Source organism: Phoenix dactylifera, chromosome 1 (assembly GCF_051530095.1).
Source record: "Phoenix dactylifera cultivar Ajwa chromosome 1, Ajwa_hap1_PhDact_Kaust_v1.1, whole genome shotgun sequence".
Taxonomy (NCBI): domain Eukaryota; kingdom Viridiplantae; phylum Streptophyta; class Magnoliopsida; order Arecales; family Arecaceae; genus Phoenix; species Phoenix dactylifera.
In genome coordinates, this window is record NC_143190.1 from 43,849,290 (window position 1) to 43,921,378 (window position 72,089).

General features: G+C 40.3%; 3 protein-coding genes and 1 pseudogene across 4 annotated transcripts; 1 reads left to right on the forward strand and 3 right to left on the reverse strand.

Moving 5' to 3' along the window:
* Positions 1–6,942: 6,942 nt before the first annotated feature.
* LOC103713954 (uncharacterized) lies at positions 6,943–8,727 on the reverse strand. Of its 2 annotated transcripts, XM_008801017.6 has the most exons (4): positions 8,558–8,727; positions 8,142–8,321; positions 7,980–8,046; positions 6,943–7,751 (listed from the first exon to the last, which is right to left on the reverse strand). In XM_008801017.6, exons 2-4 carry the CDS (start codon positions 8,306–8,308, stop codon positions 7,455–7,457), a joined length of 531 nt encoding a protein of 176 aa, XP_008799239.3. In that variant the 5' UTR covers positions 8,309–8,321; positions 8,558–8,727; the 3' UTR covers positions 6,943–7,454. The 2 variants fall into 2 exon arrangements, with proteins under 2 accessions (XP_008799239.3, XP_089780171.1); XM_089924045.1 differs by lacking the exon at positions 8,558–8,727 and having other exon boundaries at positions 8,142–8,449.
* Positions 8,728–26,748: 18,021 nt separating this feature from the next.
* On the reverse strand, positions 26,749–26,889 carry LOC113463172 (U2 spliceosomal RNA; annotated as a pseudogene).
* A 12,699-nt stretch (positions 26,890–39,588) lies between these two features.
* Positions 39,589–56,056, forward strand: LOC103713956 (small COPII coat GTPase SAR1A-like). Its single transcript, XM_008801020.5, has 3 exons — positions 39,589–39,915; positions 40,085–40,216; positions 55,532–56,056. Exons 1-3 carry the CDS (start codon positions 39,787–39,789, stop codon positions 55,850–55,852), a joined length of 582 nt encoding a protein of 193 aa, XP_008799242.1. The 5' UTR covers positions 39,589–39,786; the 3' UTR covers positions 55,853–56,056.
* A 7,477-nt stretch (positions 56,057–63,533) lies between these two features.
* LOC103713957 (LOB domain-containing protein 41) lies at positions 63,534–65,450 on the reverse strand. Its single transcript, XM_008801021.6, has 2 exons — positions 64,675–65,450; positions 63,534–64,579 (listed from the first exon to the last, which is right to left on the reverse strand). Exons 1-2 carry the CDS (start codon positions 64,862–64,864, stop codon positions 63,852–63,854), a joined length of 918 nt encoding a protein of 305 aa, XP_008799243.2. The 5' UTR covers positions 64,865–65,450; the 3' UTR covers positions 63,534–63,851.
* Positions 65,451–72,089: the final 6,639 nt, after the last annotated feature.

Genomic DNA, 72,089 nt, shown 5'->3' on the forward strand with positions numbered 1-72,089 from the left:
GTTATTAGAGGAACATAGGACTTAGATCGGGATATTCTAAATCTTATTTCTGGTTATAATGGTAGTAACACCACCAGCACAAAAAACCCTATTTCACGGCTCCATTTTTTAGAAACTTGATGCTTGTAACTTCCCTGAGATCGACTATGGTTCTGTTTTCACATGTCACTTCGACTAATATGAACCCTTCTCTGATTCTGAATTCCTAGGATTGTGTTGAAATTAGGGATGCGATCCCATCAGAGGAAAAAGATCAATGTCTATTTGACTCAAACATGTGAATAAAACGAACCAATCTAATGCAGTAATTGGATTCGAAAACTCCTGTGTTCTGGGCTTAGAAGTTCGTCCGCTTGTTTTGGGAGATAATTTTATAACATGCTCTCTTACCCAGAACAAATTGTTATGTATTTCGAAAGACCTAGGCATATGTTTAGCTCCATATCTGCAATGCATTAGGTAGATCTTTGAGTACGTATACAAGATAAAGATCCTGTTTGGGAGAGCTTTTGGAGGACCAAAAAGTACTTTCTCGCTCTTCAAAAGTATTTTTGGATAAAAAAAAGTGTTTGGTAAAAATTTCGAAAAGCTATTTTAGCTTTTTCAGAAAGCTAAAAACAGTTTTTTGAGAGGAGCTCCATTTTGAAGCTTTCCAAAAAGTTATATTGAGCTTTGTCGGAAAACTATTTTTTTGACCAAAATACCCATAATAAAATATAACAATTACATACTTTATTTTTTTATAAATCTAAAAATCTGCTAGAGCCCTAACAAAAAATTCTAGCCGTGGATCAGACTCCCTTCTGTGCAAAAAAAAGTATTCTTGTTTCCTATTATTGTATTATACTATAAATATAATATTATATTACATTATATTATAATACATTAATATACTATGTTAAACAATTTAATATTATGTTATATTATGAAAAATTAATATACGCTAATAATTATAATATTTTGTACCTTTATTATTATATTATACTATAAATATAATATTATATTACATTATATCATAATACATTGATATGTTATATTAAATAATTTAATATTATATTAAATTATTATGCTATAGTATACAATGTTATATTACTATATTATAATATTATAATATTACATTACAATAATATTATACTATATTATATATTTATATATTAATATATGTTATATTTTATTATAACCTGTTGTATAATACTATGCAATGTCTTGTTACCAAACAGCAAACAACTTTTTATAAAAGCTCTACTTCCAACAGTTCTACTTCCAAAATCTCTAGTACCAAAGAAATCCAAATAAAATCTTTCGGCGGATCTTTTTGAGTAAAGATCTAAATTACTGTAAATGATATTAGAACGAAGCCGGCCCATAACCTATATAGACTTGAGGACACTGATCCATTTAGGTTGGCAACGAGTTAATTGTGGGATTTTTGAATGGATTTATGGTACTTGTGACTGGATTTAAATAAATTCAAACTCTTAATCTGGTAAGGATGTCAAGACTTAACTGCAAAGAATATGTGAGGATCCATACGGGAGTGTACTTAGTCCCACATCAGTTATGCACTTGATAAATAATTTTGGATGTTTATATATAGCCAAGAAATCTTAATAACATCTCCCAACTAGCCTTTGTAGTATGTGCTTAGTTTCGTATCAACTATGCACTTACTAGATTTTAGGTACTCATGCAAGGTCACGACGATGTTCCTAAGTACCTTTTTATTTATTTGTCCATAAGCTTTGGAGGTCAAACTAGATCACAGAACATGGTAAAAAGACTAAACATTCATGGAAACAACTGAAAAGTATGAAGGCAAACATCCAGAAGATGAAGTCCAAGACAAAAGTGAACTTGAAGGAAAAAAAGATTTTGAACTCGAAGCCGTGACTGGAATGATCATCAAAATTGGAATGAAATTTGAAATATTAGAAAAGAGTAGGAATTAGATTTTGAGAGATCACGATGTTCCGATTCTTTTTGAAATCGAAATAAAAATGAGATTTTCTTTAACCAAACGACTAGAATAAAAGTTACTTATTTTCATTTTTATTCTAAAGTCCAACTCTTCTCAACCAAATATATCTTTGCTTTAATAAAATGAGAGGGGATAACTGGGATGAAGATGTGCACGGTAGGATCGGGGTTAAAGGTACAACCGGTCTCGACGCGTTTCCAAACTTCCCGGTATGAGTCAAGTTTGAGGGACACCTCGTGGAAGCGAACAATTTGGATGGAAGGGTAAGGTGCGGAGGATTCTTTTTGATCTATTTCTTGCAGCTCTTCCTCTAGCTCCCACCACAGTAATATCTCGAGAAATGTCTTAATAACGGAGTATTCTCAAAAGAATTTAATTAGACTAGCACCCTCTATGGTGGCAATTGCAGAGGAGGCAGATGGAGAATTGTACATTAGCATTACCAATTTTTTTTAATGATAGAAAAAGGATATGAGGTCTCATTCTATTATCACAAATTTTTCATTCATTACTGGCATGCAATGTGGCAGGAGAGTGATTGATACCTTATACTACAAAGCCTTACCATAGTTACAAGTTTGGTGACCGTGAACAATTTGGCTGCATGTAATATACCGAAAATCGAATAAAATAAAGAATATTTATCAAAAATTTGACAAGGGTTTGAAGAACTAAAAAAAATAACATAATTAAATAATATAGATTTTCTGAAATACTATCCTTTTTAATCTAAAAAAAAATGATAGCAAAAAAAAAACAAATCACCTCTAGCAATGATATCTAGTACCGCTAATTTCTTACACATAAAAAATTCCTAAATTAGTCATGAGTGATTTATGAATAAATCATAAGGTTCGTACATAACTCAACAAAATTAATAGTTATAGATCAATTCGTTTCCAAAAATAATTCAGAAAATCGTTTCTGAATCAAGAGAAAAATTATGAATAATCAAAAAAATAGTAATAGTTAGGAGAGTTTTGTAACCATGCTTTTGCAATATTTGCTTTTTAGGTTGCTAGAAAAATCACACTTATAAATCTAAGGCCAGCGACCACAGTTAGCTATGTGATTGACCTCGCCATGGATGTTAGATACCCTCAAACTTCCCATAGCGAAGAGCATAATACGAATATCGTGCAACTAAGCATGCCATCATTCAGATTTTTATTTATTGATCCAACTGGTAACAATAATTATGTCACCTTCCACCTAAACTCTTCTATGCATCTTCTTGCAGAATAATGAACAAAAGTTCGAAATTTCAAGAACATAAAAGTTACCTATAATTCTAGAGAACATAATCTATGCGACAACAAAGAATTCATTACCATTGTGGACATGGCCTAAGCAACTGGCAAAATTTGAGTTAACTATGACTTTGTTTTTATTTCTATTTTTTTTAATTATGACATATAGTATCCTATAACAAGTCATAATTAACTCAAAAAAAAAAAAAAAAAAAAATCCTAGGATGCTCACTTTTCCAAAAGACGCCTTACATTGGATTAGATGCCCAGAATTTTATATTTTTTCGATAACTCACGTGAAACGGGACCAAATCTGTAGCGTGGACAGAACACATCATTTTAAATTAACCTTATCAAATTTCGAAAGCAAGCTGAACAAAGTCTTTTCCATGCATTAATTCTAACTTCCTGAAGGGGAGAAAAAATATTTAACAAGCAAGTAATGTGGGAAAAATGATCATCAAACACTTGTCATAAAGTCAAAAAAACAAACAAACAACCGCTAGATTCTCCTAAAGAGGTAAAGGTCATATAAGACTGACTCCCAATTGTCTCAAATGTCAAAATGTTAATGCTAGGATAATTATGAAAAGGAACTCAAAGCAGAAGCACTGCTCACGTTTGATGGTATTCTTGAAGTAAACTACAGAGTATGATTTCAGGTCGTACCTGTTTACTTAGCACGCCAGTCTCCATAAAATGCAAAAAATCAAAAGCGTTCTCTGCATGGGACGACTTGTTCAGAAACTTTGTTCTTTTCTTCGCTTGCTAAAGAACCTTCACGGATGCCACCTGACATCACCCTTAGTCGTTGGTTTAGAGTAGACAACTAGATTCTTTGACAACTTAAACCACAAACCTTATAAAATTATCTGGAATAATGGCCTAAGTTAGATGCCCCATTTCACTATGCCGAAGGAAGGAAATTGGATTTCAATCTATCTCATTGACTACAATTCTCACGCTTGTGTGAATCATAAGATTTGGATATTTTGATTGAGAAGATAACATGTGATAATTCTGTATTTGTCTATATTGCCAACTCAAATGTTGAGAAGGAAAACATTTTTAATGCTTAAATATTTTTTTTGAAAAAAATATCGAACTCTCTATACGGGCACCTTCTCTACTCTTTTTTTTTGATGGGAAACACCTTCTAATCTTCAAAAATTCACTCGCATGCTGGATATTAATTCAGGCTCGAATGGTGGTATTGGTTGTTTACTGATTTGAACTTGGAATTGTGAATTATGAATTAATAAAGGAAAACCTACATAATACATTACATGTCATATTGATGCAGTAGATCTTATTTACTTACGAGAAGAAAAATAGGAAAATTATATAAACACAACTTTAAAAATGCTTAAGCGATTTTTCATAAACCAATTCAAATGATTGTGGAGATGGCACCTGAGGTAACACCTCTATTTGTTACTCGACAAAGTTCTAATAGTTCGTAAATCTCCAACTATCATTTTAATTTAACAAATTCTGTCCATAAATACACAAACTATGTTTTATTCTAATAACAAATGACAACAAAAACTGGCACAAACAAAGAAAACTCCGGTGAAGAGGAAGACCTCCACCTAGAGGTGAAAGTACTAAATATTTCATGTACAGCGAGAACATACGAAAGAACCATAGGTACCATATCTTGAAGGCCAACATGAAGCTTATCAGAGATTTTTCCTAAGTCATCGAAGAATGTATGCTTTCATTCATGTGAATGTTTTGCACTATCTATTTTCTATACAACTTTTTTTCCTGCTCATGCTCCGAATCGACATGGCATAGCATTCCTTTTACATGGCAATTCAAATGTCATCTAATACTTCAAACACCAGTGTATCCTGCCATTTTAAAGAATGATTTCATCAGTCAGTCCTCTTGTGCATCATACATGAAAGATATAGTTATACGGTGTAACTTGGGCAAGTTGAACATATGGTAAGATAGCTTAATAGCTATCCTGATGGTGCTTCTGATATCATATTTTCAGAGTGCAGATCTTTTCCTATCTCAGGGCATGTTTGGTTGCGTCTTGCCGGATCCAGCAGCGTAGCCCAAGAAGAAAGCGGGGTGGCCCAGCAGAAAGGGGTGAAGGAGAGCGGATCGTGGGTAGCCCATTTCCAATTCATGGGCCACAGCGTAGCCCATTATTGGGTGCAGTCTATCTTGCAAGCTTTAATTTGTGTCACATATCATAAATATTAAGCTATTCGGTTCTAATGCTTCTAACAGCTCCATAGTAGAGAGATTATTGCCTACACTGCATGCACCCCGTGGCCGCAACCAAGTAGCTTCGGCATTGCTTTCATGTTAAAGCATTTGGTTTCATGATTTACTACGCTAGATTTGAACATCTAGTAGTAATTGTGCATTTGGTGCAAGAAAATGGAGCTGCCATGAATGGGATGAAGCAAAGGTGCTGCGAAAAAGCTATAAGAAAGACAGGATTTCCCCTGCCAGAGAAAATAGATTAACTACTCTTGAAATCGTTTTTCTTGCAATCTTCCAGGATTGTATATTTTGTTCATCACTAACTAGGAATGCAACCATAACGCTGTGACCATAACATTAGCATTATGCTCATATTTCACCTATTTTAATCTACGACAGGTGATGTTTAAATTTATTCCAATAGGACCATATGTCATCTTGCAATAAATTTTCATTGCACTCAGAAAATAAAACAATTTACGGGGCCATTTCATAAGATAAATCCAATTTCAAGGCCCATGAATTGAAACATATAGAAGAAATTGAGTTACAGTGGAATTGAAACTATGTATAGGAGTTGGGAGGGGCGAGAATGGCCTGACCACTATAAATTTATAAAAGAGGGGGGAAACAAGAATTCAGACTCAGCCCCTTTTATCTACTTGAGAACCCGCTAAAAAAATCTAAGGAAGATGAAAGGAAGTTGTCAAAAAGAAAAAGACAACTTAAGTAGGTAACACGTCAATCTTCGTAAAAGCACTATAAATAAAATCAAAAGCATTTCATTGTTCTCTGGGGAAGAAAACCCTTATTCCATGTTGAGACTGAGTCCTGGTCTTAATTCTGGTGTGAGAATGGAAATCGATTGCACCAAGTTGGAGCCCACCAGAAATTAGTTAATTGTATGGGTTTTGTGAACAAAACTTGGACCTAACGTTAATGAAGGCCTAATCTAATTCGACCTCAACCGACAAACCGATGGATCGGATGGCTAGATCCGGATCTAAATCTTATACCCGAGGGATTAAGGATTAAGCAAAACTCAGACCTGATCCAAGCAAAGATCTCCCACTTGCAAAATAACTTAAAAGACACAGCAATTATTAAAGATCTCCCATGCTAGATCTATCATGCCAATATCCTATCTAAGACTTAAAGCAAGATCTGCTCCATCTCCACACAATGTGATTGGGTTTAATTTGTGAAGCTCACTCAATCTCCCATGTCTTGCACATGCAATGTGCCAGCATTCATTAGAAAAAATTATTTCGCAACAACACACACATTATATTGTCGTTTCCTGTTGAGGAATGAGAAGCACTTCACAGCCCCTAAACATTATTATACTTTCAGAATCTTGATCTCGGTGAAATTTCTCAACCACAAAAACTTATGGCAAAAACTGACTCCAAGCTCCAGAGTTTCGAGCACATCCACCATTGCAAACGTATACCAAATCCATAAATAAGAATTACAGAAACAAGCTAATTGAAAAGGCCGAAGTCTGAAGAATATTATCAAAGCATAAATAAATCTATATATACACATCCCATGACTCAAGCTCTTGAGTCCACATCCTACCATTCTTTTTACAAATTCTTGGCCTCAATTTAGACCCATAATAGAATAGAATCACAACAGACTCGATATCAAAGGATGGATTGGAGAGAACTCGCTCATCTCCAACAGGACAATAAGTAACAATCAAATGGAAAATACCAAAAACTAGCCTAGAAGGAAAAAAAGGAAGATAAAAACGAAGAGGGAGGAGAAAACAAAGCTTGACCAACCTCCTCCCCGCTTATTCCCGTATCTACACCTTCCCATAATTAAACATCGAGAACAAAAAGCTAATGATAGTGGTTTATATACAGTCATCGCAAGGATTTCTCAGCTCCTAACGTTGATTTGGATGCCGTCAATCTCTCTTTCTTTCTCTTCTCCATCTCCTACCGGTTAATTTAAACATAAAAGAGTTGGGACTTTTTTTTTTCGAATTTTTAGGCGATGGCGGTGATGCCGCAGCCCCTGCGATCGCGGTCGAGGCAGTCAAAACCCTCGATCCTCATGGCGGCCGGCTTGAGCCCGAACTTGGTGGGCCCGCAGCCCTTTCGGGAAGCTGACGTGGCGGGGGCCGCAGGCGAGCCGGAGGGGATGACGGCGTGCGGGAGAAGCGACGGGCCGGCGGGCTTCTCCTCGCCGAATCTCGCGTCGTGGACCAGCGGGTTCGACGCCCGGCTCGGTGGCGAACCGCAGAAGAACGGCGGCGGCGACGCCACCGGGCTCGCCTCTCCACCCTGTTACCCAAAAAAAAAAAAAGGGGAAAAGATCAGTTGGCTGAGAATCTAGAGGATCTAATAGTAGAAATCACTAGATCTCAATATTTGGGAAAAGATGCTCAGATCCATAGTGTTTTCATATAATCAAAGGATTTATTCAAGGGAAAAGAAAGCTAGTTTTTATAAAAAAACAATTTTTGAACTAGAAATCGGGACTCAGGAGGGGAAAAAAGGAAATTGCTCTACCTTTGTGAGAAAAATATCTAGAAGCTCCATGCCCGCTTTGGAATCGCAAAGCGGCTCCACCTGAGTACTGGCATCAAAGAAATCGTAGGAAGAGATCTTGTTAGGAATTACCTTTTTTTTCAGACAGAAAGAGAGATCGTATATATGTGAGAGGGAAAATACCCGGCGTGCCATCGGAGAGGCCGGAGCGGGTCAACGCCGGCGGCAAGCTGGGTGAGCCGGCGGGGCTTGGGGCACACCACCGGCTCGTTCCGCTCGGCGACGCCTCTCATATCCTCCCAGGCAGCAAAACCGCTCTTCTTACCCCCGCAACGATTCATCATCTCCATAATTCCTCCAGATCTGCGGTAAGAAACCCAAAACCAAGCTTTTCTTTAATCTCTTATAAATATCTCCACCTCAAACAAACGCCAGATCTGGCCGGATTTAATCCCAGATCCATAACAGAAGAAAACAAAAAATAATGGCATCTAATTAATGTAAAATTTAATCTTACGAACGCATATAATCATTTCTTCAAGAGCAAACATCAATACAGAAGCAAATTAAGAGAAAAGCAACACAAACTATTTTTTTACCTTCTGTGTGAAAAATGGGTGGAGAGAGAGGAGATAATGAAATGATGAGAGATAGGGGAAGGAAAGAAGAGAAAGGTCTGTGGGAGAATTTATAAAGAGAGAAGGATGGATGAGGGACAAAGTAGAAAGAAAAAGGCGCTCTAACGGATAAGTGAAGGGCCAGGAGCGGCAAGGGAAAAAAGAAAACGAATCCAAGAGAATAAATTATAGATTTGCCTGCTAATTAGTTGACATGGACGCATTCGTGACGTGGGCCACATGTGGCCACGAGTTAAAAATATCTAATACTAATAAAAGGAGAAGAAAAGGAAAAAAAATAAAAGGTGTGATCGGATCTAAGAGCGGTGCGGACGAGGGGCCGTCCTTCTCTGGCCTTCGTCCTCGTCCCTTGCCGACCACTCCTTTTTTTTTTTTTGTCCGCGGACGGCCGGTTCAAAAGGGCATGTGCGAAGCTGAGTAGGTGCTCTCTTTTTTTTAAAAAAAAAAAAAAAACGAGGTGTGGTTTTAGGAGTGGACCGTATCGATGGATGGATTATTTTAATGCTCTGGTGTTGTCAGATCAACTGTACTGGTGGGTCCCGATTTGTGGGGTGCTACGATCGAACGGTCGTGATTTAGAGAGAGGATCTAGGGGCATCCCAGTTGGGGAAAAGTTGGGCTATTGGAATAATCTATTCCGCGTGATGTGTCTGGCCGGCTCGAGCTATCTCTCTCTCTCTCTCTCTCAAGCAAAAGTATAGAGAGAGACAGTGATGATGCACCTAAATTTTGAAGTATTTATACCTTTCTTATCAGATCTTGTGATATATTCCATAGCTGTTAGTATAGTTGGTCGGTATCTTTCATTTCTAGCTGGAGATTTTACGTTCATGCCTGAATGGTGATGAATAAGCATTGTATTACCATATTGAGAGGGAGCATTCTACTAATTACTACTTACTGTGAGGCACATCTACCGCAATAAAAATATTTGTACAAATAGAATGAAAAAAAAAAATTTATTTCTTTATTTTAACATATTGGGTATATTTCAGAAATTATAAATATTCGTGTACAAACTTTATATAAGAAAAATAATATAGGCTAATATAAGATAAGGCTAACAAAGAAAAATAATACTTATTCATATAAATTGTTATGTAATTCCTAAAATTATTCTAATAAGATCATGCTAATAAAAAAAATAATACTAATTCATACACGATCACGCTAATATTTACCGAAAAGCAAATCGAGTTGTGGATTAGATACCTCCTTCATAGCTGATCATTCTGATGATATAACCTGGATTATTTGCTTGCTTTGGAGACATTCTGGGATATGTTACCTTTCGATTTCGTTGGATATATTTATACTAAAATAGTGTGAATTATCTATTTCAACAAAAAAAAAAATCATACACTCAAATTAAAATATCACATAGACCAACAAAAGTCAAATGTTAGTCAGATTAAGCGCAAAAAAAGTTAAAACATATTCAAGAGCCAGTTTCCTCGAGCATATTCTCAATTTACCATGAGATGCATGTACAAAACAAAAGAGATAGTCCTTTTGAAAACCCAATATAATTTGGTCTAATCTTAAATCAATTATATACTCTATGTGACATTGGTTATCTCACTATTTCTATTAATGATGCTAGAGTAAGAATTAGATGCCAAACATACAAAGAAGTCAATTGCTTGCTTGCATTGTCTCGCCACGGCTACTGTTAATAATAGAAGAGCATTAAGTAGAAAAGTATTGTAACTTTTCAAGATTGCCTCAGTAATACCGGATGCAATAAATAATGAAAAGCGAAGAGAAATGGATGTCAAGCATATAAAAAGATCATCCAAGAATAAAGAAAACCATCTCCAGCAGTGTTATTGTATGTCCTCTCAAATGATCTTTTCCTTTTTTTATTAGATAAATTTTGCTTTTCTAGTTTCTCATAAGAATTCCAAAAAAACAATCAATTGAATTTTTCTTATTGTAACAATTTGTGGTATTATAGAACAAAGGGCAAGGAATAAAATTAAAAAATATTATAATATCTTAGAAATATATAAAACATACAAAACAATGCATAATGAATTTTATGTTGAGTAAAATATTTTTATTGAAAGAATGATTTGGTCCTTTCAAAAATAGTGCTTACCTCAGAAACACATACTAACATTACTTATTGGAATAAGTCGAGGGTATTATAATATTAATATAAATGAGGATGAAAGCATATGTATTTTGCATGCATTTATAGTGCTAGACTCCTTCTAAGAGGGAATTTTTCATACATAATCCACTAATATATTAAAATATCAACTGATGAAATTACAAAAAATCATGTTATCAAAATATCCGGCAATACAGTAAATAAAAATTAGTCACCATTTTAAGGAATAGTTTAATATAGCAATTTTGAATTAACAAATGTTTTAATTAACATTTAAAACTGATTAGAAAATACGGACTGATATTTAAATATCATATCAGTTAAAATATCGAGATGTATCGCTTCATATCATCTGATAAGATAATTATAAGTGATTATATCGGCGACAAACTGATATCGCCGTTAGGATATCCGTCCATACTAAAAAGCATGTGGAGTACAGATCGGACCGCAGCTTGGCCGTCGAAAGAGAGACAGCTCAGTTTACCAAAAAAAAAAAAAACTGCTCAGATTCGTCGTCATGCGAATCCAACTGGAAGGGGCGTTTCGTGATCCGTTATGTCTCCTTGTCGGGCCCACCTGCCTATAGCGAATTAAAATCCAGGAACGGAAAGAATGCTGCTGCGAAAAGTCACTTAACCCATTACGGATTAAAATCCACTAATTTTGGCTGTTATAATGACGGTCATAAATCATAGTAGCATTAATAACAGAAAATAGCAGACGGTACCAGAAAGATAATTTTGTTATGTTCTAATCGCTATTTGTCTAAAAGTTTGTTTGGTTGCTAAGAGAAAGATAAGAGAATACAGATATATCTGTTGGAAGTCTCCTTCCTTTTAGGGCTCGTTTGGTTCGCGGGAAGCATTTTTCCTCCTAGGAATATGATTTCTGGGAAACAAATTTCTAAGAAGAGGATGCCTAGAAAAATACTTTTGGCATGTTTGGTTAACCATGGGAAAGTGACAAATTTTCAAAATACTTATGTTTGGTTGACCATTCACTTTTCTGAAAAAGTTATGTATAATTCATATTATGCCCTTAATAAAAATTAGGTCTTTAATGCTTCTTTAATACTAAAGGGCCTTTTTGGAAAAAAAATAAAAATGAAGTGATTCCTGCCTCATGGGAAAGTAACTTTTCCATGTTTCTCATAGGAAAAACTTTTCCATGAAATATGGGAACCATATTCTCATAGGAATACAACTTTTACATCTCTTTCCTTTGAAAACTCCAACCAAATAAAAGACATCTCATTACTTTCCCGTTGACCACACTTTCCCCCCTTCTTTTTCCGCGAACCAAACGAGCACTTAGTAGTTTGTAACGTTGAGAGGGGTTTTAGTCCTACATTGCTTATGTAGAGTTTTTTAGATAGCTTTATAAACATTCATATCCTACACATATTAAAGTAACTTTTTAGTGGAAAGTTGTGGAGAGAAAGCCTATATTATATTAATCAAAGATTGACACTTGGTACTTTTTCGTTTTGCACAAAACAGCTGCACTAGCAGTTATGTTTTCAACAGACACTGTTCCAAAAGTTGTGTTAGTTCAGAGTTTAGTACAGGGTTATAAATAATCAATGTCCTTCACAGATTAAGTCAACTTCTTCTACAAAATCTTTCATTCCGTTGTTCTGAGGAATCCTAGTTTTGCTGGCTAGGATTCTATTTCGATTTTGTTGTATACTTAGGAGCGAATTTGCTGGATCACCAATAGCAACATAGTGGGGCAAAATTTGCTTAAGGACAGTATTAATTCACGCTTCAAGACCGGTTTCAAATACTAGAGATCCTCTTACTTCAATAATATCAATAGAAGAAAAAAAAAATTAAATATTTCCTATTAAATTTAAATAAAAAAAGTTGTTCAAAATGTGGTTAAAGCACAACAAGTTATCTTAAGCCAGTAGTTTATTTTTTCTTTCGTAATTAAAATTAAGTAATTTTTTTACCTAAAATTGTAAAAAATTAAATATTATATTTGTTAAAAAAAATTTATTTTATTTTTTTACAATCAGCAAACAAAAGAAAAAAGATTTTTATAATTTCTCCCCACTTTCTTGGCAACAACATCGAGCCAATAAAATTTAATATTTAAAATAATGCTTTATTTAAAAATATAAATAAAAAAGCAAACATTGTTTTTGTCGTGTCAGATTTTTTTATCATACTGAATAATGCATTGTGATAGCTTTCTTCTTTTTTTATTTTTCTTCTTGCTTCTGTATTTACTTAGCATGCAAGCAAGGACATGAAACAATTATAATGATCATTATAATATTATAAATCTGTTGTTTTAAACCATGGCCCATGCCAACTCACTTGGTTCTCCATTTTGAGGGAAATGGTGCGTGCCGAGCTTCTTTTTTTTTCTTTCTTTCTAAAAACAGAAATATCATACAAAATGTATACGAATACAATCAAAAAAAATTAAAAAGCAACATATCTCAGAAAACACTCGGCAGCTCCGACTCGTCCATCTAAAAATGTACCTTCAAATGATGAGCCACAAATGAAACCTTCGAATTAGCAGCAGCGTTGGCCTTTGCTCCCGAAATAACAAAACAAAAGGCTAACAACACTTTGAATAAAAGCTCCTTTGTGGACGTAGGAACAGCAAGAGAAAGGGTGTATGATGGGGAGTATTGTGGGGGGTTCCCGAATTTAGTCCCACATCGACCGAGTAGCGAAAAGGTCTGTGCCTTATAATGAGGAGGCTTAAGCCTTTCCTCTCGAGGGCCCTTTTGTGGGACAAAACCGTGAGGGGCGTTGGCGGGTGACCCCTGTGCGAGCTTCACACCCACAGACAGGTGCGCCCCCTGCGCGAGCTCCGCACCAGCAGGGCATCTCCAAAGCGGACAATACCTCGGGAGGGACACAATCGCTTTCGTTGCTCGGATCGGTGGGGGGCTATGCTGGTGACGGGGTGCAAATCCCGCATCAAGGAGGCTTAGCTAATGGCTGGCGGCTAGCAGCAAGTCTAAGCGTGCAGAGACAAGGCTCTACTTCACCGGCGGGTGACCAGTTGGTTGTGCGGATGTTGCTGCGATGGCATGGAGTGGGTCTCAAAGCCACTGGCGGACTCAGGCGATCTCTCCAGCCGACATCGGCCATCTTCGAAGGGGTTTCGTCTCCGACGAAGCAGAGCTCCCTCGTGTTCAGTAGCCATGGAAGTTATGCTTCATCGGCAAGTTCTTGGGATCTTGGACTTCAAAAGTTTTTTGCTGCAAGGGAGCTGAATTTAGAATCGAAATTAGACCACGACTTTCTAACTATTGGAGAATCCGGAGGCCGCTTTGACTTTCGCATTCAAAATGAGCAAGATATGCTCGAGGCCTGGAGCTTGAAGCCTTGGATGGTCGTCGGCTAGGTAGGGCTAAATTCTAGTCGGATTCATGCTATATCCATAAGTAAAATCAGTAAGCAAAATCTTTGGATTTGGGTCGAGATCTATCAAAAGGAGCAAGACCCAAATTTATTGCAAAATTTGATTAATAACCGAATTCAATTTTTTAAGATTTTATTTAGCTCATAATTTTAGTAGGCAAACTAGTCCAGGTTAACAGTTTTTAAAATATAAAGGCCCTATCATAATAGTCCTATGTATACAACGAAAGATTGCGACAAGAAAAGACCATAATATTGGGAGTAAATGATTGAATTTTAAAATATATAATTGAAATCTAAGTATCAACTAGAATTTTTAAAATAAAATATCGATGAGCGAGAGATTAGTGGCACCTACATGAGAAAGCATATAATACAAATATGGAGGGATTAACATTACATAACCAACTCATTTTATGTTCTTGTATTTGTGTATATATTGTTGGGAACCCTCGCATGCCGCAAAAAATCAAAATGCAGCGAAAGGCATGCGCGAGATCTCGTTCATCGCATGAACAGAATTTAAAACCATCGTTCGTAGATAGATTAGGATTAAAAACTTTTTACATCATTAGGAAGATCAGATCTTCACTTTGTGCGGGTAGATGATCACTACAAACTGATGATCGTGGTATTTGATGAAGGTTCGCCTGAAGCCGCACACGCGTCCGGCCTCTACGGGTATCCACACGAAGCAGAAGACCGATCGAAGCCTTTGAATCTTCCCGAGGTGCTAACTCCCTTGCAGAGATAATCTTAATGGCTGAAATTCTTTCTTCTTGCAGCAACCAAACCTTTAATTGCTCTCTTTTAGGGAAGAAGAAGAGGAGATGAAAGAATAAAAAGGAAGCAACCTCTTGCAGCCTTTTTATTTTTGTGGTGGAAGAAGGAAGAAAGGATGAAGCACACGCCTCCTTTTTTTTTTCTTTTCTTTGATGCGGCTCAAAGGAAGAAGAGGAGAGGGCTTTTTTTTTTTTTTTTTTTGCCGAAAACGGGTGCTTCATACAGTACGGGTATGAATACACCCAATAAGATCAAAATACAAAATCTCGCGGAGTGCCAATGGCAGCTCCGCCTCCCCCGACCACAGGGCATACCCCGAGTGGTGGGCCGCATGGGCAGCCACCCAATCGGCTGCCCCATTGGCCTCCCTGAATACATGTTTGGCCAGAAAGGCCCCCTCCTCACACATCATCACAATATCACGAATCAAGGGATGGTCTGTGCCCTCACCCCTCAATCACCTCTGTATCCACCGGACGACAGTGGCCGAGTCACCCTCCAAAATAATCGAGCTGGCTCGCAATACTACCCGCGCATGTTGAAGGCCTGCCCAGGCTGCTCGCAGCTCTGCTCCAGGAACTGATATATCGAACAACTGACAGCCACCGGCGGCCACTAACCTGGAGTGCGGGCCCCGTATGACAAAGCCTACACCGCCACTCGCGCCGCCATCCAAAACCGATCCATCGAAGTTGACCTTGAGGAAGCTCGGGGGTGGGGGCTCCCAGGTGAAAAACACCAACTGAGGAGCTGCCAAAGCAGGGGGGAACCCCAGGTGTCCCGAGCTGTCAAAGGTCTGTCTGAGTGAGGGGCGGGTCTGATCTCCGAGGCCTGTGCTCGAGCAAACTCTACCACGAACCTCGGTGACACCCTGCGCTCACCGAGAGTGCGGGCATTCCTTGCCAGCCAGATCTGAAGTGCTGTGCAAGTAGCTCTAATGCCCTCCTCACGGGTCCGTAAACTGGCTAACCACTGCCGTATCACCCGGAGAAACTGTAGCCGCTCACTCCAGGCCTCCTGCGGGATTCCTGCCCACTGCCATGTCGACCTCGCCCATGTACACTGGAAGATAACGTGGTCCACTGACTCCTCAGCTCCACACGTCCCGCACTCAGCTGGGACCCCCCAACCACGCCTGCTCAACTCTGCTCTCGTAGGGAGGCGGTCCCAGAACACCTTCCATAGAAAGAGAGCTACCCTCGGGTGAAGTCCGGATCTCCAAATCCACGTGCAATCCAGCCCCGGCTCGTACTCTGGCTGAATGGCGCGCGTAAGGTCTCTCAGCCTGACACTGGCCCGGCTCGAAGTGCCCCACACCCTGACATCTGGCCCCCCGCATCCTGGTAACGGGAGGGATCGAATCCTCGCAGATAGGTGTACCCCGAACAATAGCCTGAGTCTGGCCTCATCCCACTCTGCACCTCCTGGTGCTAGGAGGTCGCACACCCGTAGCCCCTCAGCTGCCTCTGTGTCAAACATAGTCGGCCAACTGCTCAGAGGCAAGGAGTCCACCCATGAGTCGCCGGTCACATCAATACTCCGGCCGTCGCCAATCAAACACCTGATGTGTGCCGATACTGACGGTAGGTACCTCCCGATCTCACGCCACATGAAGGATACTCGGCGACCCCTCTGTGCCACCCCCAAAGCCCCTCGGCCATATCTGGCTGCCATCACCTGACTCTAGAAGCCGTGTGGCTCTAATATGAACCGAGCCGCATGCCGAGCAATGAACGCCTCGCGCCTCTCAATGAGGGACTGCACTCCCAGACCACCCTCACTAGTGGGGCGGCAAACCTGCTCCCAAGCTACCAGGTGCACTCCGTGACCTCCACCGTATGACCCCCACAGGAAGTTCCGAAGAAGGCGTTCGATCCTTAACAGGACCGTCTTCGGAACCACTGTGTTGGCCATGAGATACACCGGTATAGATCCCAGCACTGCTCTGACCAGTGTCACTCTCCCCATCATGGATAAGGAAGACGCCCTCCATCCCTCCAGCCTGCTCTGAACACGCTGCACCAAACCGGAACACTCAACCACCCGTAGCCTCCGGCCAATAGTAGGCACACCTAAGTAGGTAAGTGTCCCCTCCTGCTCCGGTATCTGTAGGATCCCTCTGATCTCCTGTCTGACTCCGCTCTCTGTGCTGGGGCTGAACGAGATGGTAGATTTGGAAAAATTCACTCTCTGTCCGGACGCCGCGCAGTAGGCCGCCACCACCCGGCGAAGAACCCGAGCCTCTGAAGTCCGTGCCCTGGCCATAAGAAGACAATCATCAGCAAAGAGTAAGTGGGTGATAGGGTGGGCCCCCGTGGCTGGGATATAAGCCTCCAGCTCCCGGCTGGCACACGCTCTCTGCAGAGACCGAGATAACACATCAGCACAGATAATAAACAGATAAGGGGATAAGGGACATCCCTGCCGTAGTCCTATGGAGGACTCGAAGAAAGGTGTTGGTGTGCCGTTGATCAAGATAGAAAACCTTGGCTCCCGGACACACCCCATAACCCAGCCGATCCACTGCCTCGGGAAGCCGTATGCCTCCAGCGCCCGCTGAAGAAAACTCCACCTGATCCTGTTGTAAGCCCGCTCTATATCCAGCTTGACTGCCATCAGGCTGTGCCGCTTCGATGCTCGCCGAAGATCCCACATCATTTCCTGGGCCAACATGACATTATGAGAAATATTCCCGCCGGCCACAAAAGCCCCCTGCTCCTGGCTAATAATACCAGGCAGGAGGGGTTTCATTCTGCCCACCATAATTCTTGCCACAACCTTGTATAGGGTTGTGCACAAGCTAATGGGCCTAAAGTGACAAGGTTCAGCCGCATTTTGACGTTTAGGTATTAGAGTGATGAAGGTGGCCTTCCAGTCCACAGGCATAGCTGCGTGGGCAAAGAAACACTGGATAGCCTCCACCACCGCTAGTCGAATAATACCCCAATACTGCCGAAAGAAAAAAGGGGGAAACCCGTCAGGTCCCGGGGCCTTGTCCACTGCCAGGGCCCAGACTGCCTCCTGTACCTCCTGTGCCGACACCTGCCAGGTCAGAGATACACTCTCAGCATCACAAATACCTGCATCCACCGTCAGAGGGAGGTCCCCATCACTGGCCTCCTCATCCTCCGTCCATCTAGAACGGAAAAAATCGAGTAAGACCTGCCGGATGGCAGGCTCGCCCTCCACGCGATGTCCGGATCCATCTCGCAGTGAGTGGATCATGCTCCTCAGTCTCCGGATAACCGTCGACCGATGAAAGAACCTGGTGTTACGATCACCCTCGCTTACCCACTGCACCCGAGATTTTTGTCGCCAAAAAATCTCATGCTGCCGTAGTAGCGAGTGGTGAGTCGCAAGAAGTCCCCGGAGATCGGCCATATCGTCCTCCGGAAGCACGCCTCCTAGGTCTTCCTTCCTCTGCAGCTCAGCGATCGAGGTCTCAACCCCCTCCAGTCGCCGAAAGATATCGCCCACAACATCACGGTTCCATCGGCGGAGGCGCCGTTTGGTCAGCTCAAGTTTGCGTGAGACCCGTTGCATGGCATCGCCATGCACCGGGGCCCGCCACGCAGCGCGAACAATATCCCAAGACTGGGGGTACGACAGCCAGACCTTCTCAAAGCGGAAGGGGCTGCGGTGCGTGGGGCCTGATAAGGTGGACAGTAGCAGTGGGCAGTGGTCCGAGGCAATCCGTGGCAAGTGACTAACTCGGCCTGTGGGAAAACGGAGGATCCAATCAGGGGTCGCAAGAGCCCTATCTAATCGCTCCCAAACCCTAGCACTGCCCAACTGATTATTGCACCAGGTAAACTGTGGTCCCGAGAAACCCAAGTCTACTAGGCCGTTCCGCGACACAAAGTCTCGAAACTCTCTCCTGTCCACTCGATCCGTGAAAGCAGCCCCCCCCGCTTCTCATTCGCGCTCTGGATACAATTGAAATCACCAATTGCTACCGCCGGGATGCCCTGGGCGGTCAGGTTGGTGATCTCCTGCCAGAGGACTCTCCTAGCCCGATGGTCCGTGCTAGCATACACACCACACAGTACCCATGGAGCAGCGTCGGGTCGTGATACTATCATGATTACTTGTTGGGAGCAGTTGTGGAAGACATCAACTGTCCCCACACCCCGCCTCCACAGAACCAAGATGCCTCCCGACAGCCCCTGGGAGTCGACTGCATAGGTCTCCCAATCCCTCTCCATGCGTCGTCTCAAACGGCTGAGCCCGTCGCCAGATAATCGGGTCTCGCATAGGAAACAGATCTCCGAACTATGGACCTGGACTAGTCGTTTGAAAGTAGACATGAAGGACGGCTTGGCCGCCCCCCTACAGTTCCAAGCAAGTATCATCATGGGTCACAGTCCACATAGTCGGCCTCAGACCCATCCTCTCCCAGAGTCACGGAACCACCCTCAGGCTCGGCGCCCCGGCAGTCTCGCCCCTCCTCGCCACTAGCTACGGATATGACCCCCATGACTGCTGCCCTGACACGCTGCACGGCAGTGGAATGGTCCGTGCCCCCTCCTAGTGGCGGTGCCTCAGCCATGCTCCCCACCGCATGTGGGGTGGGGTGGTCCCCCACCACGCACCTGCCTGGGTCAGCGTCCTCCCGCGCCCCCGCAGCCGGTGTGCCGAAGCGAAAGACTCCATCCGGGCCCCCCCAGGGCCCACGACCTCACCCCACAGTCGCGGCTCACTCGGCGCACCCACCATGGGGTGGTCCTGGCCGTCGGCCTGTGGGCTAAACTGGAAGGGCCCCGCTGGTGCCACAGGTCCCCCAGCCAGGGTCAGCTCGTCCTGGGCTAAGGAAACCGGGACACACGGGTCCCCTGGACCCAAGGCTGACTGGGCACAGTCCAGAGGGCCCCCACCCGCCAGACCCTGGGTTGCCCGGGCCTCCGGGCCAGCCCCAGAGGCCGGAGCCATCAGGGCCAGCGGCCCCATAGCGGATTGGGCCCGCGGGCCCTGCAGCTCCAAAGGGCTCGCGCCCTGCTCACTGGGAAGGACCCCCGTGACAGGCGCGCCCTCAGCATTGGGCGCGCCCGTGACAACGAGCGCGGACCCCGTGCGGGGCGCGCCAGCAGCCATCGGCGCGCCACCGGCGCCTGGCACGTCGTCAGGGGACGGCGCGCCGATGGCGCAGGGCGCGCCGATGGCGGGCCGGCCCACGGCCACGGCGCCCAGCCCGCTGGGCCCGTGCGCGTTGGGCCTGCCCAGGGGCTTGGTTAGGCAGACCTGGGCCCCCATGTGGGCCGCGGCCCGCTGGGGGCCTGGGCCGTTTTTGGGCTTGGGCCCGTACCACGTCCGTCCCACTGGACCCAGGATCAGCCCGTGGGAGGACCGGGTCGACCGAGACGATCTGGTCGAGCCGCCAGCTCGGCCCCAGGTCCACCGGTTCGACCGAGTCGAATTCCGGGTCGCCGCCCAAGTCAACCCGGACGGGGCCTGTTAGGAGGTCCAGAGCCGGCCTGTCCCCACCCCCGGCCAGCGGCGACCGGCGGCGCGCGACCTTCGTTGGCTTCTGCCAACCGTCGGTGTCCGCCGGTGACGCCGGCGAGGTCGGGCAGGCCGCCGTGGGTGGCACCCGGGTCGATGACGACCCAGACCCCTTATCGGGCCCAATCGTCTCCCCCGGTCGCGGCAGAGGATTCTCCCGTGGAGCTCTCCGCAGTGTCGCCACCATCCAAGGCCCATAGACTGGCCCTTGGTCCTCCTCCTCAGTGGCCGGAGGCGACTGATCTGTCCCGCCCCCCGCGTCCACCGCCCCCGAGAACGAGCCGTCCGCGGCTCGGCCCTTCGCCGGAAAACGACAGGCGGCGGCATCCACATGACCCATGCGCCCACACCGGGGACAGATCGCCGGCACGTTTTCGAAAACAAAGGGCTGCCAGCGCACCTTCTTGATTTCCTGGATCAAAACCCCCGGCAACAGGGGCGCCGTAGTGTCGATAGCCACCTTTACCCGGGCAAAGCCCATTGCCCCCTGTTGCTCGGTGATTTCGTCCACCGCAATCGGCCGGCCCGCCCTTGCCGCAATGTGGAGGATGGTCGAAGTCGACCAATACTCCGGCGGAAGGCGGGGCAGTCGAAGCCATACCAATGCCGTCTTCACCGTGTCGGCGTCCGGCTCGAAATCCGGGACCCAAGGGCTCATGGCGAGGAGCTGCCCCGCCACCACCCACGGGCCCTCGCTCAGGGCACGGTCGCGGTCCTCCGTCGACCGGAACCGGAGGGCGAGGTGGTCGTCCGCGAGCGGGACGGCCACCACGTCCTTCAATTTTGCCCGGGCGGCCACATCTTTGGCCACCCACTCCGCCGGGACGCGGCGGCCGAAGCTGCGCGCCAGCAGAGCACACCCCTCCCATTTCAGCCGGGCCGCCGCTATCGGCTCCTCCGGTAGCCGGAGGACGTCCGGGAAGCGGCGGCTCAACCGCTCCACCTCCTCGGTCGTGGGCCATTGAGTAACCCACGGCCCCGGCCGTGACCAAGCGCCGGAGTTCCCACCGCGCCCAAAAGAGTTGGACTTACCTGGTCCTCTAGCCGCTCCCTCTGTCGTCTTCCCCGTCGGCTCTGTCGTCTTCCCCGTCGGCGCCTTCCCTTTGCGGTCCATAGGGTTTCCCCCAGCCGCCCGAAGACCACCGGAAGCCGAGGGTACTCGCAGAGAAGGAAAACCCAAGTTCCTGTGTTTCACACCGCCCCGCCCGCCCGCCGTGGATGCCACACCGGAAGGCAGGAGCCTAGCCAAGCGCCGATGAGACGCCGCCGGCTAGCCGTTAGCTTTCTCGCACTGCGCTGGAGCTTCTCGCTCTAACTAGCCGTTGCTTTTTAGCGGACCGGCAACTTGGGCCTCTCTGTTCACAACTCCAAGGAAAGCCTTGTCCAGTCTCCAGTATTGGTTTCCATCAGAGGAGAGGGCTTTTGCTGCCGTATTTCCAAGCGAAAAAAGGATGAGAGGAGGGGTCGCACGCCCTCCTCTTTTATGCCTTTGCGGATTGGGATGAGCTCCTAAATTTTAGGAGCTCACCTTTATCCATTTGTTGAAAAGAGAGGAGGGACGTACGCCCCTCCTTTCTTCTTCACGTAAAAGCCAAGGAGGGGTGTACGCCCCTCCTTCTTATCTTTTTTTTGTCACGCCCCACTTAATCAAATTAAGTGGGTGGGGGGGGGGGGGGGGGGGGGGGGCCAATGTTAGGGGGTCCAATCCTCTTCCAAAGAGGATTAGGTGCACCCATTTTCATTTTCCTTTCAAATCCTAATCTGATTAGAATTTAATAGAACCATGACTCAATTGAACTCTTCAATCCTAATCCAATTAGGAGTCATCTTAATTTATTAGATTAAAATTAATTAGGATTTAAGAAATCCTAATCTAATTAGGACTTATTAAATTTCAGTCCTAATCCATTAGAACTCTAGAAATCCTACTCCAAGTAGGACTCTAATTTAATTTGAAATCCTAATCCAATTAGGACTCTAGAAATCCTACTCCAAGTAGGACATGTATTTAATATGATCAAGTCCAATTAATTAAATCCAATTAATTAAATTAAATTACAATCCAATTGCAAGTATTCCTTCTTCAATTCACTAACTCTTAGTGGGTTAACCAATTATCAATCAAATTGATTATTTGTGATTCCTAATCGCAATTCAACCTTCAGATCAGTCAATACCTCTAATGTGTGTGACCTCATAGGTTCTATTCTATCTGAAGTGAGATATATTGCGATCTCTATCACAATATCATTGAAAACTCCTTTCAATAGGTTGGAACAATTCCAACTCAACTCACCAGGGATCATAGACCATCAAGATAGTCCCTGTGAGTCTCACCATCCACCAGTGACACCTAGCAGGATGCAGTGGCTACCCAGCAGAATAGAATGATGAACCTCTAGGTGCAGTTATTATATGATACAGTCCTTCTATCGTGGATCTTTATAGGACGGAGGTCATGGATAATACGTCAAACCCCATCGTCTGTCATATATCAAGATTTATTCGACTTAAGTTCGAGAATAGAAAACTCTTTCTCCATTGTACGTACTGCCCCGGCCGAGGTCTTACGAACTCAGTCTTATAAATCACATAGGATCACTCCTTATCTACCAAGGTCAATAGATTCCATATAGGTACATACCCTACTCCTACAGTAAACCTACTGTAGCCAATCTACACCACAAGGACCCATATGACTAGAGACCATGTATACGTGCAATCAAACTACAGTAACCTTACTGTGAGCAACCGAAGTACCGCAGGTCAAAGGACCAGTCACACTACTGCAACATCAAACAAGTCACTGACGAGTGGATAGACATCCAAGTGACTTCTTGTTTGGTCATGCTCAGTACCCTTGTTCTCTAACAAGCACCTGCACTATCACTTTAGTGTCCCTACATTGTGAACTCGAGTCTCGTCCATCACAAGAAAAGCGATCTGTGCACTGATCTCATCGGATCGATCGTCGTCCTCGTGATGATCCATCGATCAGGAGCATTTAGAAACTAATCACCAATGACACATGGCTCAAATTCTCGACTCTTGAGAATATGCATCATCTTATTAATTTCTTGGACGATTCATAGATACATAAACAATATGAATGAAAAAGATGCCCATTTATTATTCAATAATAATAAAGTGAAGTACAAAACTATGTCGCAGAATTAATAATGTATCAGCCATATTGGCTTTTAGGGTATACATCTAACATATATTTGGGTTTTTGGATTTTTGGATTTGAACAAAATTGCATCCAAAATTGTTTCGTTGCATCTTATTCTACCATACGTGCGGTCTTTAGATCTCTCCATCATAACTTTTATGACTCTGGGCATGAGCTTTCCACTAGCTTTGTGTATGTCTCTTTACCCCCAAAATCAGGCTACTGCTTCTTCTACCAAAAAAAAAAAAAAAAACCTAAAGACCATTTTGGTCCCACATGTTTTCATTTGGAAACGGAGCGAGCAGTGACGTTACTTTTCGCAGAATTATTTTAGTCATACAACATCATCATTTCCTAGACAATTAATTAAACTACCTTTTGTTTTATTAATTTACATGGATGCAACGGGCTGGTGAGGAATTTAAGGGTAATCTACTAGGATATAGCTGGATCTGGTTGTTGGGAACTATTGGTGTTTCCAGGCTGTCTTCAACAGGGGATCTATTGTCGGGCGGAGGGCCACTTGTGAGACGCCACAACTTTATTAACTGGATCTCAGGTCATTCCATGCACACAACTAATTAGAAAGAAAGTTCTTGGAATGATCGATAATTTTGATTTCACTAATCATAGTTGTTTAGAATAAGTTGAATGCATGAACTTGTTTTGTAAGTTTTCTCTTCATCAACAATTTATTAGAATAAATATATAGGATATATTTAGCAAAATAAATATATATTTATGCCAGGGAAATGAGAAATATGGCGATTTAGATAACAGAAAACTGCACTTTCTACAAGCTATTATTAATTATTTTTTTTTAAAAAAATAAATTTTATCTATTATGTTTTGCAGAAAATTTTACCAATCTGCTTCAGTTGGAAGCATATGAGAAGCTACTAGATTCTCATCTTAAACTTTGGAATAGCCTTAAAATATTGGGTCATATATGGGGAAATGTCGGTTTATCTTTTTAGAAAAAATCTAACTCACATCAAAATACAGAGCTTATATAGTTGTACGTTGAAGATTCAGAGATCCTTCAAATCATCTATGAGATTGTCCGGTTTGTTGAATAATTTAACAGGTTTACTTATATATCACTATTTTTTGTAAAAAAAAAATTATTGCTTTTTTATAGTTTTATTCCTTACAAATTTTTTATAAATAGTTTCTGTAAACTCTCATTTTCTAATAAAGGTCGGATGGCTTTGTCTTCCTCTTCATTAAAAAAACAATATAAATTTGCCATTTGCATGCTAAATTAACATTTAAAGCCCTATTGTCTTACAGCAAAGACCAACTTTACAACCGTGAGTTACTTCTTAAGGAAATATAGCAATACTCTAGAAATTAGTAAGATCTTTTTTTCTTTTTGTTTGCATTAAAATATAAGACACATAAAGTTCATTCCACATTAAATGTCCCTTATTCCCAACATTAATTTTCTGGGCCTATGGACCCAGGAAAAAAAGACCCTATTTTGCAGAATAGGTTCATCTCTTCAATTTATCCCTTCACCAGTATAACCTTCTAAAATTTATTTCGCAACCAGACATCCCCTTAGCTGATAAAAGAGAAATGCCAAGAGAATTGTAAGCAAAATCATCTTCCTAATCTCCTAAAAAAAAAATCATGAACTTGCTCACAAATCCTCTAATTACTTCTTCGAATAAGTTGCTCGTGGGCATTGACATAGAAGGATGGGCATTGAAAACACCTAGATGGGAACAGTAAACATATTTGGTGGCATGGAAATGAAAACATTTAGATTGGAATGCAAAAAGGGCCAGGATTTACCTGCAAACGAATATGTAACTGTGACCATGCCATTAAAATAGTTTAGGCTAGGCTAGTGGTCTCAAAGCACTAAATATCCCATAATATATTGGACTTTTTTTCTATCAAAGTTAAAAAGATCGGCAGCTGCTTTCTCTCCTCATGGGGCACGTCATGTTAGAGATATCAATCAACCTGTTTGCTAATCTAGCTAGACCGATTCAAATAAAACATTAAGCTGAACATAAGCTGCTTCCAAATAACTCGTCTCTTTTATCAACAGCAATGCGGTTTCTCTAACTTCTACTGATAGTCCCCAAGCATATTACAATCCATGAGGACGAGCTATTACAATGTGCCACTTCCTTTTTTTTAATTTTTTTTCGCTCCCCTCTACAAAGAAAATACCAATTCAATGAAGTTTAGCATTAAAAAGGGGCAGGACGTAGCCTGCAATGTTGCTCGCCAACCAAAATGTCCATAATTTGAGCCCCTTCTCATAGGTTTTAGATAGCAGAGACGAAAGTGAGAACAAAATGTAAAAGAAACCAACTGAATCGGTCCAAATTGAAATTTGTTGTAGGCAACATTAGAGTGTCAGAGAAGCTGAAAGCATTTATGTTCAAGAAGCTGCTTATCCCTCATCTCAAACTTTGGAATAACTTCGTAGCATTGGTGCCATACGTTGAGAGGCATTGATCTATTTTTTTTAGAAAAAGCTGACTCACATCAGGATGCAGAGTTTATATAGTTGTACGTTGAAGATATAGAGATCCTTCAAATCACTTATGAGATTATTCAGCAAGTTGAATAGTTTAATAAGTCTACTTACAGATTATTATTTTTTTAAAAAAAAATTATTATTTTATAAATATATATTTTCAGTAAATTTTTTATAAAAAATTTCTATAAACTCTTTTTTTTAAAAAATAAAAGCTGGTTGGCTTTGCCTTCCTCTTCGTCAAAAAAAGAACATGAGAGTGTCACGCTTATAGTAAGCCAAAAAGCTTGCAGGCTATGTGACTGATGCACTGGACTTGGCAAGGTCGTTTGCCAAACTTGGAAAGCTTCCATACGGTCCAGTAGCAGCTATCATATTACCCTGGTGATCCGTGGTTCTCGCGGCGCACAAAGCCATTCCACGAACACACCCAATTCCCCCCTACCACCCCAAAGGACAAACACGGAGAAGCACAAAAATAAAAGAATAAACACTCGCAGTATCTTGTAGTGGAGGATTTTTAGATTTAGATTTTATTAAGTTGGCGGACCCGAGGCTGACTTCTTACCGGAGTCTGACTTTTGCAGTCATCAGAAGAATGGCTTCAAATAAAAGTTTTGGATTATCTTTGAAAGAACCAAAAAAAAAAAAAAACAGGGGCTGTAGAGGTGAATGTCGCTCGTGCAATTTTGGGAGTCAAATTTAATCCTTTCATGGAAAAATGGAAGAATTATTTATGTGAAACACTGTGGTTAACTCCTAGCTAGGTTCATATAAATTGTTAAGAGCAGATACTGCACTTGATCTAAGCCAAAAGGCCGAGAGAGGTAATTATCTCCTTCAATTCCTTTAAATAAAGGACGGATGGTCCTTTACCTCCCTTATCAAAAAAAAAAAAAAGGGAAAAGAAATCGTAGGATTGTATAGGGCTACATCCCTCGCAATTTGGATTGTGGCATGGTGGTTTCTGATTAGAAAGGCCGGGTATGGGCTGCAATGCTGCACGTAATCTCCCTCTGCCTCTCCGGCCCAATCAAGCATGGTTGTTCCCTTCCTTTGCCTCAAATCAACCTCTGCCTTCCCTGACGCCCGAAAGACTAACGTTGATTTGTTCAAAGTCCTGAGCAATGGCGGCGGAGTTCAGTGCATGAAGGTACCTTGCTATATCTTCTTTTCTTGGTACAGCTGCAAGTCCTTCATGTAGAAAGCTAGTCCTTCTCTCTGCACTCTTCCACTCAGTTTCCGCCTCAGATTAAAGGACACCTCATAGCAAGCTTGAGGCTTTTGCACTTCTAGCCTGATTCCTTTCGATATTTCATAAAGATTACTTGCTTCTGCTTTTATCCTTTGAAATCAATTTTGTTTCTTCTTTATTTGATGCTTTGCTAGTTTTGCTGCTGCAAAATGTTTCCACCTGCTTAGGGTATAATCTTTTTCAATGGAGCATTACAGAGAGAAAGGAGAATTGGCTGCTGGGAGAAGTTGGTAATGAGATCAACCATGCTTAGTTCCTCAGAATTCCTGCACGAGCATTGATCCTCGGCCACCTTAAGAGAGCCCATGAACCTGCAATTAATACATGCTCTTGCTTCCTAGATATGTAGACATCAGCTGATTGGTGCAGCAGCCCATTTTCACTGGGTTGGTGATAGAGAGTTTACTTTCTCAGCCGTCATCAGCACAATAAGAAGAGCATGTCATCAAAGAAAAGAAAACAATTTTGTTGCAATTTCCATGTCACGAATTTTCAGACCTTGTGGTTGACAGCAACCAACAGTCGGAGGATCAGTTCAAGGTCATACTGAACAAGTCTAATACTATTGGGGGGGAGAGAAACATGCAGTCAGAACAAATGCAATCATGTAATAGCTGATGAAGGAACCTTCCATGGAAACCAGCTAGTGAATTAGCTCATCCTTTCAAATTGAGTTACCCAATTTCAGAATCATAGTTCTTTTATGCCATCAGGCAAAGCTCGAGGCTCAGTAGTGAACAATTCCAAGTTAACGAAGCACACAAAAACAGTCCAGCCAAGTTAAGAAGAGACTCCATTTCTATCTCTCTCTCTCCCTCGGAGCTCAAAAAGTAGGATCGAGAGGCCCCCTGTTTCATCTAGACGACATAGCAAGAGCGTACGACCATTGAGATGACATCAAGAAACAAGGCTTGTTTGCAGTTTATTATGGTGTTCCGCCACTGCCCCTTCATGCTCTTCCCACAATCCCCTTTCTCGCGACACCATTTTTTTCATCTCTTATACTAGCTCTATATGCACTAATTTTGACAGCTGAGTAATAATACTGACGGTTCAACATACATACAGCTCTAGCATCAAGTGCACAAATAATAGTATAGCATGCGCTAGTTTTGCTCCACAGTGTTAACTCAAAGATTTATTTGGATACTTTCTGGGCACTGTCCTGAAAAAATTAAAAGATGTGGAGTTCCCTGAGAAAACTTTTTCTTATATCTATGCGTCTGTTCTTAGAATAATCCTACCTGACTAGCTTATTTTATCACTTCCATGCAAATAGCTAATCATATTTCTTTTATGAGACCAAAAAAAAAAAAAAGGAGGAAATGATTTCATTCGAGCCAAGATTTGGGCTGCTCAAGCTTTGGCCTGGTAAGTGACACGGGCGATTGAGCTTAAACTGAAATTAAATATATTTAAGATTGATTTATCTCCTACCAACAAGCTTGAACAAGGTTTTTATCGAGAGAAGCCCGACTTTTTACTACTTTTTTAGCCTAGAGTGTTTGGCCTTGGTTTGTTTACTCATCAAGCCATAAAATGTGGTTCAAGCTTCGCTGGTTTGCTAATTGCACAAGTTGGAATGAGCCTATTATCAAGCTGAGCCCATCTCTTCATGAATAGCTTGATTATTTGGAGCCTTAGAAGAAAGTTTGAATTGATTTGCATAGCTACCTCTTTCTTTTCTAGATTGAGAAAAATTCTAAACTTTTTAGTTATGATGAATCAGTCCCGCATTTCATTGAAGGTATCATCCGATAAGCCCTCAGATGGTACCAAGTTACTGCATGAAATGCCTGTACAAGTGTTCAAGGTAAAAAAGTCAGATGTTAAGCTAGTGTTTCTGTATATGATGTTAGAACTGGAGCGCGTTGAGCTAGATTTCCTACATACGCTGTCAAAGCAATGCATGACGATTAATCCACATATTTTCAAGAAACATGAGGACCATATCGCAACATTCTGATAGGTACCATTTTTCTACAATTTTAGAAAAATTATATGGACGATTTTACAAAAAAATCCTTTATACAACCTAAGTTTAGCTTTTCTTGCCATAAAGAAGACATCATGCATATCTCTAACCTAAGACCTCAAACCTGAAACAACAAGTGTAACTTAAGACTTACTACACCGGATGGGAAAAATGCTACTTTACAAAAATTATGAACAATCAATATAAGACTAATGGTAACTATATATATTCCCACATATTGGCTTGTTTTTCACGGCTGCAATTTGCTGTTATCCTAAAATAAAAGGATAAATGAAGATTTTAGATCAAGAAAAAGACAGGAAAAAAAGGTTGAAGGTCAACAAATAAATCTAAGCTGTTCTTTTAAGAGCCCGGGGTAGCTCTAGCGTCAGTACCGTGCCATCTTCAATAAAAAAAATGAGAAATTTATGGACCTTTGTGTAATAATCGGGGTACTTATTGCGAGTAGGTGTATGTCTCCTCATTGGGGTAACTTTTCAAATTATAACATTTACTTTTTAGAAGTGAATGCATTCGTAGGCTCACTTATTCTCACAGTATGATGATGGTATAGGTATCTCTAAAAAAGTTTTTTCAAGGTGAATTACTGATCAAAGCTTACAAAACCAGTATTCTTGCGGGGAAGACCACCTTCTTCTTCCGTTTACTTCAAAGGACGACAGCATTCATAGCTGATCAGTGTCATGTCCAAAGCATTAGCAGTACTTTGGGACTGTTCATGAAAAAAAATTCTTTCATTAATATATTTTTAAAAAAATCCGATTCTTAAAAATATAATATTTAAAAAATAATTTTAATATATTTATTTGACTAAAAAATGGCCATTTCGAGTAGCTTATATTTAATATTTTTTAAAAAAATTATGTACAATATTTATTATATTTTTAATAAAAAATTATGTATAGATTTTGATGGCTTAAAAATAATTTTGAAAAAAAAACAACTCAATTTTCAATAGATAAAAAAACTTTTTATATTTTTATATTTTTTTTAAATATAAAAATTTATTCTCATAAAAATGTTATTTTTTATTTTTAAAAAATTCTAATCAAACTTCTTAATGCAACAAACGAGTCCTCAATGCAAGCTGCCACCAAGCAAGTTTGCCTGTCCCTTCTCTCTCTCTCTCTCTCACACACACACACACGCACCAATAGACAATTTTAATAACTGCAGCTGAACAATCCAATTCATAACTGGCAATATTTACTTCGATCCAAGGAATGTAAACAGTGCATCAAATCAACAAACATCTTCTGCACTGCCGCCATCATCAGTCAATAGAAGCACTCCCAGGAAGGCGACCCTCACCGACCAGGTAAGGTAGCCTCAAAGGCTCAAACTTCCACACGAGTCTTTAATGGCGTGCCGGCCGCTCCCAACACCGAGGACCAACTTGCCGCAACAATGGTTGAAAAACCTTAAAAAAAAAAAAAAAAAGTACATTAGCAAGCTTGGGGCCACCCAGGAGGGGGGAGAACTCTTCAGCCCCTTGTTCCAAGCGGTGTTTGCTCAGTTTTACAAAGATGGATCCAGTGGTTACTTAAAAATCCAAGGAAAATATCAGTTGCCGTACAGCTCTGCGACAGCGGCGAAGTACACGAAAGCCAACGAGGCTGCGTGGAGATGGCGGTGCTCGGACCCGCCGCAGTGCGCGGAGACGTCACGGGCCTTTGTCCAACGTGAACCCTATGGTGCCAAGCATGGTACCAAACGAGAGTTCTATGCGATACGGCATGAGGAAATTGGTGGAGTTGGCGAGGCCGGCGGGGCCGCTACGGCGTGAACCACCAACCATCATTTGACACGGAGGAACCACCTCCTTTTGGTACCATGCTTGGGCTCCGAAATATTTTTATGTCTGCAAAAGCTCAGAGGGAGAGAGAGAGAGGACTCTTGCATGGGCGGTGAACAGTGGAATTGACGCGGTGGATTGGGGGAGAAGGAAACGGACAGCACGAGGAGGCGTACGTACGGCGTCTGATATCCCCGCGCGATGCGCGGGCATCGGCCTGCGGGCGGGAGCGCGCTTGCAGTATGTGCAGCGGCCGCGCGCGCTCGGACAACAAGCTGGCTCAGGGCTGTAGATTTGCGTCCATGAGATTAGTTTTTAATTTCTTTTGTTTTTCTTTTCTCCTTCTCTCTAGGCATGCTTCAATTCAGTCGTTTCTCTTTAAAAATTTTCTAGAGTTCTTCAAAATATCTTTGTATATTAAAACTAGTTTATAAAAACAAATATGCGGAAATATAATTTTTTTATAACAAGTTAAATCGTATTTTGAGACATGATCGGGGATTTATTGTGTGAAAGTTGAAATCTATTCACTCCCGCATGGATTTGACAAGAAGGGAATAATAAAATTATGTTTCTGGTTGTGGTATGGAGCTTGAGTTTTTCTACCCCAACTCTCTCTACATAGCAAGAAATCTACTAACAATTTTTAGGATAAGGATTAAGATTATCTATTTATCATATTTGTTCAGAGAAACTAGGTCTTACATGTTATGATCCATCATCTAGTAAGCTGTAGTGCGACTTATCAATTGTACTTTATCATAATTTTTATGATTCAAGCCGGTAAAATCTTGGGTGATTGTACAAAATGACGGTGGATTGAATCCTGCTTGTACGAGAGTTTGAGAGCTTAGGAATCTTCGGAGGAGAACAACTTCTAATTGTGCAACATTATTATCATAAATTGTAGTTATAATTTTTTAAATTATTTAAAATCACAAACTATTCTTGATCTTTCTAATGATCAAATAAGTCTTTAAAAATAAATGAATCTAAAACTATGCAATTTTGCTCAAATTATACATGAAGTTTACAATTTGTTCACAAATTATTCATTACTAATTTAAGAAATTTCTATATGTTAATGGTCCATATATTGTTGGTGGTGTGATATTTTTTGCTATAATTTATTATTCTTTCATTTCCTCTCCTTATTTTTAAATAAACAAGTTCACGGATATTTTAAAAATCCTATATTTTCTTTAAGGTTCACATTTTTCAAGTTATTGTTCCATATTTAATATTTAATTGCCCGAACTCTTTCCAAATTTTTTTATCGAATCATTTGCTCTAGCCAAAGTATATCTAGATGCTGAACTTGTAATTATGGCATAAATCAATTAAACTAATTTGAAAAAGTTGAGAGAGAGAGAGAGAGAGAGAGAGTCCATTTCCAATTCAACTCCATGCAACTGTATTTTATTTCATCTTTTTTTTTTTATTTTATGTACTTCCTACCATTGCAATAATTTTGCTTTTGCTTTCCTTTTAATTAATCGTTGCTTCTCCCTTGTCACGAACTTAATACCTGAAACATTTTTGATCCTGGGGAAATCTGGTAGTTGTTGCTGACTTTACAGGATCATCCCCATAAATTTGGATACAAAAAGAGTTAAGAGGATCAGTTTTGAGGGAGATATAATCATACAAGGACCAAAATAGAACTTCTCTCTTTCGAGCTCTTAATTCTGATGACTTTGAGTATCCATTTGTTAAGTCCTTTAGAACTATCAACTTTCTCTACACATAATGATGAATTTCTTCTACATGCTTCACTTGATGATTATACATATTTAATACATGTCCAAACTTGAAGTCAATTTCTGCTGGTTTTCAAGAGAATATCATCATTCTTCATCTTTCAAGATTGAACGAGCAGGCTTCTGATCTTATTTCTATCACTAGCAAAATAAGTTTCGCATTTGAATTGTTAGAAATTTAAGTGAGCAAAATAGGTTCTTGTATTTACTTCTCAGCCTCCTTGCTCAAGTCTCTAATAATGAATTAGATTTTTAGAAATTGGAGTGAGTAAAGTCTTCAAAAATATTTTGGATGAAAAATTGTTAAACAGAATTAACAAGCAATGAAATCTGAAAATTAACAAAATTTTCAAAAAAAAATCAACAAACAAAGAGTAGTTTGTATGAGAGAATTACAAGAAAACTTAGCTTTAATTTCCAAACAAAAAGATCTGAAACCCAACAAAATTTCATCCTATACAGAGAGCAAAAGAAGTCGATTCCAACGCCAATGACCACCACCAACAAATGGAATTTCCCATCAGGCCAAATTTCATTCCATCAAGGGGAGCAAAAAGCAAAATCACATGACCTCTGAGGTGCAGTGGGAGAACTCAGAATAATGGCGTTTTTGACCGACGTGAAGAGATGTTCGGATAAGAATTTAATTAAAAACCAAAAATATCTTAATCTTTTATTAAATCATATCGATCCAATAATATTTAATGAATGCAGCAAAGGTGAGGCGGTGAGCAGGTCAATGAGATTCCCATCCAAACCGATAGCCGACAAATTTCCTCTCACAGCCGCCCGCCCCCAGCTATTCCAGCATCGTATCAGCATAGAACTTCTTATGCGGATTCAGATCCACCGTCCATATTAACCACCTAATGCCCATTGGATTCGGATCATCAGCTCGCATAGGTTTTAAAATACGGTCGTTAGGAGGATAGGGATAATAAATGTCACAAACGAACATGTCTGGAGAATTATGGCGTCACCCTCCAAGCCTGCCATATATCTTGATCCAGACAATGATGCTTGGATGACTTAAATACCCTTTTTATTTCCATTAATGGCAAAAATACCCGAACATAAACCCTCGTCATGGCGACCGGATTTGACTGATTGACCGTATCGTCTATTTATAAGATCTATAGTCTAATCTAAAATTTCACAAAATAATACGTGTTTTTTTCCATTTTAAGTGATAAAAAGAAGAAGAGGAACTGTAGCATTTAATTACCATCATCCAAATCCGAACGTCAGTCAACGCGGTCAACGATACAGATCCGCCATACATACGCCCCTGTGCGGACTTTCGGCTCTGCCTAGTGTTTATACTGTTTTCAAAGACGAACCAAGTCACTGATCAGATCGTTTAGAGGTTCTCTGGACCTCTATTCTTTCACTTTTATGAAATATTTTGTGTCTTAACTGCGATGGCAATGCTGGTGTAAAATTAATGCGAGCTTCCGATGTACTGAAAAATATATAAAAAAAATATCTAAGCCCTTGATATCAGAATGCACGAAGATAGAAAGGGGGCAAGAGAGGGAGATAGAGAGATTTCAGTCTATGCGAAGAGAGAAGAGAGAAATTTCACAAAATATATGATTTTATTTCCGGGAGTTTTTCTCTCAGACCTAAAACAACACTAGACTCTGTATGCTAAGAATCTCCTCTCTTGGTTACATTTCTAGTAAGGTAATAACATTGTTTTAAGAACAAATTAAATTACAAATGCAGGAGATTCTACTAATACAAAGCCCCCTCCTTTTCCTTCCTTCATCATCTATACATGCGCACACACAAAAAAAAAAAAAAAGAACTACAAAAGACTTCCCCATTTAACTCGTAGTTGTAGAAAAAAGACAGCGGCGCCATTCTGGTAGAGAGATATGGTTACCGGTTGTGGAGCGGGTCGGGGCAACTGGGCACCACCCGCTTGCTGTCATCAATACCACCACCCGCCGTCGCCGTGGAGGGGCGGAGAGGGATGGGCCTCCGCCCGATGAGCGGCGTCCCCCTACTTTTACCCCCGGAGTTCACCGGAAATATCCGAAGTGCCATCGCTCGAGAGTTGAAGCACACGAATCCATGCAGAAGCCAAACGCTCAATAGGACGGCGGCCAAGCACACGACGGTCCGTCTACTCCTCCCGGCAGTCGACATCGCCGGAAATATGACGTAAGCCCGCCGGAACCTCACCACATCGCCGGAATCCGCCGTCCCCGCCGCCCAGTCTCCCTTTCGAGAGAAGAGAGAGAGAGAGAGAGGGGGAGAGGTGATGATAGCTCCTTTTTCGCAACCACGTGATGACAGAAAGCGAGTAGTTGTAATAGCCTAGCGGGGTAGCTCGGTGTGGGTTGTTTAAGAGAGGATCTAATAACTATTCGCCCTTCATTTTGGACTAAATAACGGTAATACCACCACAGCAGACAAACTGTACGGTGCCGTTAATGGCGGGCGGTGTCCGTGATTTTATAAATAACCCTAATTATTTAACTTCTGATTTCAAATTAAACGCAAATCCACGTACCCGGCTTTCTTTGATTACGTGTCTAAACCTACTAATTATACATACATTTTTTGTGTTTGTATATATACGCTTCTTTACACACAGCGTGGTGTGCAAATTGGAGAATGAAGAAAAGCCGCCCGTCCAATCACCGTCAGATGCCGCTGGACCCACCAGACTTTTGAAAAGTACCCGTGAGGCGGTAAGGCAATGAGTAGGGTGATCCCCCGACGTGCGCCGTCTGATCTTTTTGATGCGACAATGCAAAGATCCCGTGCAGAAGCCGTATCAACCCGCACCGTCCATCAATTGAAACACAACAATAATGCGGTGTATCAGAGACGGGTCACTGGAACATTATGTTCCGTAATTAAGACAAGGTAGGAGGGCACTGTTTGCGAGTAGAGAGAACCACACACCATTATCTTAAACTAATAAGCTACTAATAATAAATTAAGAGAAGGGTAGGTATTTGGCTAAGAATCCGCGATGGCATGAGATAAGATTATGGTGATCATTAGCAAATCAGCGTCCGAATCGACCAGGTTTCGGGCAGTCTTTTTGGCCGCATTAACCCTTTTTTTCCGCTGTCCTGAAGGCGACACGTTGCGAAGCCAGCAGAAAGAAGGTTTAAATAAAGCAAAGTTTGTGCATAAAAAGAGGGTTTCATCCTTCCAAAACTCCAAACTGCTTTCCCCAGCCGGACGTCATAAAGCGGCGACCCAGAGCTTCCCCTTGGCTTTTGTTTACCTTTTGGCCGCTTGTGTTCGTCACCTTTCTCCTCTCGCTCCACAGTTTGTACTTTTTTTTTTATTTTCTCCCTACCATCTGTACGACACCCAATTCATCGTCCCCTAGAAACCTGGCCTTTTCACTCATTGTCCGAAGTGGTTCACAAGATTGGGTTACGCCTTGGTGATATATCTGGCTCCAGCCAGATGAGTCATGATTGCTGGAGTTAATGAGCCAACAACTCCAAAATGGGATCCGAGTTGCTGAGTTCCAGGAGAGTCGCGCTGTTCTCATTATGGCGTCCTAGAAGATGGCTTCAATTGAAGAACGTCCAGAAGCCTATGAATCTGAGCATGGTAATTGGAGGAAAGAAAGAAACGATGTAAAGTTAGCCATTCACCGTGCCAAAGCTCGGTGGATCCAGGGACTGAAGTGATACAAAGCTAGCCCGTCCCAAGCGCCACAACTTTCTCGTATTCGCCATTAATTACTACTCGGTGTTAGCACTTACTCCATGCATGGATTCTTGATGGCCCAATTTTGCACGCGTTCATGATGATTTTTCCAATCAATGCCATCATCTCCTCGTTTTCAGAGAACGCGTCGGGAGTTTTTATGGAGCTCGACATCCATGGTGGCTTTTGGGGCCGCTACGTACGGACCCATGAGATTTCAGAGAACGCGTCAGGAGCGTTTATGGAGCCTGTCATCCATGGTGGCTTTCGTGGCTACTACGTACGGGCTCATGAGATTTCTTTACCCCCAGTGAGATGCCTTCGAAGGGCCCTGCTCGAATCTGCCTCAGAATGTGCAAGTCCGTGGACTGGCAAAGCCCTCTAGGCCGTCAGTGGTGACTCTAACCTAGCTAGTTGACAACGCCCTTGGCTCGAGCTATTTTACCATCCGTATTTTAATGAATGTAGCCATTGGATTTCTCCTGATCGAGACTCAAGTTGTTGGACACTGCTGCAGTAATATGAGAGCCAATGTTATAGCTGCAGGTCCATTCATGGTGATCGCCATTATTACTATTACATGGGCTCGTTAATGCACAGGACAAGGGACAGGCACAGTACTAGCTCGCCCAGGCGTTAATAAGCATCAATGCTCCAACAACCCATGATGGTTGACGAACCCTAAAATAAAATGAGTTGCAGGGTTGCAGGGACAACACCGTGCTTGACAGCCTGCAGGATGCGGTTTTAGCATCCAGGAATCTGTAACCTGAGCGTAGAATATATTACACGACTGCAAAGTCGGCACTTCATCGTCCATGGCTTTATTTTAACATGATAATATGTGTCAGGTTTGGTAAATGTCATGGAAGCATGCAGATGGGTACTTAAGGGCAAGTTACTACGGAGACCGATGTACTTGCTCCGGTAAATAAGTCTCTAATGAGTCATGGCGATCTAGAAACACAGCTAAGGGCCAAGTCGATTTTATGAAAGGGGCCCAGTGCGCTTGGTGGGATCTTCAGACAAGTTAAATTATTAGCGGACAGTGGATATATATATATATATATATATATATATCAAGGAGCATTATTCCATGTTACCTGGGGACGCCTGGGGTGTGGTGAGATCTGTGAAAGCCACCGTCAAAGTTCGTGTGACTGAGCTGCATGCTATCGTGATTCATCTACGTGAGGAAAAGGACTGTTTTGGACCATCCAAAGAACTATGGCAAACTGGGCTGTACCGCAGCAGTTGCATCACTTCTTGACATAATGGAGGCTTGATGCATGATATTTGGGTGGTGTTTTCTGGAGTACTTGACACAGATAACGCCATAATTACGTGACAAAAGCATGCGCTGCTGTAGTCGGATTTGTATACCCGAGGAAAAGGATTGTTCTGGATCTGTAAGAGAGGGAAAGATTAATTTGTTGTAGATCACTACAGGAGAGAAAGAGGACTGTTTTGGGTCGCTCCATGAGAGCCAAAGGATTGTTTCGGATCGCTACGACAAGGCAAGCTGCAAAGTGTTCATGAAATAGATAAGGTTTTCTCAAAAAATCCAGAACCACTTCCTAACAATGCATCTAATTGTGTAGGAAACCTTGGTAGCTCGCATTTTAAAATATCTTACACTCCAGAGATCAACCTTGTCATGAATAGATGGATTATCTTCACGACAATTTTTAATGTAGTCTCAATCATGATCTTAATAGCTACTATTATATTGTAATGTGCACTACGTTTTTTTCTATTTATAATTTCAATGTTGCATTGGGTTAAATAATGTGAAAAAAATTGCCGGTCCAAAATCACCGCAGACAATCTCGTGAGTGCTAGAAATCAAAGTGGGGAACTGGGGATATATATGTTGTGGCACTTGACTAATTTATGTAAAAAAAGTTCAAACTTATCCTGGAGTAGGATGCTTCATGGATACAAGCAGTTTTCAAGCTCTAGCAAAGATATCATAGTAGAAAATTAAGTAGGATAACTCCTAGTAAACCCAGTACCAGGTTAGGGATCTAGTGCATCTTAAATCGCCTGGCATGGAGGTTGGATAGGGAATATCTGGCTAAGCTATGGAAGCTGTACTGATGTTGCTAGTCTGTTAAATTTTATGGCTATAACCTAATCCTACAGATCAAGTTGATGGCCATAAGCTTGCTACCAGCTGTTCATTATCCAAATCTTGAATAGTTTTGTATATAGGAGTCATTTAATGGCATATATACAATTAGTAGGACTTTTGAATTCGAGATGACTATGGGCAAATAGGACCATACTACTATCTATAACCTGCTCCATCCTAGCCTCATCAGATTGACCCACCCATGGCTCAGAGTTCTGTATTGAACTACACAGCTAGTACTAAAGGAGAAAGAGATGGACCACTCTCAGAACACAACCCGGCCAAACCAAGTGAAATGGCATTTCCTCGACCCAGCTTGGCCCATATAAGACTGTGTTGGGCTGGGTTTTCAGGACGGCAGGAGTTTCGTATGTGATTGGGTTCTGATGCCTATACTATATTGCCTTTTTCTTTTCTACAGCAGATGGCTTATACACTTCCAATATAGATATATCCAAAAAAGTCAAAAAACGACATATCACGAAGTGTGCTAGACAACTTTCTTCCTCAAACCAACATGATACCTCCGAAGTGATCCGCCAATACGATGCCTAGCTTGGAACTCAACATCACCTCTCACCATAGTTCAAATGTCCCAGAATATAGGGTGATGTAATAATAGCATCTGCTTCCTAATAATCATGTCCTTCCATCTCTCACCCTTGTACCATTGGCAATCTTGCTCGTAGGAATTATAGATAAGTCCAATAAATATAATATAAAACAAACAAATAAAAAAAATATAATGGATGGTTGTATCCAGAATTGTGGGCCGACCTCTGCACGGCCCAGTAAAGCCCAGTTTGAAGGATTCTTCCTTCCTTATCACTTTAGCCCTTACCGTTGCGCCTCCGGAACAACTGATTCTTTCCAGCCGGCCCAGCGACACAAAGCACCACCACCGAAAAGTAAAGCGTTAGAGCCAAGTTTGTCATCTTTTTGTCCGTATCGTAGAGGGCAAGATCTCGGACTCTCTGTTGTTCTCGCCGCCGCCGCCACCACCTTCGTGGCTAAGAAAGGGCGAGGAAGAAAGAAAAAGAAAGCGAGAGAAACCCCAGTAACTGTGCGTGAAGAGAGGGAAGGGAAGGGAGGGAGGGAGAGATGTTCCTTGTGGAGTGGCTGTACGGGATCCTGGCGATGCTGGGGCTGGCGACCAAGGAGGCGAAGATCCTCTTCTTGGGCCTCGACAACGCCGGCAAGACAACCCTTCTCCACATGCTCAAAGATGAGGTCAAGTCCAGTCCTCCATCCCTTCTCTTCCTCTTTCCTTTCCTTTCCCCTCTAATAATTTAGTTGATTTCTCTTCGTCTACTTTCTTGTACAAGAAGGAAAAGATAGTCTATTTGTAGTGATTTGAGTTGAGGGGTTTAATATTTTTCTTTTGCCGTTTTGGGGGCAGAGGTTGGGGCAGCACCAGCCGACGCAGTTCCCGACGGCGGAGGAACTGATGATCGGGAAGATCAGGTTCACGGCGTTCGATTTGGGGGGCCATCGGATGGCCCGCAGAGTCTGGAGGGATTATTACGCTAAGGTAATTTATTTCTCCATCCTTCTTTCTGCTTCTGATATGTGGGTTTCATTATGGCGGTCTAGCTACAGTGGTGAAAGAAGGAAAGAATTCTAGGGTTTATATTCATCCATCTTAATTTGGCGTTGATATAATGATATTAAGATCTGAATATGGTTTCTTTGTTGAAGAATCTGGAGTTATTGAGGAAGGAATTTAGTTGTATGTTTGATGTAACTTTTGCTTGTCCTGATATCTGTATTGATTTCTGCCCTTCTAGAAACTGTTGCTGTTCCGCTGCTTACAAAACAAATGGACTTATTCACGATGATTCTACTACAATTTTCGTTTATGGATGCAGTGAAATGACATCTAACATGTCGCGCATAACTAGTTAGCCGAATATCTGATCATTTAAATTCGTCATGGAGCCAATAGTTTTTCTCAAAAGACAGAGAATATGAAACAATTGGTGCATTTCTAAATCAAAATGGTAAACCAGGTGAAAAACATCCAGCAAATTCAACTGTGTAAGATATCATTTATTCATGTAGAACATAAGCTTTTAATTACATCTCCTGATGCTCAATAGGTACCATTTCAGTTCTCCTTGATGGATCTTCATATCCTGAAATTGTTGGATGATCTCATTATTGAAGCCCTTAAAAATGTCTTCTTCAATATATCTGTCCATATTATCATTCTTCTGTTCAACTTCCACCTTTTTTGTGGTCATCACATTTTTCAATGCACTAAAAGGCTCTTTCAAAAATAACTATTGCAACCGGCAAAGTAAGCACTAGTGTCACTAACAATAGCAAATTCAACCAAAATCCACAGTTCTAACTTGAGTTCAAAGAAGGGGTACCGATCTAGCTCCAATCTGAAGTGGCTAAGACTAGTTTTTAGTGACAGTAGCGATAGTTTTAGAGATTGTCATTTACTAGAAGTCCTCATGTTAGCATAAACATATGTATGCCCAAGGTTGTCATTCTCTTGGTCAGGCAAAAACACAATTTATACTGATATTGGAGAGCATATCTTGCCCAGAAGATAGCTACAAGGCTCTTGAACGTTGCTTGACCTATAGAACGATTTACCAGGGATCACTGGGCATATTGTTCCTCTCTCATCATTCTCCTATATACGGAGTATTGATGAAGAACTCTATAAGCCTTTCTTTATGTCCTCTATGAATAGATGCTGGTTTCCTAACCCATCAAGGCCCCCAGTCAACTAGGACTCCAAATTCATCTTTAGGTATCTGGAACAGGCTAGTCGACTGATTGGCCTAACCTCCCATGGTGTCCTATTCTTGTCTCCTAGTTGTCTTTTAGTAGGAATTTTAGTGCTTAGTTTGAGAGTTATGGAGCAGCCCATGTCTATGAACTATATATTTTTGGGATCACTTATGTCTATGAACTTTATACATTGGGGATATCGCATACATCATTGGATCAAGCAGTGGAAGTGCCAGTTTGTGTAGCCCCCAGTGCTGAAGCTTCTAGAAGTATCGTGCCCAACAATTGGATCTGATACCATGAGAAATAGGTTGGATGAAAGAGTATGTTATCATCAAGGCGTCAGTCGAAATTGGTATAAAGATGTATGATTGAGATAGTGTTAGTCTAAATACCACGAACAAAAAATAATAATAGAAGATGACTATCTATGAAAAATGCATCTAAAGAGGCAGATCTCACATACTTTGAGATCTGATGGTTAATTGAAGCTCTGATGCCTGATATACAAATAATTAACAAACTGGCAGGTACGTGATACAAGATTGCAGAGTCTCTCTCTCTCTCTCAAAATGAGTAAGAGAAAGAGAACAGTAAAGATCACTCCACAAGCATCTCCTTCTGTTTGTTGATTTTTTTTTGAAATTTACATTTCATCAACCTTAAGAACCACTATAAGCGTTTCCAGATTTTGTTGAACCATCAATTGATTATTGAGTCAAGAAAAACATGTTAAATGAAAATTTGTAATGTGGTAATAAATGGACATTCCTAGTGAACTTTGCTTGTATCTAGCCCACATTTGTAGATAAATATTTGTCAGGTTACCCCCACACGCGTTGCGACGATCGCAGCGGAAAGACACGCGCGAGGTTGTTCATCTCATGAACGTTTTAGGGAACATAGATTTCAAAAATTTTCTAGAGTTCTCTAACTCAGATTTATGAAATCTAAAGGGAAGATTAAAATTAAAAGACTAGATTAATTTCACATCTACTACAATTCCTAATTGTATAGAATTTATAAAAATATAATGTTTACCTTTGAGCGGGTAGAACTTCATCGCTATCTGATGATCGTTGGATTTCTGGTTTTCTTGAAGCCGCACAAGCGTCCGGCCTCTACAGGTATCCACACGAGGTACAGATCGCTCCAAGATCTCACCGGGGTACTAGCTCTCTTGCAGAGATCACCTTTGATGGCTGAATTCCTCTTTTGTAACCAACTTTTTGATTACTTTGAGAAGAAGAAAAAGAAAAACGACGAACGTCGAAGAGGAGGAAGAAGATGGCGCAGCTCTTCTTCCCTTTTCCTTGCTCACGCTAAGGAGGAAGGAGAGAGAGGGTGGCGGCAGCTGGAGGCTTCAATGCTTTCATACTTTATGCCAGGGCCCTTTAAATAGGCATCTCATGCCCATACAAACAAGAAATAATTTCAGAGATCAATCATTCCTTGATTCATCCCTCCAAAATCTGCAACACCCCTTACTTAATTCTATCGCAACTCTTACTTAAAAGAGTTTGAAGAGAATCCAAGGGATGTGCTCATGCCATGTGGCAATCCGCGTGAACAAGGAGGTGGAGGGGCATCTGCCCCTCCACATGGCGCGGGGCCATTATAGGAAAGGAGGGCGGACGCCCCTCTCTCTTTCCTTCTTTGCTCCATACACATGAAGGGCTCTCTCCCTTCCTTTTATGCATGAGTCACCTAATTTAATTAGGTGTTACATGGTTCCACCTGATCCATTGAATCCTAATCCAATTAAAACCCAATGTGTCATCCAAATTGATTTATGTGAATCCTAATCCAATTAGGATTTGAATTGGACTTCATGAATCAAGTTCCTTATCTAATAAAGAGTTCTAATTAATTAGACCTTTCCATCCTTATCTAATAAGGTTAAGCCTATTTTAATTAGGTCCAATTAAATCAATTAAATTGCAATCTAGTTGCGATTTCTTCTTCTTTAACTCACTAACTCTTAGCGGGTTAAATCAAATTGACAATTAATTTTAATTTTGATTTCAAATCGTAATCCAACCGTTAGAACGATCAAAACCTCTAATGTGTGTGACGCCGTATGTTCTATTCTGACTGGTAGCGAGATGTATTATGATTTCTATCATAATATCATCGAAACTCCTTTCAATGTGTTGGAACAATTTCAACTCTACTCTTAGGGTTCACTAATCACCAAGTGAATGCCTTCGAGTCTCACAATCCACTAGTGACACCTAGCAGCATATAGTGACAATTCAGCAGAATGGAAGGGATGAACTTCTAGTTGCAGTTAGCGTATGATACAGTACCCCTATCATGGATCCCGACATGACGGAGGTTATGGATAATTCGTCAAACCCCATCGTCTGTCTTATGTCAGATTTATTTGACTCAAGTTCGAGATTTGGAAAACTCGTTTTTCAGAACCGCCATGGTTAAGGTCTTTCGAACTTAGTCTAATAAATCACATAGGATCACTCCTAATCTATTAAGGTCGATAGATCCCATCTAGATGCAACCCTAATCCGATAGTAAACCTACTGCAGCTAATCTGCACCACAAGGACCTTTAGAGCCTATATATATGTGCTCGTCAAACTACAGCAACCTCATCGTGATTAGCTGAGGCATCGCAGGTCTAATAAGTACTAGTCATACAACTGCAGCATCAAGTAAGTCACTAACGAGTGGATAGACATCCAAGTGATTTCTTGCTTTGGTTACGTTTAGTACCCTTGTTTTATAACAAGCACTTGCACAATCACCTCAGTGTCGCCACACTATGGACTTAAGACTCGTCCATTAAGAAAAGTGATATGTGCACTAATCTCATCGGATCGATCACCGTTCTTCGGATGATCCATCGATCGGAAGCTATTCAGGAATTAACTATTAATTACACATGCCTTAAATTTTCAATTCTTGAGAATGTGTCATTAATTTTATTAATTCTTAGGACGATTCATGGATACATAATAACACAAATGAACAAAATGCTTGATTTTATTAATTAATAAAAGATCAAGTACAAATTTCATGCCTCCAGAATAATTATAATGCGTCTGCCAAATTGACTTTAGGGCATACTCCTAACAATCTCCCACTTGCACTAAAGCCAATCAGACATATCTAAGCCCCATCTTCTCAAGGTGTGCTTCTGTTTTTTGCTGACTCAGCTGTTTAGTGAATGAGTCCGCCACGTTATCTGTGGAGGCTACTCTCTGCACTTCTACATACTTCTTTTCGAGGTAGTCGCGTATCAGGCGATATCGTCGCTCTATGTGCTTAGACTTCTGGTGAGACCTCGGCTCCTTAGCTAGTGCTATGACGCCATTGTTGTCGCAGTAGAGTGTGATAGCATCTGATGACATCACGCCTAACTCTTCAACAAACCTTTTGTACCAGAATGCTTCCTTTGCAGCTTCAGAGGCGGCAATGTACTCAGCTTTCATGGTAGAATCTGCAATAATCGGTTGTTTAGAACTCTTCCAATTTACTGAACCACCATTGCATAAGAACACATACCCTAATGTAGACTTTCTATCGTCAATGTTAGTCATCAAATCTGAATTTGTGTATTCTTCTACCTTTAATTCTGATCCTCCAAAGATCAAGAACATATCCTTAGTTCTTCTTAAGTACTTAAGAATGTTCTTCACAGCTGTCCGGTGCTCTTCACCTGGATTCGACTGATATCTGCTTGTGATACTCACAGCATGTGCTATATCAGGTCGTGTACATAGCATGGCATACATGAGGTTCCCTATAGCCGAAGCATAAGGGATCTTGCTCATGCGTTGAATCTCTTCAGATGTGTTGGGCACATCTTCTTGGAGAGATGAATCCTATGCCTAAGGGGTAGTAATCCCCTTTTTGAGTTTTTCATGCTGAACCTCTTCAGCATTTTCTCTATGTACATTTTCTGTGACAAGCCAAGCATTCTTTTGGATCTATCTCTATATACCTTAATTCCTAAAATGTAGGATGCTTCCCCAAGGTCTTTCATGGAGAATTTCTTAGACAACCATACGGAATATCATTCCCAATTATGAGGATATCATCCACGTATAATACGAGGAATACAATAGCCCTCCCACTAATCTTCTTATAAACACATGGTTTCTCTTCGCTCTTAATGAAATCAAACGATTTGATTACATTGTTGAAACGAGTGTTCCAACTCCGAGATGCTTGCTTTAGTCCATAGATGAACCTTTGCAGTTTGCAGACCTTGTGATCACCATCACTGGAAGTGAAACCCAAAGGCTGCTTCATATAGATATCTTCTTCAAGATATCCATTTAGAAAAGTAGTTTTCACATCCATCTGCCATATCTCATAGTCATGATATGCTGCAATAGCAAGCAATGTTCGAATGGACTTCAGCATGGATACAGGTGAAAAGATTTTCTGAAAGTCGGTGCCTTCGCGCTGACTATAACCTTTTGCTACTAGCCTTGCTTATAGGTCTCTATCTGGCCATCCGAACTTATTTTCCTCTTGTAGATCCATCTACATCCAATAGATACTATACCTTCTGGTGGATCTACTAAGGTCCAGACTTGGTTGGTATGCATGGAGTCCATCTCCGACTTCATCGCTTCCAACCATTTCTCGAAATCGATGTCTAACATCGCCTCGTTGTAGCTATTGGGATCCTTAGAATGATCCCTATTTCCCACGAAGAATACTTCCCTTACTTCCTCTGTAAGTATACCTAAGTACTTTTCAGGAGGATGGAAAATCCTACTAGATCTACGAGGTGGAGTAGGTTTTATGTGTATTGGCTCAATGTGAATAGGTTCTATAGGTATTTCACCAAAAAAAATAGGTTCTATAGGTACAGTGGCTCGTTGCTCTTCAGAGATTTTCTCTTTGAGCTCAATTTTTCTCCTACTGCCTTTATCAAGGATAAACTGTTTTTCCAGAAAGATAGTATATTGGCTCACAAACACTTTGTGATCCTCTGGGACGTAAAAATTGTATTCTAATGACTTCTTAGGATATCATATAAAACGAGCACTAACTGTCCTAGCCTCTGACTTGTTTGCCTGTTGTCGCTTGACGTGGGCCGGACATCCCCAAATCTTGAGATGACCAAGACTTGGTTTCTTACCATGCCATATCTCATATGGTGTGGTAGGAACAGACTTAGAGGAAACTCTATTCAATATATATATTTCTGAAAGTAGGGCATCTTCTCAAAGGAATAAGGGTAAATCAGTGAAGCTCATCATGGACCTGACCATATCCAATAGGGTCCGATTTCTCCTCTCTAACACTCCGTTGAGCTGAGGTGTTCCAGGAGGGTCCATTATGAAACTATACCATTTTCTTTAAGATAATCACGGAATTTTTCACTAAGGTATTCACCTCGTTCTGATCGAAGAACCTTAATGAGTTTTTCTGTTTGTTTTTCTACTTCATATCTGAACTTCTTGAACTTTTCAAAAGCTTCAGACTTGTATCTTATAAGATACACATACCCATACCGAGAACAATCATCGGTAAATGTTACGAAGTAAGAATAACCTCCCCTAGCTTGCACATCGAATGGGCCACACACATCAGTGTGTACTAGGGTAAGTATTTCAGTGGACCTCTCCCCGTATCCTACAAAGGATAATTTGGCCATTTTTTTCTTAAAGGCAGGATTCACAAATCGGATATGACTCGGAAGTCAATGAGCCTATAAGCCCATGTTTCTTCAATTTGTTTATTCTGTCTTCTCTTATATGATCAAGCCTGAGGTGCCACAAATACTTTTGATTTATCTCATCTCTAGATCTTTTAGATCCTATGGTACTCACTGTTTGCTCAAATACATTCACAGACACATCCAAATGTAAGGGATAGAGACTGTCAATCATAAAACTACGTACAACTATTTTATTTCTCAAATAAACGAAACAGTAATTTTTATTGAAATTGAATTCAAAATCTTCATGTGCTAGATAAGATACAGAATTCAAGTTTCTGCTAGCAACAGGTACATAATAACATTTCCTAAGTATCAAACTAAATGCAGACGGCAATCACAGAGGGTAGGTGCCCACAGCAACAGCAACAATTCTTGCTCCATTGCCAATCCGAAGGGTTACCGTATCTTCCGTAAGCCTTCTATTTTTCTTTAAATCCTGCATAGTAGTGCACAAGTGAGCACTAGAACCAGAATCTATAACCCAACTGGAAGTAGAAGAAACCGTTAGATTCGTTTCAATAATGAGCATATCTGACATACCTTCAGAAGGCGTGTCACCCTTCTTGCTCTTTATACTCCCCATATAGATTGGACAGTTCCTCTTCCAATGGCCGTCTTCGTTGCAATGGAAACACTTTCCCTTATCTGCGGCCTTTTTTTTTGGAACATTCTTCTTTGGCTTCTTCTCGATCTTCTGCTTCTTTGCAGACTTCTTCTTCCAGGTAGACTCTCTTGGAAGTAGAAGTCAACTCGGCAGCGAGAACTATGCTTCTTGAACTCTTCAAGGCTTCCTCAGTTGTTACCAACATATTTAACAATTCAAGTTTGGTGCATTCAATCTTGTTCATGTGGTAGTTTACAATAAATTGTCCATATGAAGAAGGAATTGCAGGTGCAAATCAGTTTGCAATTCATTGTGCATGTTCATGTCGAGCTTCTCAAGCTCTTCCAAGCCCTTTATCATGGTCAGACCATGATTATGGACAGACTGCCCTTTGCGCATCTTGGCCTTGAAGAGCATCTTGGACACTTCAAACCGAGCTGTGTGACTCTGCTCACCATACAACTCTTGCAAGTGATGCAATGTCCCCGGCAGTCTTCACATTCTCATGCTGGCATTGTAGTTCATTGGACATGAATGCCAAAATATAGCATCTAACTTTATTGTCTTCATCCATCCATCTAGCATGCATCTCACGCTGCTCAGCATATGGACGATTTGGTAACACTGGGGTGTCATGGTTCAGTACATGCCCTAATTTCTCACAACTTAAGACAATTTTCAAGTTGCGGAGCCAATCTTTATAATTGGGTTCGGTCAATCGGTTGTTCTCAAGGATGTGGGTCAAGGAATTAGAGGCTGACATTTTTATCTGCAGAGAGTAAAGATTCTAGTTAGAGTTTTATACTTGAATTTGAATTTCTATTTGTTTCAGAGACTTTTAAAACAAACATCTCCCACTATTTTCTCGGATCTCCTACACTTCTCTAGTAGAGAAACGGAAACCTGCGACTTTAGGTTTCAAGTGGGGTGCTACGGTTCCACCAATTTACATGCCACCTCACCTAACAGTTATTGGTGACACATAAATGATGAGTGTACAACTTCTTGTACAATGCTTCTTAAGCAAGTTGTAGCCTACTTGGTCTCCAAGTCATAAGGGCCTCACCTAACAGTTATTGGTCCTGTTCCTTAGTTAAGTCAGACCCACCATAATTTCTGTATAAGTAAAGTCGTCATTGGGTCCTCATCTAACAGTTATTGATCCCCAACCCCATCTTTACCCCACGTCTCATGCTAATAGAGAGGTCCAGCCCCCCATGCAATTTGCCCAGTGTGTCCAGCTGAGACAAGTTAACGCCGGAAAGACCTTAGCAACTCTACTACGGTGGAAGACCTCTAGACTAAATATTGGGTAATCTAGTCTTAGTGATTCCAACTTTGAGCTATTCATAGGAGGTAATTGATCAATTGGTCAGGTAAACAGGTGGAAGGCTCTCTTTACTTAGAGAGTAAGGTTCTAATTAAGTAACCATCTTTAACGCTTTCCTAGACACCAATTAGATCAATTAATTAAATATGACTAGCTCAATGTATCGTTCACTCTCGACTGATTGAGAAGGTTTTAGGTCTCGAATAGGGTTTAAATCTTATGTAAATATGAAACTGCTTTCAAATGTTATATGTTTACATCTTATGTAAATGTCATATTGTTTAGGTTTACATCCTATGTGAATATGAAACCTTTTGCATATGTGTTTACATCTTATGTAAATGTCATATTAGTTTAGTTTTACATCTTATGTAAATGTCTTAACCTATTTGGGTTTTTATTCACATCTTATGTAAAATTGCTTAACATATATATATATATATATATATATATATATATATATATATATATATATATATACATCTCATGCATATATTAATTTTTCTTTTAAGCACAATCCTAAATAAAATTATCCTTTAATAAACATGATTCTATGATTTGATCATATGCTATGCATATCATGCATGTATCAATTTTCTTTTAAGTATAGGCATAAATAGGAATTTATCTTTTATGATCATGAATCTTTGATTGAATCTTATCACATACTTCTTAAGTAATTTCAGATCCGGAAATTTCAATTAAATATGCTATCAACTGAAATTCTGATCATGCAAGATATGATTTTAATTATTGCAATCTTATTGTAATTAAAATTAATCATGCAAGATCTAGATTTTTCAAACAAAAATCTGCATGCTGAAATCTGAAATTTTAGCACGTAGAAATTTTAGCAAGCATATAAATTTTTCAGATCTAAATTAAATCCTAATCAAGCCTATCAAGTTTAATCTAAATCCCATAAACGCGGCTCTGATACCACTGTCGGATTACCCCCACACGCGTTGCGACGATCGCAGCAGAAAGATACGCGCGAGGTCGTTCATCTCATGAACGTTCTAGGAAACGTAGATTTCAAAAATTTCTAGAGTTCTCTAACTTAGATTTATAAAATCTAAAGGGAAGATTAAAATTAAAAGACTATATTAATTTCAGATCTACTACAATTCCTAATTGTATATAATTTATAAAGATATAATCTTTACCTTTGAGCGGGTAGAATTTCACCGCTATCTTTTGAAGCCGCACTAGCGTCCGGCCTCTATAGGTATCCACACGAGCTACAGATCGCTCCAAGATTTCACCAGGGTGCTAGCTCCCTTGCAGAGATCACCTTTGATGGACGAATTCCTTTCTTTTAATCAACTCCTTGATTATTTTGGGAGGAAGAAGAAGAAAGACGATAAACGTCGAAGAGGAGGAAGAAGATGGCGTAGCTCTTCTTCCCTTTTCCTTGCTCACGCCAAGGAGGAAGAAGGAGAGAGAGGGTGGTGTGGCGGCAGCAGGAGGCTTCAATGCTTTCATGCTTCACGCCAAGGCCCTTTAAATAGGCATCTCATGCCCATACAAACAAGAAATAATTTCAGAGATCAATCACTCCTTGATCCATCCCTCCAAAATCTGCAGCATCCCTTACTTAATTCTATCGCAACCTTTACTTAAAAGAGTTTGAAGAGAATCTAAGGGATGTGCTCATGTCATGTGGCAATCCGCGTGAACAAGGAGGAGGAGGGGCATCTGCCCCTCCACATGGCGTGGGGCCATTATAGGAAAGGAGGGGCGGACGCCCCTCCCTCTTTCCTTCTTTGCTCCACACGCGTGGAGGAAGGGCTCTCTCCCTTCCATGCGTGGGTCACCTAATTTAATTAGGTGTTACATGGTTACACCTGATCAATTGAATCCTAATCCAATTAGAACCCAATGTGTCCTCCAAATTGATTTATGTGAATCTTAATCCAATTAGGACTTGAATTGGACTTCATGAATCAAGTTCTTTATCTAATAAGGTGTTCTAATTAATTAGGCCTTCCCATCCTTAACCAATAAGATTAAGCCTAATTTAATTAGGTCCAATTAAATCAATTAAATTGCAATCCAATTGTGATTTCTTCTTCATTAACTCACTAACTCTTACGGGTTAAATCAAATTGACAATCAATTTTAATTTCGATTCCAAATCGTAATCCAACATCGGAACGATCAAAACCTCTAATGTGTGTGATCCCGTAGGTTCTATTTTGACTGGTAGCGAGATATATTATGATCTCTATCATAATATTATCGAAACTTCTTTCAACGGGTTGGAACGATTTCAACTCTACTCTTAGGGTTCACTGATCACCAAGTGAATGTCTTCGAGTCTCACAATCTACTAGTGACACTCCAGCAGCATATAGTGATAACCCAGCAGAACGGAAGGGATGAACTTCTAGGTGCAGTTAGCGTATGATACAGTACTTTTATCATGAATTCCGACATGACGGAGGTTATGGATAACTCGTCAAACTCCATCGTCTGTCTTATGTCAGATTTATTTGACTCAAGTTCGAGATTTGGAAAACTCGTTTTTCAGAACTGCTCTGGTCAAGGTCTTTCGAACTTAGTCTAATAAATCATATAGGATCACTCCTAATCTATCAAGGTCGATAGATCCCATCTAGATGCAACCCTAATCCGACAGTAAACCTACTACAGCCAATATGCACCACAAATACCCTTAGAGCCCATGTTTATGTTTTCGTCAAACTATAGCACCCTCACCGTGATTAGCTGAGGCACCGCATGTCTAAGTACTAATCATACAACTGCAGCATCAAGTAAGTCACTAACGAGTGGATAGACATCCAAGTGATTTCTTGCTTTGGTCACGCTCAGTACCCTTGTTTTCTAACAAGCAATTGCACAATCACCCCAGTGTCGCCACACTATGTACTTAAGACTCGTCCATCAAGAAAAGTGATATGCGCACTAATCTCATCGGATCGATCACCGTCTTTCATGATGATCCATCGATCAGGAGCTATTCAGGAATTAACTATTAATTACACATGCCTTAAATTTTCAACTCTTGAGAATATGTCATTACTTTTATTAATTCTTAGGACGATTTATGGACACATAATATCACGAATGAACAAAATGCCTGATTTGATTAATTAATAAAAGATTAAGTACAAATTTCATGCCTCTAGAATAATTACAATGCGTCTGCCAAATTGGCTTTTAGGGCATACTCCTAACAATATGCTTATACGAATGGGAAATAGTAGAATCGAAAGAGATTCTAGAGAGGCTGTGAAAATTTTTTGCTAGTAAGATTAGTAGAGAAACTCGGGAGAGCACATCTTGTCTCATAAAGGTTTTGTGCTTGCTATTATTCGATGAAAATGCCTTTTAGTTTTGATACAGCAATTAGAAACTTTGGTGTTTTTGGATCTGATAGAAGATATGAACTATAATATGTCATACAGGTTTATATGCTATTATCTTTTGTTACTAACTTGATGCTAGTCCTCGAAGAGTTTTTCATTTCTTGCAGAATTGTCCTGATGTTCATGAATTTACTCTAGCTGCCAGTACTTGATCCACCATCCACACTAGGTTCATTCCCATATCTTTTTTTTAAAAATTATTTTTAAAAATTCTGTCCAGCTCAGATGAGGTTTTGGCACAGATCTTGATCATTCACTAATTCTCCAAAAGAAGCTATATTCATAAGACAAACATCTCCTCATCATTCCAGACGGTAAACCCAGTACTTGACTGAAATGGTTACCCAAACTAATGAGCCAGAAGCTTTTGTGATCCTTTGAAGTAGATGGATAAAAATGGCGAAAAAAATGATCTTGTTGTGGTTCTTGTTTGTCTATTTCTTTGTTGTTGTTGAGTTCTGTCTTTTCTCTGTGTTCTACCATCATAGAGTTTACTTGCCTATGGAAAAGTTTCTAACAGAAGTTGCTGAAGTTAAATCACTCTTTTATGAATAGTAGATTACTTAGGGAGAGATTATCAACAACAAAAGGACAAAGCGACAAACCATGGTGGTGCCTCCTGCTGAGTAAAATGGAATTGAAAATGTGAACATTGCTTTTAAGGGCCTTTAGGAAGTTTATTATGGAACATCCAAATAGCATGCTTTTAATGTGAATATTGCTCTCTGAAGTGCTGATAAAAGAGAAATTTGGAATAGATCCCTATCTTTAATTAATAGAAAAAAACATGCCCTTGAAAATGTTGGAATTGAATGAGAGGTCCCTGTCTTGCCTACTATAGATTGTTTTGCTTGTGATTTCCAAACTACTCCCTGTCATCTCACAGGGAAAATGGTATATCATGAGTCTTTGAAGTGAACAAGTAAACAGTGTATGTAAGCTTAGGATAATATTCTGACCATTAAATGCGACTATCTTGCTTTTACTGAAGGATCATTCAACATTGTCGAGGCTGGAAAGAGGCACCTCTTGTTGGTTGAGAGTGAGTTGTGAATTCTGGTGATATGGCTAATGATCTTTAATCTAAGATATGTGGAATGAAGATCTGGATAGGGCTGTTATCATTCTCAAATACCTTCTTGGCCAGTACAGCAGCACCTGATTCCCATCTTGGGTAGCTCCTGTTTAAACTTTTTAATTTACTTCAAAATTTTCTGAAGCATTTGACCATTGAGTCTTTTATAGTGATATCACATTCTTTAGTCTCTTGGCCATTGGTTAACAATAACTAACTTGTCCTTTGAGAAGTTTCTATTGAATTACTTATTTGACCATTGATCACCTTACAGAGTACCCTTTTTAGAAATTCAAATCAAAGTGAATTTTTGGAAGGTCTACATTCAGCTATGGTTATTCTTTCTTTGGTTCCAATCTTTCCAAATGGACACACTTATTTGGCATTCAACTGTTGGCTTTCCAACTCTCCTTTGTGTCCATTTGAAACTTTAAGGGCATCCTTTCATTCTCTATATAAAAAGGTTGGGACAAACCTTTGGGAGATGAGAGAATGCATCCACGTGTATACTCTCCTTCCCACTTGCAAAAGCATAATTTGTGTTAATCTTTTCAATTTGTTTAATTATTTTGAGTTTTTTTGGACAGTTTGTGAGTGACAAGAGGCTTGCAGTTCGAAGTGTTCCCATCTATGGGCATGCATGCAGGAGGGTATAGTTGCATCTAGTGAATAGATGAATGCAAAATCTTGTGCACCATGAGGGACTCAAACTACTCAAAGGGCAGCTTCATGGATGTGCCTCCATAACCTAGATTGCTTCCATAGCCTCTTATTTATTTATTTCTTTACTTATCATTTTCTGTTTTCATTTATAATCCTACATATATCCCCCTAAATTGATTTATTTCTAGCAGCTTCATCTTCTTCCAAATACTTTTGTTAGATTTCCCTTCTTCTAGAGCTCCACCAGAACATAGGGGACTAGCCTGTTGTATAGCAGAGATAAGTCTGACCCTGACTGCGAGCATGACTCTCAAGCACATAATTTTTTTTTTCTGATAAATGAATTGGTGCAGTCACTGTCTGATGTTTGAATTGAATTAAGTACTAAGAGGCAAGAGTGTGAGTTCAATGGCTCCTTGTTTTGAGAGGTAGTCATCAAGCGCCATTGCTATTGTGCCTCCAGCTTCTTTTCTTGCTACTGCGGTCAGTCCTGCTGCTTGCCTTATAGCTTGAGTTTTGATTTGGCTTGTCTTGCTTCAATGTGCTCTTTAGAATCAGGCATTTGGTAAGAGAGTTGCTCTGACACCTTAAAAAGGGTTTTGAGTGCACGCATCATTGCTTAATCGAGGGGAGGCCTCAAACTTTGCTTATGAGCTATCTGTTGGTGCTCTTTGATTCCAGAATGTTTTGGTTTCCTCATCAACTTGGCATTCATAGGCTTTTAAAATTTTTCTTTTCTTTTCTTTTCTTTTTTTTTTTTGCTAAAAAAAGGGAGTTTGGGGGGGGGGGGGGGGGGTGAGGAGAACCTCACCCGCGTAGCAACCCCCACTGGGCTCCCTCCCTGCTGGAGAATGTTCGATGCGGGTAGAACCTTTAAAATTTTTCTTTTGTAAGCTTAAATTTTAGTAGTTGCATGATCTTTGAGCAGGCTACTAAGAGTTATATGATGGCAGCAAGATTCCCTTTGAATTGATGGGCTTTCTGCACTTGCAATAGAATTCATACAATCGCTCATTTTGGTTTTGTCTTTTATGAATGTGAATTTGCAAACAGATTTCCTTGTTGAATTTTAAGGTTATGGATATCAAACATGGCATGCTTCATACATTTTCTTGTATAGAGGAAAATTTTTCATCAGAGATGGTCACAGAAACAGTATATTTACCTTGAGTTTTCTCGCAGATGTGACGGTATCTTGCCCACATTACTAAACTGTGATCCCAAGCTATATTTTCCTAACATTTCTACTTCATTTAGTATTCTCTATTTCTTCATTGATCTGTTGAGTTAAATCCAAAGCGATGCTTTACTCTCTAGCCGGGTATAACCTGCAGGTTGATGCGGTTGTATACATAGTGGATGCAGCAGACAAGGAGCGATTCCTCGAATCCAAAATTGAACTGGATGCATTGCTAGCAGATGAAACTCTGGCCAACGTTCCGTTTCTTGTCCTCGGAAACAAGATCGACATTCCTTATGCTGCTTCCGAGGATGAGCTACGTTACTCTCTAGGCCTGGCAAACTGCACTACCGGCAAAGGGAGAGTAGATTATTCCAATACCAACATCCGACCCATAGAGCTCTTTATGTGCAGCATTGTCCGTAAGATGGGTTATGGCGATGGTTTCAGGTGGCTCTCACAATACATCAAATAAAGGTTTTGTAGCTTGCAAAGATGATATAATGTCATATCTATCTCATAGTTGTAGTTTTGTACAGCTAGCAGGTATGTGAAATTGATTCTGCAGTTCAATGTACTATAAAATGTGTTTTTTCTTCTTTTTTTTTTTTTTGAGGAAACTATAAAATGTATTTTCCATGTATGTAATAGCCAGAAATATAGTGTTCGTGGGTGCATAGTGATGGTAATTAGCAGTTTGTTGTACCATGGGTTTTTTTGAAGGACGGGAACTTGGTTTCTGTAATTTTCTTTATAGGCTATATTGACCTCAAACTTCTAGATTCTCATTCTTCAAAAGACAGCCAGGTTAAAGATCAGCTCTTATGCAAGTATCGAAGAATGAGAGTAGTGCCTAATTGGCTATGAAGGTAAATCTTGATGGATGTGATATATGGTATCCTCTATCAAAGATTTAAAGATGTAGTTGAACTATATATCCCGCAAATAAAATTAAGATAGAAGTGTGCAGCCTTGTTTGTTTTCATCAAAATAAAGCATGCTTATGTTGCATATAATTGATGCCACTGAAACAAAGGGATTAATGGAGAGATTTTATTTTTCTTATTAGGTTACTTTTTTTTTTTCTGAAGCTTCCATTTTTGTGAGGGATTTATTATTCGTTAGATGCCACTTTGAAGTTGTGTTCGATGCTTGCAGGAAACCATGGTTCGGAGGAATACTGGAGCCAGTTACCCCACATGTCATCACTTCGGTGATCATCTCTGGGCATCACCTTTTACCCATTTGCTTAGCCCTGTTAATAGATTGGCTTAAAAATATTTTATTGCTTTCCTGGAGTCTAGACATTCACCAATGTATGAGAAGCTTGCCATGGTGTAATTTTTTTAGTTCAAGCTCTGCCGAAAACCAGCTGCAAGTGATGGCAGATATAGTTCCATAACAAATCATGACTTAATTGATTCTGCAACTAAGAATTTAATCTAAAATTTTATGAAATCTGTTCTTATTGGTGCAGCGCTTAGGACCATAGTTTCTTAGTCTCCCCAAGTATTCATCAACAAGTATAACTAATTTAGTCCGAGATCATGGTATGCCCTGTGAGTCCTTTCAGTTTTCTAGAAAATACTTGTTTGATTGCTTTTCATAAACTATGTTCTGTAAAATTAGTGTGTTATAAAACTCCAAAAATAAAATTATGTAAAAAATAAAATTTCAAATTTATGTTAAGAAAATAGTTTTTGTATTTTTCCATAGAACCTATTTTTTTAATAAATAAGGCTTTCAAATCATCTCTTTTGAAAAATCTCACAAACAAACAAGCAGCCTCTTGAGGCATATTATTCTCCACTACCAAAAAAAAGGAGGGCAGATTATTGTCGTGGCTTAACAAAGGAGATCATGCAGCGCAGATGTTTTTATTTTCCAACAAGAAATTAGGGAAGAACAAGTTAGGTATCAATTTCTAGCCTATGTCGACCAATAGATTTGATCATGGCTGCACAATGACCAGGAGCAATGAACAAAAAGTCATTGACCATGGATTTGTCAACTCTTTTTCTTTTTTGGGTTGAACGTCAAGTGTGCATTTTTAAATGACTTATGGTCTTAAAAATATATATAACTGTGGTTGTAGCCATTGGGATTCGTTGGCCGGACGGCACCAAAATATTAATTTTCTCCAAATCCATAGGCGCGCTCTCAGAAAAAAATTATGCCACAAACAAACTGCCCGACTTCTTTGATACCAGTCGAACCATTCGGTGGGTGCGATGAATCCTTATTACTTAAGATATTGAGATTAATCTAAAACGGACAGGGCTATTAGCTGATTCTAAGGTTTCCTCCTTTATGTCCTTGGATTTGGAATGGTTCGACTCCCAAGTGGCACAAAATTTGAGAGGGGTACTGTGTACCACCATAGAGTTTTATCGACGCCATCAGATTCCAAAGAGCACGATCTTTTTTTTATTGTTTGGATGGGCCGAGGTGCCGGTTTTTTCGTTGAGCAATGGGAATCGCAATAACATGCAACCATTTGACAATGTAAGTATGGAATCTGAATGTATTTTTGGTGCAAAAGAAGAATTCACAAACTCTATCATTCATGCACCTGCACAGCTTTCAAAATAAACAATCCAAACTCCATCATTCACGCACTTGCACAGCTTTCAAAATGAGCAGCTTATTACCGGATGGTGCATTTGTGCGAAGAAAGGTGAATCCTTCAAGAAAATACTCGAGTCCATGAAAAACACACATTTTAGAAGTAAAATATGCATGCAGTTCAACTACGGATATATCAAAGATTGGTGTCAATATGGCATTCTTTGCATATCAAACGATTCATGATTTGTGCATCTTTGATGATTAATAGCAGCAAATACATATATTTCAAGAATTGTCAGGCTAAACCGTGTATACACGGTGGACCTGGTCATTGTGTACAGATTGTGGAAATTTCAAGTATTGTTATTCCTTGGTGTTGAATCCTCTTATATTACACATGATATAAATTATTGGCAAATCTAAAAGCTCGTGATCTCCCCCTCTTCCAGATTTTGGGTGGCTGATTTTCCTCACATTGTGATGCTGAAGGCTCAGGCTGATGCCATGCGTATTTCTTTCTCTAGACTCTAATTTCCTGCAGCCCTTTTTAAGAAATTAAAAAGGAATTCTCTTACACTATAGACTTGGTTATTGCTCATACACAGTTAATGCTGAATGTGGAAATGTTTTGTTACTTTCAGTTGAAGTTTCATCGCTAGCCTATCAAAATACGAGACTGGACCCAGCGTTGAAGGATAGGCTTGGTTTCCCTTCCACTATTTTTGTGTTTTTTTTTTTTTTTTGCTATAACAGATGGCTCATATATTTTTAGTATGAATAAATCAAAAAAGTTAAAAAGTAATAAATCTCATAGCACCTTAGACAGCTCCCTCACCAAAATAAAAAATTTCTTCAAAGTAATTTGCCACATACAACGCCACCCAACCCACAGTCTTATTGGCATCTCTGTAGACATGTTTGGCCTAAAAGATAACGTCTCCATCTATCATGACCTAAATATTTTAAAGCAGTGGATAACAGCCACCCATGCTACTAGTGTACCTCTAAATCCAGTTAATTATCATAGCCAAATTACTTTCGAACAGAACTATGTTGTCCCGCAATATACGTCGTGCTTGACATAGATCAGGCTAAGTTATCCTTGGCTATGCCTTAGGACCATTTTTGTATCCTTAGGAGTTCACTTCAAGTTATAACATTGGTCGGCATGAATTCATATTCCATAAAGCGTCCAATCATTTATGCTCTTGTGTGACACGTGTTGCATGATCAGGAGCCAGCTTATCTACTTCTAGAGTCGAGAGGAAAAAAAAAGATAGAATAGTTTATCCAAGGTTCGGCACAAGTCAGAGAAGTGGGAGAGGAGAGAATAAAGAACTTCGAGATCTAGGTAGCGATGAAATGCACAGGAAAAGTTGTTAGAATTCCAGTCTCATCCTGAATAAAATAAAGCTCATAATGTAATAATTAAACACACCTATCAGACTCATTTGACCCGCCTTCTATATATCAAAGGTTTAGTCTATATAGACGTGTTCACGTTTAGTTGGCTTGGTGTGTATGAGAACATGATCAGGTGGGTCAAAGATCTCGGCCGGCTGGGCATTGCGTTTAAAATGATGAGGTAATTTCACCAGCACTGTCCGAGTTCTTCTAGAACATTCTAGAAGCTCTGTTTGGAATATAAGTTGGATTGCGCATCCAATTGCTCCAGCGGTCCTCGTGATATCCACATGATGAGGGAATATTCATACATTGATGGAAATTCTTAGATTAATTCATGTATATTATAAAAAAATATAAAATATATAAATAAATCTACTTCATCTTATAAGTTTAAGCTTTTGGGATAAATGGTGATTTTAACACTGTATCAGAGCAGAGGTGCTAAGTTCGAACCTTGTCTCTACAATTTATCTCATCTTATAAACTTAAGCTTTTGGAATAAGTGGTGATTTCAACATATATGGTATGATATGGGATGCATATGAGAAAAAGCATTAATGGTTATCTTCTCTTTTTTAATGAGAATATATAGTAACTCTTAGTTAGTTGATTATTATTATTTATTTAATTTTAAAGAAAATCCCACCTATGCCGGGTGGCTAGGTGGTGGATAAGCTCTTCCCTTTCCTATAGGTAAAAAAGAAATTTATTAAGATTTATTTTAATTGAAAAAGCATGCTGAGAGCATTAAGGATGAAAAACTAGCAGCACATCAAAATTGGCAAAGATTTAGAAGCAGCAAATAGAAGCTCAAGCTGCATGGTTTCAGAAAAGACAATACCTTGTGATCTATTATTTTTTTAATATTATGCTAATGAACTTCTTAATATCAAATAGCTTATTGTTAAAAATGCTTTTCTTGGATATTGTGATTTTCTTTTGTAATATCATAGTAAATTTAGGAGAGTATATAAGACGGTCAAGAAAGCTCACTAGGTAAAACCAATTTTCCTAGAAGCCATTCCTAAGAAAATTAAAAAAACATCACTTATTATTTTCTGTTTCAAATTGCTTTTCCAATAAATGGTTTTCTTTAACTTTAAGATGGTGCGGGAATTTCTCAGAAAATGTTCTTCCATGGTTGCTGGTAGTCATGAGGAAGGAGAGGGGTTGTATTGTTAAAGATGTAGTAATTGAGATCTAAAATAATTGGAAAATTTTCATTTATTTCATTTATTTCATTCTTTTTTTTATATATAGCATAGAGATGAATCGCATTCATTAATGGCACACCTCATGGTTCTCTTTCTCTCTCACACAGAGAAATAAAGAAAGAGATAAAAGTTATTCCAAGCCTAAAGTGGTACATCTCATGGTCAAGGGGATGGTTAAGGCTGACAAATTAACTTGCAAGAACTTCTATCATAAATCTCCTTAGCAGAAATGTTAAATTTATTTGTTCCCGTTATTTTTAAATGATGAGAGTAGGTCATCGGTTCCTTATTGTTTTAGTGGTTACTACAACGGATCTTATGATTATATTAGCTATCTATAGGGCTTGGTGAATAGGAGGTTGTAGCTGTTCTTTTCATTGGTTGTTTGTATCCATTTTCATTGGTGAAAGACAATAATGTAGTCCTAGAGTGATTCGATGTACAGTGTACAGTGGGGTATCAGTGGCCTACCTTTATGATAAAAAAATTGTGTATTATTCTAATACAATTTGTCGAAGCTTAAAATACAATTTGTCGAAGTTTTAAAAAATTGATATTAAATAATGGCAACTTGATTTTTAAGGTTTTATTATAATAGCCAATTTGTAGTTTAAAACTAATTTAGGTACTGAATATGAGTATATAATATTAAGATCATTACAATTTGTCTATCTTGGACTTCTTTCTCATTCTAGTTACAAATTTAGATTGTCCAACAGGTTTAATGTAAACTATGGATAACTAATTAGTGGTGCTGAGAGGCTATTGTACGTGGCAAGCTTACTTTTAATCTCAAAAGAGAAGGATAAAAATTGTATATATAGTTATAAAATAATTTCTTTTTGAAAGTAAGCTACAAAATAATTGTATATCAGCAAAATAGGATAGTGAAAAACTAAAAACACATTAAACTATTTATATCTCTCATTCATTATTTTTATCTCACTTTTAAATTTTTTGTTATGAAGTTGAATTATGCTTAGCTCCTAATCATGTGAATGAAATAAAAATGTATCATCATGTTCTTTAATTCCCCTTTTTCTTTGTGCTAACATTAACATCAACGATTGCTTAATAAGTAATTTAACGTACTATATCCTCGGTTTTATTGAAAAATAGACTATTAATTTTGATCCACTAATTTCTAAAGTTTCAAGAATAAAGAACCAGCCAATTGTGGAAGAAATCTTTGATGAGGCGTAGTTTTAGACTGTGGACAAAGGAACAAAACAACACAAAGAATAAAGCATCTAAACTTATCTGGACATTAAGTTTTTTGATTATAATATATATATGAGATATATTTTAATGCTAAGATAATATTTTTAAAAATATGATAATAAAGATTTTTGAGAGAACTTACATGAATCCATTGGCAAGATGTTTCCCGATGGTTTTCAGTTTATATCCATGGTGCATATCCTACGAATTCCCCTCTAGATTCCCAAGATTTTAATTAATGAGTTAGATTCTCTCACGGTCCCCATCAGAGTCCAAGTACATAGGAACCTAGTCTTTCTCCACCGGCCCTGCTCCCATAGAATACACGGCTGCTAACTTATTTCCCCGGTTTGCGAAAAACCTAGGGCTCTATCTGAATCAAACTTTGAAAATGATTGATAAATTCTCGCCCCCTGATTCCATGACCTAAAATCCGGCAAGACCCGTCATCCTTACCGTCGTCAATCGTCATCACCTGCCACAAGAGAACCAGAAGAAAACTATATCATCAACTTTTTTCCCGATTCTCGTGTGCTAAATTTCTAACCACAGAGGCATGGTATAGCTGCATAAGAAAACAAAGAAAGCTGATAAAAGGGAAAAAAAAAAAAGGCAAGTCCAAACTCCAAACCAGCCATCAGAACCACTTTGACAGCAATAGATTGGATCGAAGCGTGCAACCTGCAGTCAATTGCATTGCTCTCGTCAGCAACTCTGTTTTGCCTTAAATTTAACTGGGAGCAAGTCTATCAGCCAGTCCAAAAAAACTCTGATCGATGAGAGTGAGTTGGTAGCCCAGTGATCTTACTTCCAACCAAATGGTTCCAAATTCGAAATGCACGGACATCGATTAAATTATAGAGACCGGATGCTTCCTGCTCGGACAAGAAATCTGGAAGGACGTATTGCTCTGTTAGTAGTCTCAATGGTGCTAGACCTCACACGTGGTATTCGTGCCGAAACTCAGAGGGATAACCAAATCGGGCCCACGAATGGAAAGGATATGAGTAAAACCGGTCGGAATGTCCAACACACGATCATTTCTGTCCGCATCGAACATTCTCTTAGCAAGATGAAAGCTCAATGAGAACTGCTACGTGGGGACGGACTTGTCCATCCCTCCCCCTCTCCCACATTTTGAGAGAAAAAAAAAAAAAAGACGCCGGAAGTTGGTGACTGAATCGAAACTTTTAATTCGAAAAAAGTATTGCAAACTGTGACCTTGCTTTCAGCTCACCAGCTCTTCTTGCCGGAGAGCCTCGAAACCATCGGGCATCGCGTTCGGCTCGCTCTCTTCTTTCCTTTTTTTTTTTTTTTTTTTATCGCCACAAAGCTGAACCGAAAAAACGACGACGCCAGCTGTACCATCCACTCCGTCCTCCGGGAAAAATCCTCCCTCCCGGTCCCACATAAGAAACTGAACCGATAATAGTCTCCATCGCCGACTTGTAACATATAATAATATTTCATATCAAGTACATATAATAATTACACTCATCAATTCTCTTTAGTTTCTTTTATCATTCACGGGTCAGTATTGTTTCCACGCAAGCTACAATCAGCGATTCGCATTGCTTTTTGCTCACCATAAAGAAGAACGAGTGACAGGTGGTAGATAACTTCGCTACAGAGAATGCAGGGAATCCACCCTGAAACTTCACATTATAAATCCACAGAAAACCCAGACAATGGGAGCATTACCGTTATTAGTATTTCCCCTAAGCTAAAACCCCTGATAACACACAATTAACTAGAGAAAAAAAAACCTCTACCTTCTCTCTACATCATATTATATCATAAAGGCTACACATACAAGGAAAGGGCTGTAAGCATAAAGATACATACAGATGAAAACAAGATGAAATGGACCCTCTAACCTCCAATTCCTAACGAAAGGAGAGGAGTTGGGGAGGGGAGGGGGAATAAAAAAGAGGGGAAGAGGAGGGGCTGAGGATGTTGCATATTGGATTATAATATTAAACAAATTCCTCAAAACGACGCCAAAACTGTCAATCTCCTAGTCTTCGCCATTTCTATGCTACAGAGGAGCTTAATTTCTCATCATCACGCCGGCAGTTCGAGCCCGAGATCCATCCTACACGTGTCGGATCCCCAGGTGCTAACGTCGCACCGCGCCTCAGCCGCGGGCCGGGTGGTCCGGCCGGCTCTGGAGACCGGTTCGAAACCCAGGGTCAGCTCCAGCCCCACCTCGCTCTCCTCGGCCACGTTCGGCTCGCCTTGGCTCACGTGCGACCCCTCCGCCGTCTCCCCGGAGAACACGCTCTCGTTCTCCCGGCTATCGCCGTCCCCCCCGCCTGCGGCCGCCGCAGCCTCCCCGGCGTCGGGCTCGGTCGCCTGGCTCCCAGCCGACTCATGACTCCGAGCGCGCTTGAAGTCGACCGGGTAACAACGGGGCCAGCTAAGATCGCAAGGCGGGGCGGAGTCCTGTTCAGCCACCTCGACCAGTACGGCTCCGTGCTTCGGTTTAGCAGCGGCGACGCGCTTGAACCGGGTGCGTGACTTGGAGATCTTGTGCAGTTCCGCGGCGGCCCGGGTGGCGGCGGCGTCGTCGGAGTCCTTGGAGACGTGGCGGATGTCGTAGGCCTTGAGGGGAGGAACGGGGGTGGAGGCGGCTGTCTCGGAGGGGATTTGCATGATGGGAGCGCCCTTGAGCACCGCTTCCACCGCCGCCTGGCAGAGCTGCCAGCTGCCGGACCACAGCAGGCCAACCGAGCCGTAGATCGGGTTCACGATCCTCCCACAAGCTTCGTAGAGCAGCGAACGGAATATTGCTGAACCAGCGAACACCACAACATCAATTTAACGCCCGCAGAGGATCGTAAGCAACCATAAAAGAAATAAAAGAGCAGAGGCAATGAGGACGAACCAGGACGGAGGTGCTCTGGGCCGGCGTTGATGAGGTTCATGAGCCCGGCGCGGCCGTAGAATTTGGCCAGGAAGACGGTGGCGTTGGCCTGGGACTCGGGTTTCTTGATCCACTGGAGACACGGCCGGATGCTGCAGTTCTCGCTGCACCCCTTGCGGAGCACCCGGCATCCATTGCAGCTCATCCTCATCTTGTCCGCTTCTTCTCTCCTTCTGCGCCTCTCAACTGACCGACGGGAGAAATTCTCCTCCTCAAATCTCCTCCTCCTCCTCCTCCTCCTTATCTGGAGTCGAGAGATCGCTTTCCTTGGTGCCGGTCGCGGCCAGCTGCCTCACATAAGAGAAAAGGCCAAAAGAAAGGGGCTCTGGAAAAAGAAACTGAAGAGGACGTTCGCGGGAGCGAGGAATATCGAAGGAAACGAGGGTAAAGATTTGATGTGCGAGAGGAGGAACGAGAGACGGGGAGGGTTTATAAGTGGTTGGAGAGAGAAGAGCCGCGGATTTGGGGCATAGCCGGTGGTTTCTAAAAGCGGGATTGGGCTATAAAAATAAAAGTTTTTTTGCGTTCACGTCCTGGGGGCGCACAGAAGGAGGAATCTTGCCCCCGAAACATCCTCTAAATTACGTCCGTTCGTTCCATCTCATATCATAACCCTGGTCCAATGGATAAAGGGTCCAAAGCAAGAGCCCGGGGGGGATCGAGCGAAGCCGCAGCGCGTGGCGTCCACATTCGCATCGCAGGGTGCGGCCGGGTCGCCACATTTCCGGGAAAGGGGTAGAAACGCACGCCACCCACCCCATGCCTAAACCAAAAACTCCCAGCCACCACTCCCCGTTTTCTGGAATTCGTACAGCGAAACCCACGGTTTTGGGCTTCCCGGTTTTCCCAGGACTGTGGGCGCCCGACGGGACTCGCCAGCGGTATTCCCACTCTCACCCAATGTTTCCACTTTTCGTGCTCATCTGGTCCTCTTCTCCCCCCTTTCTCTCCTCCGCCCTCCTTTTATTAATTACTGTGGCTAATAACCTCTTTAAAAAATGGAACCACGTTATTCAATAATACAATATTAGAGTTCCTCCGCTCTACGCATGCAACCTTGTGTAAAATAATACTATAGGGACCGTCATTGGTTTTTGCTATTTTATATTACAGTCTAATATTTTTTTTTAGTATAACGATGGTTTATATCATCCTAGCATCAACACTATTCTCGGTATAAAAAAAAAAAAGGCGACATAAAGAAAAAAAAATAGAACCGAGGCTAATCCAACGAACCTCACCTAAGTGGGGAGCAGAAAAAGGAACAATCCATTCTGCAGTCTTATTCACTTTTCGAAATATATGAGCAATTTGGATGAAACCACATCTCACTAATAGCCTCGGTTTAATATTTTTTGCCACCTCGTAATAGTGTAGAGCTCTCGCGAGAGTGAATGGGAAGGGGGCAAAAAGATTGATTGACCATCAAACTGCTCAAATTTCCCTGTTTCTATGTTTAAGATGGAATTTGTACGCTAAAGTCGGGAGTTAGATGGGCAGCATATCTACCCCCTTCAAAACTCTTTACTTAAGTGCATCGGCAATCATAAGATGATAACATTATTGCTAGTCATAATAAGATATAATACTATAACGGATAATGTCAACTCTTCGTAGCGAAGGAAAAATGCAGGACATATAGGGGATATGCATGTTATATGTTACTTAGAAATTAATAAAGAGTTAAATAGTATCGTAATAAAATATTTTTAGTGTATTAATTAAACAACCAATCTTATAGATAATGTAAACATGACTGACTTTTTATATTTTGCAAATAGTCCTAATATTTGTAGTGTTAATCTATTACTTGAATGTAATTGCAAAACTTTTTTTTTTCCATCAATTTTAAGCCGTTGCCGCTCCTAAAGAAAACTTTCAAGTGTTGATGGTTCTTAAAATATCATGGTATCTTCAAGGACACTCTAACTCAACAGGGAACTTCTTCAAATGTAGCTAAAACTTGTTGCATCTTCTGCAAATTCAAAAAATTTCTGGACTCCTTGTATTAGTTCTTAATAGTTCTATTCATTCTATCGAAGCATTAAGAGGTTAAAAAAAAAAAAAGCATTAGCAATCTCTTGGTCTCTGATGCTTTGAATTAATAGCCATTATTTCCTTCAAAAGAAAAGAAGTTGGAAGAATCCCTATATCTGCCAAAGCTACAATGCCATCAAATTTCATTAGAACCCGGTAATATTTAGGGGGTTATCATTTTACTAAAATTCCAAACCCACTTCCTATCAAAATTGTTTTGGACCATATTTTATTAGACCTCCACGCTTCCAACCCCCCGCCCCTTAGCAACCCTGAGGTCAGTGAAGCTTCAAGTCAATGATCACAACTACAGGCCTGTAATAATATATTCAAGTAGCAGGTTCCATCAATATTTACATAAAATTTACTGATCTCTAGAAGTTAACATTTGATCCAAGTTTCAGGTACCACTCCACTATCAAGAATTGTTGAAGAGTAGAGATTAGATTTCATGAATCAACTAGGGAAACTATCAAATGCTATCTTTTATTCTCCTTAGTTTAGTGGCAAGATTTTTCAGAAACCTTCAAAAGGAGGCCATTTTTTTAAAAGCAATAAATCATTCATTAAGCATTTCTACATGTGTATGAAACATTTCCATTGAAGTCGATTCTACATTCTCACCAATCAACACTGATACATCGAGTTGGCATGGGTCTGCTTAGCTTAGATAAGTTTAGCCAAGTGTATAAAACCTTTTGGGAGTCATATCAAGAAATATTTAAAAAAAATCAATACTAGCACTAATATAGTCATATTTGTAATGATAATAAGAAGTTTTATAGGATCTTTAGTGAACTTCTCATTTACAAAAATTACTATGCCCTGACCCAATTCAAATTGTTTGAAAACACACTTTGTTTTATGTCATATTAGAGTTGTTAAGACACTAGCTAGAAGAGAAACTAAAACCAAAAGGATTACAAAAATAGAAATGAGAAGTGATATTTAAAAAGTCCCCATATGAGAAAACAGGGAGCCTGATAAAAAAATATTATGAATGGCATAGAATATGCATGTAAACAAATTACATAGAGGTTATAGAAACATCTATACAATATTTGTCTTTGGTGAATTTCCATTGATTTCTCAAGTGAAAGGTAAAATGCTGGGGTTTTTTTTGTAAAAAAAAAAATGGAGAGACTAGAGAAATACTGGTGTAGAACTTGTGTTTACTAAATTTCCATTGATTTCTCAAGTCGACAGAACTTCAAAGGTTTGCATTTCTCTTTTATATATTTGGAAAAGAATATTTGCAAGATCAATCCAGATCTATCAAGATAATAAAACATGATAAAAATGCTTGGAGGCAACATTTATGCACATGAAATGTTTTAGTCTTTTATGACTCATCCATCTGCATAGATCTCAAAATGCTTCATTCTCTATCATTCATTCATCTGCATAAATCTCAAGCGCTCTATCCTCTATCATTCATGTGCATGCATAGATCTCAAAGTGCTTAATCATCCGTTGTACATCTATTATCTGTATAGATCTTAAAGTACTTGATCTTCTGTCATTCATCCACCTGTACAAATGTTAAATGAACCGTATAAGCGATCCCAATGGATCACTTTGATTTTTAGAAAAAAAAAGTTCTAATTTTTTTTTAATTATCTTTCTCTTTTCTTCTATTTCCGCCAAAACAAGAGGTGCCCTAATAAGTTAGTGAAAAAGGCATTTCTAAAATTTTACGAATATTTTGTTATCACTTGATCATAAGGTGACAATTTGTAATAAAGATAGATGAATGGATTATATTGCAACGAAAAATAAGTTATGGTGGCTAATTCAAACTTTTTTAAAAAAATTGGGATGAAGTGTAATTAGCTCAATTGAAGAGGTGTCGTCATAAGTTTTCAAAAAAGATTGTAGAGATTATAGAAATATCCCTGAAAGTTTTGTTTTTAGTAAATTATCATTGGTTTCTCACGAAGACAGGATACCAAGGTTTGCTCTTTTTTTATTTGGAAAAGAACATTTGGAAGGTCAATCGATATCCATTAAGATGATAAAACATGGTCTAAAATCCAAACCACCTGTCCCAGTCCCAGGAATACTGATAATTATTTGTTGAAAAATGCTCAGTGACATCTCTTGGGCACATGAAATGTTCATGGAGCCAACCTATAATCAATCCATCCTTCCTATTTGACGCAAATTTATTTTTTTTGTACATAATAACAGTAGTCACACAGCATTACTCTTATTTGTTTCATGCTAATAAATAAATTTGAAGCAGACAAATATGAAAAATCTAACGATTTTTTATAAAAATGTTTATGGTATACACTTTCTCCAGGATGACGTGATCATAGAAAAAAGTAAATCTGGCCAACTGGCAAGATTTCTCGTGGGCACCTGCAGCTCCTTTTTGGCAGGAGGTACAGGATACACGGGAGGGCGGTGTTTTCTTATAAATATTTTTTAAAAAAATTTAAATTTGCATAAATATTTTTTTTAAAATTTATATTTATTCATGTATTCTTATAAAACATTGTTTTTACAAAAACCTCTAGTATAACTATTTTTCTGACACAATTAATAAAAAATATATTTATTCTAATTAAAAATAAAATAAAAATTTGAAATTATTTTTTGTTCTTCATCGTGATCGTCTTATGTGGAGGTATAGGTTTCGTCGTCAGAGATCATGAGTCCAAACTAGTGGCAGCAGGATTAGTGGATCTTCGATATTTTGGTGATGTGTACCAAGCTTAGAGCTGCCTAGGAGGGCATTTCTTATGCCTGACGGATACTGGACGCAGAACGGCTCATTCTCAAGGGCAACTCGCCGTGGTGATCGATTGGGTTCGGGGTCGGAATCGTGCACACGAGGGTAGGCCGTTGCTCCTTAACATTCACAGGCTTTTACAAAAGTGTCGCCCATCATGCAATACACATATACATGGAAGCGAATGGTGCAGCTGAGTAGGTTGCTTTCTATGTAGCCCACCATTCCAGAAACTTTGTATGAAGGGAGTGTGACAAAGAGGCGGGTTCTTTATTTGCTTTATTATTTTCTGATTCTGTTGGCGGCATCCACAGCCGCAGAGTGTGAACCACCATTGTACCAATATATATATATATATATATATATATATATATATATATATAAATGGATATCTATATATTAAGAACATTTTAGTTATTTTAATTAAAAATTGTTAATTTTTTAACTGCTATAGATGAGGTGGGTACACTTGCAAAAAAAAAAGAAAAAAAATAAAATAACTAATTTTTTAACTACAGAGATAGAGAGGAAAGTATCCGGTGGTTCATTTGCGTAGACGTGTGCTCTTGGCTCGTCTTTTCTCCCGGTAGCTCATTATTTGATCATGACGTCCGGGGAGCAGCGACGCCGACCAAGTTAGCCATTCGCTGTCGCTCCCGCTGTTCGCGGGCCCTCCTCCCATGCTCCTTTCCCTGACTCCGGGCCGTCCCCTTCGATTCTAGTCCCATCCTGGCTGCTGCTGCTCCTTCAAAAAGAACGCTTGATTTCATCGATCGCTGTCAAAAATAAAATATTAACAGCAACCCCCCCTATTTCTTTCCCCAAATGGAAATATTTCCAGGCCTGCCAGGCCCTCGCTTTCGCGTCCCACGTCACGGAGGGTTTTGAGGGCGTAGCCCGTGAAAGGATGTGGGAAACGATTCGACGACTCCTTCCCCCTCTGGAGGCTTATCTTTTTTTTTAGCTAAAATTCTGGAGGCTTATCTCCGGATCATCTAATATCAGGTGATTTAAGATAACGGTATTTACTATGCTATCTATTTGGTTTCTGCTTTTCTTTTCTAAAGATTTATTTGGTATCCTTCGGTACCTTATTTAATTCTGTAGTTATAAAGTTTATTTTTTAATTTTTATTCATATATATATATATATATATATATTTATATATTTATTCATATTTATTTAAAATAAATACAAAGATGAGTTTTTGCATCCACCTAATATTCGTATCAATATCAGTATTTGTAAAATCAAACAAATATGGATATCGATACTAATATCCGATCCGTATTCAATCCAGTTTTAGCCCTAGTTTTTGAGTCTGTTGTGCACTAGTTGCTTGGTTGTCCTAGTCAAGACGCAAAGCTAAGCTTGCATTAGTCATCGTAAGGAATTTGACCAAATCTTGCTCATCGTGGTGGTAGTAGGATCTAGTTTGATCCAATGAGTCCACTACAAGCCTCGACAATGGTGGATCCAAAATTTTGATCACGGGAGGACAAGACAGAGAACAACTAGTAGTAAAGTATTTGTCAAGGTAAATTTCAAGTCCTTATGATTTGTTTGAAGAATTATGGGTGCCCATTTCTTGCAATCCCAATGGAAACTTCGTTAACTATATTATCTGATGTGGAATATCTCCAATTAAATTATTAAAGATCCTTTAACCCATCCTAAATTAGTTACATTTATAGCATGTGCGCACGCGCCTGTATCCATGCATGCAATTTGTATGAGTGGACAAAAAACTAAAAAATATATTATGCATTAGAAATCACATAAATAAAACACCGTTAGACATGGATTTGGATCCAAACCAAGTTACATTGTTAGTACCAGCTGCGAGCGGCTTTGCCCATCTTGAAATATCAAAATAAATCAAAAGAAAGCTTTCCCTTGGGGTAGCAGCTTTTCATGGTTTATAACAAGTGGCTTGCTCTTCATGTTATTAAATTCCCTCATTTGTTGCAGAGTATGTTGTTAAGAGTGGTTATCCTAGTTTAACTAGTAGTCAAGCTTATAAAACAAACTAAAATTTTCAATATCAATGGAAAAAATTCAGTGAAAGAAGGCTAGAAATATGTTCTTCAATATAATATTTCTTATCATCAATTACACCAAAGCATGCGCTTTCTATATTGCTCCGTATGGTTGATTATCAATAGCTTATTAGTTTTGGTATCCTTCTTGTAGTTGTAACATAGCAAATGATTGTCTTCAATATATTGTATAATCTAGATCTCGCCAATCCTCTAAATTTTTAAGTGATAGCAGTAAATGAGATTGTAAAATATTTATTTCACAAGCCTTGCATATTCTCTAAATCCTCGCCGTAAGGAGTATGCAGCCATGTCACATGGTCAATCTAAATAATAGGTTCGAGGCATGACACTGCTAGACACTCTAGAATTGCAGATATGCTAGCAAGAAAGCTCACAAGAAGAAGCTTTTTCACAGTCTATTGGAGTTATGCTATTACAACTTCATTAACAATCTTTGCAGGAACTCCTATCTACTGTATGAGTTAGTCCTTAATGATTTAAGATCACCATATTTGGTATGTTATATTCTAATGAATAAAGATCCCCGATTATCTATAAGA

Excerpts from the sequence above, each read along its gene's own strand:
- LOC103713954 (XM_008801017.6), bottom strand. The coding sequence starts at position 8,308 with ATGGAGATGATGAATCGTTGCGGGGGTAAGAAGAGCGGTTTTGCTGCC. Across the intron at positions 8,047-8,141 it reads CCTCTCCGATGGCACGCCGG|TACTCAGGTGGAGCCGCTTT; the intron begins GTATTTTCCCTC and ends CTTTGATGCCAG. Across the intron at positions 7,752-7,979 it reads TAGATATTTTTCTCACAAAG|GGTGGAGAGGCGAGCCCGGT; the intron begins GTAGAGCAATTT and ends TTTGGGTAACAG.
- LOC103713956 (XM_008801020.5), top strand. The coding sequence starts at position 39,787 with ATGTTCCTTGTGGAGTGGCTGTACGGGATCCTGGCGATGCTGGGGCTG. Across the intron at positions 39,916-40,084 it reads TCCACATGCTCAAAGATGAG|AGGTTGGGGCAGCACCAGCC; the intron begins GTCAAGTCCAGT and ends TTTTGGGGGCAG. Across the intron at positions 40,217-55,531 it reads GGAGGGATTATTACGCTAAG|GTTGATGCGGTTGTATACAT; the intron begins GTAATTTATTTC and ends TATAACCTGCAG.
- LOC103713957 (XM_008801021.6), bottom strand. The coding sequence starts at position 64,864 with ATGAGGATGAGCTGCAATGGATGCCGGGTGCTCCGCAAGGGGTGCAGC. Across the intron at positions 64,580-64,674 it reads CCCAGAGCACCTCCGTCCTG|CAATATTCCGTTCGCTGCTC; the intron begins GTTCGTCCTCAT and ends TCGCTGGTTCAG.